At 34.5% G+C, this 72,089-nt stretch overlaps 3 protein-coding genes across 3 annotated transcripts; 1 reads left to right on the top strand and 2 right to left on the bottom strand.

The window, feature by feature from the left end:
* Positions 1-19,715: 19,715 nt before the first annotated feature.
* LOC139862206 (dolichyl-diphosphooligosaccharide--protein glycosyltransferase subunit 1B) lies at positions 19,716-25,283 on the bottom strand. The gene is made up of 8 exons (XM_071850771.1): positions 25,123-25,283; positions 24,797-24,841; positions 23,753-24,384; positions 23,381-23,528; positions 22,848-23,027; positions 22,682-22,750; positions 20,221-20,310; positions 19,716-20,076 (listed from the first exon to the last, which is right to left on the bottom strand). The coding sequence occupies exons 1-8, from the start codon at positions 25,249-25,251 to the stop codon at positions 19,954-19,956; spliced, it is 1,416 nt and encodes a 471-aa protein (XP_071706872.1). The 5' UTR covers positions 25,252-25,283; the 3' UTR covers positions 19,716-19,953.
* A 15,842-nt stretch (positions 25,284-41,125) lies between these two features.
* On the bottom strand, positions 41,126-41,710 carry LOC139863353 (uncharacterized). Its single transcript, XM_071851991.1, has one exon. The coding sequence runs from the start codon at positions 41,708-41,710 to the stop codon at positions 41,126-41,128; it is 585 nt and encodes a 194-aa protein (XP_071708092.1).
* A 3,465-nt stretch (positions 41,711-45,175) lies between these two features.
* On the top strand, positions 45,176-49,689 carry LOC139864815 (putative BTB/POZ domain-containing protein At5g13600). The gene is made up of 4 exons (XM_071853385.1): positions 45,176-45,240; positions 46,535-46,604; positions 47,096-48,343; positions 49,046-49,689. Exons 1-4 carry the CDS (start codon positions 45,176-45,178, stop codon positions 49,553-49,555), a joined length of 1,893 nt encoding a protein of 630 aa, XP_071709486.1. The 3' UTR covers positions 49,556-49,689.
* Positions 49,690-72,089: the final 22,400 nt, after the last annotated feature.

Raw genomic sequence — 72,089 nt, forward strand, 5'->3', positions numbered from 1 at the left:
ACTTGTGTACTAGCTAGAATTATCTTCACAACCATCTTGTATCAAATTTATTGTGTGCTATATTTCATGCTATATGTAAAATAAGTGGTATTGTAAGTTTGTAAAATATTGTGTAAAAGTTTGAACGCGAAATATTATTACAATCTGTTTTTCATATAGAATTGTAGTAGTTGAATTGTATATTAGCTACTAAGTATGAACTTAACGGGTAGGTACTACCCGAATTTAAACTTATAAAACGCTAATATGAAGAAAAAGCTTTTATAAATGAGTTCATATTATGCTACGAAATACTATTAACTACTCTTAATATTCTGTATGATTAACATGTTCCATTTAACTATTTTGAAGGAAATGGCACCGACTACTCGACACACTGTGAATATGAATGAAGAGGAATTCCGTACTTTTCTAGCTTCAAACATAGCTGCAGTACAGGCTGCGCTATATACCAACAATAACCTTGGATCTGGCAGTACAGGAAATCGTGTAGGATGCACCTACAAAGAATTCACTGCCTGCAAACCTTTGGAATTTGATGGAACCGAAGGACCGATCGGATTGAAACGGTGGACCGAGAAGGTCGAATCGGTGTTTGCCATAAGTAAGTGTACTGAAGAGGACAAAGTGAAGTACGCTACGCATACCTTTACAGGTTCTGCGTTAACATGGTGGAATACCTATCTAGAGCAAGTGGGACAAGATGATGCGTACACACTACCGTGGTCAGCATTCAAGCACTTGATGAACGAGAAGTACCGTCCCAGAACCGAGGTCAATAAGCTCAAGACAGAACTTAGAGGGTTACGAACCCAAGGATTTGATATTACCACGTACGAAAGACGATTCACAGAATTGTGCCTATTGTGTCCGGGAGCATTCGAAGATGAGGAAGAGAAGATCGACGCGTTTGTGAAAGGATTACCGGAAAGAATCCAAGAAGATATAAGTTCACACGAGCCCGCCTCCATACAACAGGCATGTAGAATGGCTCACAAACTAGTGAACCAGATTGAAGAAAGAATTAAAGAACAGACTGCTGAAGAGGCCAATGTGAAGCAAGTCAAAAGAAAGTGGGAGGAAAACGGTGATAAGAATCGCCAATACAGCAACAACAGCAATTACAACAATAATCGCAACAATTATCCCAACAATCGCAACTACAACAAACGGCCCAACAACAACAACAACAACAACAACAGCAACTACAACAATCATCCTAACAACAATAATAACCGCAACAACAACAACAATCAGAAGCAGCTATGCCAAAGGTGTGAAAAGAATCACTCGGGGTTCTGCACCAAATTTTGCAACAAGTGTAAAAGAAATGGTCATAGCGCGGCGAAGTGTGAGGTCTACGGACCAGGGGTTAATAGAACAAAAGGAACAAATGGTGTCGGAACGAGTAATGGCGGAGCAAGTAGTGTCGGAGCAAGTTATGCCAATGTAGTTTGTTATAAATGTGGAAAACCGGGCCACATTATTAGAAATTGCCCGAACCAGGAGAACACGAATGGACAAGGCCGCGGAAGAGTTTTCAATATTAATGCGGCAGAGGCACAGGAAGACAAGGAGCTTGTTACGGGTACGTTTCTTATTGACAATAAATCTGCTTACGTTTTATTTGATTCGGGTGCGGATAGAAGCTATATGAGTAGAGATTTTTGTGCTAAATTAAGTTGTCCATTGACGCCTTTGGATAGTAAATTTTTACTCGAATTAGCAAATGGTAAATTAATTTCAGCAGATAATATATGTCGGAATCGAGAAATTAAACTGGTTAGCGAAACATTTAAGATTGATTTGATACCAGTAGAGTTAGGGAGTTTTGATGTGATAATCGGTATGGACTGGTTGAAAGAAGTGAAAGCAGAGATCGTTTGTTACAAAAATGCAATTCGCATTATACGAGAAAAAGGAAAACCCTTAATGGTGTACGGAGAAAAGGGCAACACGAAGCTACATCTTATTAGTAATTTGAAGGCACAAAAACTAATAAGAAAAGGTTGCTATGCTGTTCTAGCACACGTCGAGAAAGTACAAACTGAAGAAAAGAGCATCAATGATGTTCCCGTCGCAAAAGAATTTCCCGATGTATTTCCGAAAGAATTACCGGGATTACCCCCACATCGATCCGTTGAATTTCAAATAGATCTTGTACCAGGAGCTGCACCAATAGCTCGTGCTCCTTACAGACTCGCACCCAGCGAGATGAAAGAATTGCAAAGCCAATTACAAGAACTTTTAGAGCGTGGTTTCATTCGACCAAGCACATCACCATGGGGAGCTCCTGTTTTGTTTGTCAAGAAGAAAGATGGTACATTCAGGTTGTGTATCGACTACCGAGAGTTGAACAAACTTACCATCAAGAACCGCTACCCACTACCGAGAATCGACGACTTATTTGATCAACTACAAGGCTCGTCTGTTTATTCAAAGATTGACTTACGTTCCGGGTATCATCAAATGCGGGTGAAAGAAGATGATATTCCAAAGACTGCTTTTAGAACACGTTACGGTCATTACAAGTTTATGGTCATGCCGTTTGGTTTAACTAATGCACCAGCTGTGTTCATGGACCTTATGAACCGAGTGTGTGGACCATACCTTGACAAGTTCGTCATTGTTTTCATTGATGACATACTTATTTACTCAAAGAATGACCAAGAACACGGTGAACATTTGAGAAAGGTGTTAGAAGTATTGAGGAAGGAAGAATTATACGCTAAGTTTTCAAAGTGTGCATTTTGGTTGGAAGAAGTTCAATTCCTCGGTCACATAGTGAACAAAGAAGGTATTAAGGTGGATCCGGCAAAGATAGAAACTGTTGAAAAGTGGGAAACCCCGAAAACTCCGAAACACATACGCCAGTTTTTAGGACTAGCTGGTTACTACAGAAGGTTCATCCAAGACTTTTCCAGAATAGCAAAACCCTTGACTGCATTAACGCATAAAGGGAAGAAATTTGAATGGAATGATGAACAAGAGAAAGCGTTTCAATTATTGAAGAAAAAGCTAACTACGGCACCTATATTGTCATTGCCTGAAGGGAATGATGATTTTGTGATTTATTGTGACGCTTCAAAGCAAGGTCTCGGTTGTGTATTAATGCAACGAACGAAGGTGATTGCTTATGCGTCTAGACAATTGAAGATTCACGAACAAAATTATACGACGCATGATTTGGAATTAGGCGCGGTTGTTTTTGCATTAAAGACTTGGAGGCACTACTTATATGGGGTCAAAAGTATTATATATACTGACCACAAAAGTCTTCAACACATATTTAATCAGAAACAACTGAATATGAGGCAGCGTAGGTGGATTGAATTATTGAATGATTATGACTTTGAGATTCGTTACCACCCGGGAAAGGCAAATGTGGTAGCCGATGCCTTGAGCAGGAAGGACAGAGAACCCATTCGAGTAAAATCTATGAATATAATGATTCATAATAACCTTACTACTCAAATAAAGGAGGCGCAAGAAGGAGTTTTAAAAGAAGGAAATTTAAAGGATGAAATACCCAAAGGATCGGAGAAGCATCTTAATATTCGGGAAGACGGAACCCGGTATAGGGCTGAAAGGATTTGGGTACCAAAATTTGGAGATATGAGAGAAATGGTACTTAGAGAAGCTCATAAAACCAGATACTCAATACATCCTGGAACGGGGAAGATGTACAAGGATCTCAAGAAACATTTTTGGTGGCCGGGTATGAAAGCCGATGTTGCTAAATACGTAGGAGAATGTTTGACGTGTTCTAAGGTCAAAGCTGAGCATCAGAAACCATCAGGTCTACTTCAACAACCCGAAATCCCGGAATGGAAATGGGAAAACATTACCATGGATTTCATCACTAAATTGCCAAGGACTGCAAGTGGTTTTGATACTATTTGGGTAATAGTTGATCGTCTCACCAAATCAGCACACTTTCTGCCAATAAGAGAAGATGACAAGATGGAGAAGTTAGCACGACTGTATTTGAAGGAAGTCGTCTCCAGACATGGAATACCAATCTCTATTATCTCTGATAGGGATGGCAGATTTATTTCAAGATTCTGGCAGACATTACAGCAAGCATTAGGAACTCGTCTAGACATGAGTACTGCCTATCATCCACAAACTGATGGGCAGAGCGAAAGGACGATACAAACGCTTGAAGACATGCTACGAGCATGTGTTATTGATTTCGGAAACAGTTGGGATCGACATCTACCGTTAGCAGAATTTTCCTACAACAACAGCTACCATTCAAGCATTGAGATGGCGCCGTTTGAAGCACTTTATGGTAGAAAGTGCAGGTCTCCGATTTGTTGGAGTGAAGTGGGGGATAGACAGATTACGGGTCCGGAGATTATACAAGAAACTACCGAGAAGATCATCCAAATTCAACAACGGTTGAAAACCGCCCAAAGTCGACAAAAGAGCTACGCTGACATTAAAAGAAAAGATATAGAATTTGAAATTGGAGAGATGGTCATGCTTAAAGTTGCACCTTGGAAAGGCGTTGTTCGATTTGGTAAACGAGGGAAATTAAATCCAAGGTATATTGGACCATTCAAGATTATTGATCGTGTCGGACCAGTAGCTTACCGACTTGAGTTACCTCAACAACTCGCGGCTGTACATAACACTTTCCACGTCTCGAATTTGAAGAAATGTTTTGCTAAAGAAGATCGCACTATTCCGTTAGATGAAATCCAAATCAATGAAAAACTCCAATTCATCGAAGAACCCGTCGAAATAATGGATCGTGAGGTTAAAAGACTTAAGCAAAACAAGATACCAATTGTTAAGGTTCGATGGAATGCTCGTAGAGGACCCGAGTTCACCTGGGAGCGTGAAGATCAGATGAAGAAGAAATACCCGCATCTATTTCCAGAAGATTCGTCAACACCTTCAACAGCTTAAAATTTCGGGACGAAATTTATTTAACGGGTAGGTACTGTAGTGACCCGAACTTTTCCATGTTTATATATATTAATTGAGATTGATATTTACATGATTAAATGTTTCCAACATGTTAAGCAATCAAACTTGTTAAGACTTGATTAATTGAAATATGTTTCATATAGACAATTGACCACCCAAGTTGACCGGCGATTCACGAACGTTAAAACTTGTAAAAACGACTTGACGATATATATATGGATATACATATGGTTAACATGAGATTATGATAAGTAAGTATCTCCATAAGTATATTAACAATGAGTTATATACATATAAACAAGACTACTAACTTAAGGATTTCGAAACGAGACATATATGTAACGATTATCGTTGTAACGACATTTAAATGTATATATATCATATTAAGATATATTAATATATCATAATATCATGATAATATAATAATTTAACATCTCATTAGATATAATAAACAATGGGTTAACAACATTAATTGAGATCGTTAACTTAAAGGTTTCAAAACAACACTTACATGTAACGACTAACGATGACTTAACGACTCCGTTAAAATGTATATACATGTAGTGTATTTAGATGTATTAAAATACTTTTGGAAGACTTCAAGACATATATCAAAACACTCATACTTAACGAAAATGGTTACAGTTACTTTCCCATTCTTTTCTTTCATCAAGAATTCTAGTCGTATTCTTACCCGTATTATACACAGCTTCAAAACGTACTTACTATGGGTATATACCAATAGGAACTAGCATGGGATTCCACTCTTGATTATGTCATGTATGACTAATCAATTTTAACTTCTACCATGAGCTAGTCAACTAACTAGAACTCCTTTTAACCCCACTCACCACTCACCAATTAACACTCATCATTCACTCCATTTCACTTCCAAATCTCTTTCTAATTCTCTCTCAACACACCCACACTATTATGAACGTATTTTTCCAGTAGTTAATCATCATCTTCATCAAAAATCACTTCAAGAATCAAGCTATAATCATCATAGGAAGAACACTTCAAGAATACTTCAAAAATCCCTTCAAGTTTACTAATTTACTTCCAAGCTTTCTAATCCATTCCAAGTAATCATCTAAGATCAAGAAACCTTTGTTATATACAGTAGGTTATCTTTCTTATTCAAGGTAATATTCATATTCAAACTTTGATTCAATTTCTATAACTATAAACTATCTTAATTCGAGCAAAAATCTTACTTGAACTTGTTTTTGTGTCATGATCCTACTTCAAGAACTTTCAAGCCATCCAAGATCCTTTGAAGCTAGATCATTTCTTGTCACTTCCAGTAGGTTTACCTACTAAACTTGAGGTAGTAATGATGTTCATAACATCATTCGATTCATATATATAAAACTATCTTATTCGAAGGTTTAAACTCGTAATCACTAGAACATAGTTTAGTTAATTCTAAACTTGTTCGCAAACAAAAGTTAATCCTTCTAACTTGACTTTTAAAATTAACTAAACACATGTTCTATATCTATATGATATGCTAACTTAATGATTTAAAACCTGGAAACACGAAAAACACCGTAAAACCGGATTTACGCCGTCGTAGTAACACCGCGGGCTGTTTTGGGTTAGTTAATTAAAAACTATGATAAACTTTGATTTAAAAGTTGTTATTCTGAGAACATGATTTTTATTATGAACATGAAACTATATCCAAAAATTATGGTTAAACTCAAAGTGGAAGTATGTTTTCTAAAATGGTCATCTAGACGTCGTTCTTTCGACTGAAATGACTACCTTTACAAAAACGACTTGTAACTTATTTTTCCGACTATAAACCTATACTTTTTCTGTTTAGATTCATAAAATACAGTTCAATATGAAACCATAGCAATTTGATTCATTCAAAACGGATTTAAAATGAAGAAGTTATGGGTAAAACAAGATTGGATAATTTTTCTCATTTTAGCTACGTGAAAATTGGTAACAAATCTATTCCAACCATAACTTAATCAACTTGTATTGTATATTATGTAATCTTGAGATACCATAGACACGTATACAATGTTTCGACCTATCATGTCGACACATCTATATATATTTCGGAACAACCATAGACACTCTATATGTGAATGTTGGAGTTAGCTATACAGGGTTGAGGTTGATTCCAAAATATATATAGTTTGAGTTGTGATCAATACTGAGATACGTATACACTGGGTCGTGGATTGATTCAAGATAATATTTATTGATTTATTTCTGTACATCTAACTGTGGACAACTAGTTGTAGGTTACTAACGAGGACAGCTGACTTAATAAACTTAAAACATCAAAATATATTAAAAGTGTTGTAAATATATTTTGAACATACTTTAATATATATGTATATATTGTTATAGGTTCGTGAATCAACAGTGGCCAAGTCTTACTTCTCGACGAAGTAAAAATCTGTGAAAGTGAGTTATAGTCCCACTTTTAAAATCTAATATTTTTGGGATGAGAATACATGCAGGTTTTATAAATGATTTACAAAATAGACACAAGTACGTGAAACTACATTCTATGGTTGAATTATCGAAATCGAATATGCCCCTTTTTATTAAGTCTGGTAATCTAAGAATTAGGGAACAGACACCCTAATTGACGCGAATCCTAAAGATAGATCTATTGGGCTTAACAAACCCCATCCAAAGTACCGGATGCTTTAGTACTTCGAAATTTATATCATATCCGAAGGGTGTCCCGGAATGATGGGGATATTCTTATATATGCATCTTGTTAATGTCGGTTACCAGGTGTTCACCATATGAATGATTTTTATCTCTATGTATGGGATATGTATTGAAATATGAAATCTTGTGGTCTATTATTATGATTTGATATATATAGGTTAAACCTATAACTCACCAACATTTTTGTTGACGTTTTAAAGCATGTTTATTCTCAGGTGATTATTAAGAGCTTCCGCTGTCGCATACTTAAATAAGGACGAGATTTGGAGTCCATGCTTGTATGATATTGTGTAAAAACTGCATTCAAGAAACTTATTTTGTTGTAACATATTTGTATTGTAAACCATTATGTAATGGTCGTGTGTAAACAGGATATTTTAGATTATCATTATTTGATAATCTACGTAAAACTTTTAAACCTTTATTGATGAAATAAAGGTTATGGTTTGTTTTAAAATGAATGCAGTCTTTGAAAAACGTCTCATATAGAGGTCAAAACCTCGCAACGAAATCAATTAATATGGAACGTTTTTAATCAATAAGAACGGGACATTTCACTAGCTTCATCATCATATCTTCTAAATTCGGCTTTTTATCATCGATTTGTTGTGGTGGTTTGTTTTGAAAATTTGGTCTTTGCTGATTGTAAGTATTATTGGATACTTGTTGATTGCTAGGACCTTGTTGGTTGTTGTATGGAATATTTCGGTTATAATTCTGGTTTTGATTGTAAATCGGTCTTGGCGGTTGATAATTATTCTGATAATTATTTCCAGGCCTTTGGTTTATGTATGAAATATTCTCTCTTTGTTCCATTGTTAATTCAATACTGAGACAATCTTTTGTCAAATGTGGTCCTCCACACTGCTCACAACTAATTCGTATTGAGTGAATATCCTTAGTCATCTTTTCCATTCGTCTCTCCACAGCATCTATCTTTGCGGAAATGGAATCTAAGTCATGACTAGAATCGGCTCTAGCTGCTTTAGATGATCTAATGATATCTTTTTCTTGGTGCCACTCATGTGAGTGGGAAGCAGTGTTATCAATAATTTTGTAAGCATCAGTTTCGGTTTTCTTCATAATAGAACCACCAGCTGCTATATCTATGTCTTTCCTTGTAGTGATGTCGCATCCTTGGTAGAATATTTGTACTATTTGACAGGTGTCTAAACCATGTTGCGGACATCCTCTTAACAACTTTCCATATCTTGTCCACGCCTCATATAGAGTTTCATTTGGTTTCTGTGTAAACGTAACAATTTCTGCTTGAAGTCTTACGGCTTTAGATGCAGGAAAGAATTGTTTAAGAAATTTGTCAACTAAAACATCCCATGTATCAATCGCCCCTTCAGGTAACGATTCCAACCAATCTTTGGCTTCTCCCTTTAAAGTCCAGGGAAATAACATGAGATATATCTGTTCATCCTCCACTTCTAGGATTTTAAATAGTGTGCAGATCCTATTAAAGGTACGTAGATGTTCATTTGGATCTTCCTTCGGCGCACCACTAAATTGGCATTGATTAGTCACCATGTGTAGAATTTGTCCTTTGATTTCATAATCTGGCGCATTAATGTCTGGATGAGTAATTGCGTGACCTTGGCCAGTGCGTTTAGCTCTCATTCGGTCTTCCATACTTAAAGGTTCCAGATTCTCCATAATTGAATTTGTTGAATCGGTATCACTAGATGATTCTGATTTAATGGTTCGTTCCTCAACAATCTCTGTTTGAATGATTGGTGGCTCCGGAGGAAAGTTTAATGGTTCAGGATCTATGAACCGTTCCTGAATATTTTCCGGATTCTCAATTGTGATGTCGGGTTCAAAAAATGGATTATCGGAAATTTGAACTGAAGTACTTGGTCTACTGGATGACGATTCTAAAGAAAAATCAACGGCGGTTATATTTGCTAAATGTCTTGATCTAGTTACAGGTGGTGAACGTACAAAAGGTGATGAACGTCTTGCTCGGTGCATTCACTGAATATCCTATTAGTTTTTAAAAAGGAAAGAAAAATTATAATAAGTTTTCCAATCAATAGACTTTTCTGATTTTGCCCACGTTTCGAATAGCCAAAAGATGCAGCAGAGGGGCAGGATTCGTTTGGTCTCAATATAATTGAGGACTGTTTGGCTCCAATAACCCGGTCCACGTACAAATCCAACTATTACTACGAACCAGAAAATTTTGATGTCTATCAATTTAACCACTTAAAATAAATTTTCGTAATTTTAAGAAATTTAGATAAGAAGTAGAATAAAAATCTATGTCCTAAAAACTAGAATAGCGAGAAATAAGAGAGAAAAAGAGTTCGTCGAAAAAGGTCGAAAAAGAAAAATGGTTGAAAAAAAATAAAAGGTGACGGAAAAATAAAAGAAACTTATAAAAACTTAAAAATACTTGACTAACCTAACCTTATTACTACAACTAACTTAAAATTATAATCGCAAATTGAAATTACTAATTGGAATGATAATTGATACATAGTAAAAGGTGTCTAAAAAATATTAAAGCTTACAGGAAAAACTAAATACCAAATGGAAATAACTTAAAAAGAAACTAAAACTTAAAAAGGAGTCGCAAAATTCTAAAGCATCTAAATCTTAGTCTAAAGAAAAAGCACTTAAGGAATTCTACGGCAAAGCCTAAAAATCTAGGAGTAAAAATAACTATAGCAAAAACTAAGTTTAAAATTAAATATGAGCTAAAAATACAAATATTACGCTAAAATGATTAAAAAGGGACAAAATATAAAAATATACAAAAAGTTGTAAAAAGTACAATTTTTATAAAAATATTATTTTTATATTATTTATTTAATAAAACTACTAATTTTACAATTTAATAAAACTAATTTAAACAAAATAAAACAAATTAAATAAAAAGAAATTTTAAAATAAAACTTAATTATAATAATAATACATAATTAGGGTTTATATTAATAATAATTAATAATAATCCGTAATAAATGCTGAATTAGGGCTTCTGTCGGCGTGTCAGAAAGTCTCCGCGAGTCGCGGTAATTAATGAATAAAACCCCGCGAGTCGCGGGGTTCAGAAATTCAATTCTGGCACAGTTTGAATCGACGCGTTTTTTCTTTATTTATTTATTTTTTTTTTATTTTCTGTTTTCTGTTTTTTCTATATATAAAAGATATTTAATAAAATTTATATTATTATAAACTAAAATAAAAATAAAGAAACTTATAAAACTTAAATATTTAACAAAATCTTAAAAATACTTATATTTTTGTTTTTCTTTTTATATTTTTGAATAATTAAAACGTATTTTTACAAAAACGAATTTTTAATAGAAGTAATCTAAAAATCTTTTTTTTTTTTTTATTATTAGCGTTGCGCTTCCGGCATTTAGAAATGTCCCCGGCAGCGGCGCCAAAAATACTTGATGTGTTGCGAGGTGTATACGAAATAGTTTATATTTTACTAGGAAAAACTATTAAATACGATACAATTTTACACAAGATATTTATTTATTTATAGAATGGATATACTTAAACCTTGCTACAACACTTATAGGCAGTGTACCTAATCGTACAGTAGTGTAGTTTTTAGTAAGTCCGGTTCGTTCCACAGGGAAATCTTTAAACAAAGCGTAACGCTATATTAGTTTACTTTTATAAAAATACAAACATATATATAAGTAATATTATTATTATAAAGGGGGGGGTTTTTACCGTTTAATGACCGGTTTGTCGATTTTAAAACTTTAGTCGCAGTTAAAACCTAATGTAAAATATAAAATAAATACAAGACTTAAATTTAAGCGTAAAGTAAATAATGATAATGAAATTGCGAATAATAAAAGTGCGATAAAATAAAATTGCGATAATTAAAAAGTACGATAATTAAAAGTGCGAATAAATAAAAGTGCGATAATTAGAAGTGCAATTAAATATAAAATAAAGGAAATTAAATATGAAATAAAAGAATTATGCTTATTTAAACTTCCGTAATCATGATGTTTGACGTGTTGATTTTAGTTTTATGCCCATGGGTTAATTGTCCTTTGTCCTGGATTATTTAATATGTCCGTCTGGTTTTTGTCCATAACAGTCCATCAGTCATAAATATAAAGTGCAAGTGTCCTCGTCAAATTATTATTATACCCGAAGTTTAAATATTCCAACTAATTGGGGATTCGAATTGTAACAAGGTTTTAATACTTTGTTTAATGAATACATCAGGTTATCAACTGCGTGTAAACCAAGGTTTTACTACTTTGTTAACAATTACACCAATTACCCTTGAATGTAATTTCACCCCTGTTTTAATTATTCTAGTGGCTATTAATCCATTCCCGTGTCCGGTTAAATGAACGATTATTCGTACATATAAATACCCCGCCCATCGTGTCCGATCGAGTGTATATGGTAATTTATAGGGACGCCCAATTGTAAATCTTTATATTAACATTAACAAACTATCATTTAGTTAAACAAATATTAAGCCCATTAATAGCCCATAATCTAATTTCCACAAGTGTCGTTCTTTTGTCCAAACCCCAATTATGGTACAAAGCCCAATTACCCAATTTTAGTAATTAGCCCAACATCATGATTACTTCGTTTTAAATAAGCATAATAATAACTTAGCTACGAGACATTAATATAAAAAGGTTGAACATAACTTACAATGATTAAAAATAGCGTAGCGTTACACGGACAGAATTTCGACTTACACCCTTACAACATTCGCTAACATACCCTTATTATTAGAATTATAATTAAAATTAAAATTAAAATATAAATTATATATATATATATATATTTTACGTATATATGAGAGAAGAGAGAAATAGATTATGAATTGCGATCAGAATTCGGTTGCTTTTATAGGAAAAGTCGAATTTTGGGGCTCCGCGACTCGCGGCAAAATCCTCTTCAAACTCCGCGAGTCGCGGAGAATGAATTTACAGCTCACACCCTTGGAGTCTTTCTCTGCCGACGGTTTTATAATATATATATAATATATATATAATTAATATAATTAATTATATATTATATTATATTTATATGCCTAGTTAACTTGTAATTTTTAGTCCGTTGCGTCGAGCGTTAAGAGTTGACTCTGGTCCCGGTTCCGGATTTTCGAACGTCCTTGCGTACAATTTTATATTTTGTACTTTGCGTTTTGAATCTTGTACTCTTGTAATTTCGAGACGTTTCTTATCAATAATTGGAACCTTTTTGATTGTCTTTTGTACTTTTGAGCTTTTTGGTCGTTTGCGTCTTCAATTCGTCGAATCTGTCTTTTGTCTTCACCTTTTATTATTTAAACGAATATCACTTGTAAATAGAACAATTGCAACTAAAAGCTTGTCTTTCTTGAGGAATAATGCTATGAAATATATGTTCGTTTTTAGCATTATCACCATACATATCTTATGACCTGACTTCGCCATTGTGATTCAAAGTATTCTTTGACTCACGTGAAGGGATGTCACTCATGACTCAACATTCTCTCGTCAACTATCTAATTTTGATCACATGTCCCGACCTTATGAGGTGATATTGAAGTGGAAGTATGAATTAGTGAAATATAATGACGCTTGGCCGACGTGATTATATTACGGTAATTCATATAGAAATTCCAATATCATGACATATGGGATGGAAAGTGAATCAAAGAAAAATTCCCAATACATTAATTCAAAAATCTCAATGTTATTACATGAAGGGTAATTATCATCTGATTTATATATATACGAAGAGATCGTTACGATCAAACTATCTATCTCATACCCATGAGTAGATTAACAAATTTTCCTATGCCATAAAGGTTGTAAAACTTTGCAATCTTTCTTTCTTAAACAACCTATCTCTTTATCTTTGACGCTTAATATTCAAGCTCCTCGCTGGAAGGAAGGATGCATGTTCTTAAGTGACCTGAAGTGACACCCCCGAAACTTCCTCGAAGCATGCCTCCTGTTATCTACAATTACGCTCCTAGTGTAGATTTTCATAAACCCATTAGGAAACCTGTCGAAGATAAGCTACAACCACTCGCAAGATTTTCATTTGAAAATTCAAACAAAGATATTATAAACACCACATTCACTATCACGTTCTCATACTCTATCATACATATCTCACTTGTCAGCAACAGCTTCACACATGAACATTTTGAATTCCAGGAACATATGTCCTAATAATAGTCAACAACCGTATTTAAATGCAATAGATTTCATTACCTCGCAATATTTTTGCTTAAAAATAACTCGAAATTTTCAAAATACCTTCACCCGATCTTCATTGATCTGTTTCCAACTCGTAACCTCCGAAATATGAAAAATTCTGTTACCAAAATTTTAAATACACTATTTTACTGTGCAATCCTCTCAAAAATTTTATAAAATAAATTTATTTACTACCATTCGTGCAAATTTTATGAATCGTATATGTTTATATAATAAAATAAATAAAATTTACCATTACTTATTTTGACTAGTACGTATAAAATTATACTTTCACTTTTTCAAATCAATTCTTTATTCCAAAAGATATTTTACCATGTTGTACATAACTCTAGTTTTACTAAGAACTTCGTTCCTTTCTACATTGTCACCTTAAATAACTCGAACATTCTATAAAATTTTCATTACTCGTTTATATAAAATTTTTCGTATTATTTGCAATCATAATTCCTCTCGCCCTCCGAAACTTATCATTAAGTTCATCAATCAAAACTCTCTATTCTCATCAACTTTTCCCTTTCGAGGTTGACCGTTGAGAGGATTATACTTCTAATATCTCACGGTTATACCACAACACCCTCGTGAACATCAAATCTATAATTCTATATTTTGTGGTACAAGAAATTATTTTTGGAGATTTTCTCACCTAGTGAAAACTATTCTTATACCCAACGATTCCCATTTCTCCTCATCTGCACTTAAACTCATAAGTGAATGATAGATCGACTCGCCATAGGTGCGAGAACGTCTAACTCGATCAGAGATCACACCTCCCGTACGGTTTCCTTTTAGTAATGGGAATCTATAATCCTCGCTATCTTCTTTAAAGGTGATACCTTAAATGTATATGACATTTATTTGTTTACTCCAAATATCTCTCCTCGTTGGTTGCAACTAGATGATTATCCTAGATAAGGGTTCGACCTCTGTTTCGACCTAACGTAAATCATAATCATAAAGTTACATTCGACAGTGTGCCTCCAAAATTTCTTCCAAGAATAAGTTCACATGTATTGTAATATATTGGACAACATCTTTTCCACAAGACCATTTTGAGGGCATCTTAGTAATCATGGTTTGCTTTGCATATAAGTCTGATTAGTGACTTCTCAGCTGGAATCTCGTTTCGTCTATTCACATAGGACATATCTTGAAAACCAAAGGTATCATGTCTATGGTTACCTTTCGGAATTTGAAGTCGGTACCATCTCTAACAAACACAAGTCATGCATCAAACTACATGGTTGTGATCTCCAAGTACTCCTCTCTGATTGTCTGCCTAATGGCGACATAAGCGCTCAAGGTTTCAAATAAACTTAGTAATGTTCGTTGCACATTTCAGGTATCCAACTTACTGAAATGATTGTACGACTAAAATATCAAAATCCCTTTTTAAGGAAACCTAGTCAGATGACACTCATGTTATCCCTTTGAATTACCTCCGCATTGATAATAAAATACACTTCATAGAAGAACCCGTATAAGCTATGGATCATAAGATTCAAACGCTTAGTACAGGGCAATATTCCTAATGTTAAAGTCCGTTGGAATTCGCGTAGAGGTCCCGAGTATACCTGCAAACGTGAAGACCAAATGAAGCGGAAACATCCCCATCTTTTCTCAACTGAAACTTCGGGACGAAGTTTAAATTAACGGGGAGGTACTATAACAACCCTCACTTTTCCATTCCTACTTTTACTATATTGCCCTTAGGATTTTTGCTTACTCGTAAACTTGCTTTAACAAAACGTTGACCAAATAGTAAACTTTTAGTCGACACTTCCTGTTAAGTAAGGTTAATGCATTAATGTGATATTATAAATATTAAACTGTAAGTAATAAATAAAATGAGACATTTCCCTAAACTAATAAAGTTTTGGAAAACAATTTAAATTAAATAAAGTTGTGGGTCTAATTAAATGAAAATAATAATACTTATTATATAAAAAAAACATAAAATATATATAAATGTTTATATAGCCGGAAAAAAAATATTAATATAAATAGAAAAAAAAAGTCGGCTAGCTTTAAAAAATAAAATAAGATAGCTAAAATACAAAGGACTAATCCTAATCCTACAAGGACTAATCCTAATCTAAATGGAATGAATAATCCTAACTTAATCACAACTTCTAATCATAATCCTAATCTTTCCATCATCTTTAAGCAAATTGATTTGAATTCAAACTCTAAATGCATGGCCTATAAAAACACCCATCTAGCTCATCATAATTTGCATAAAAAAAATAAATAAATAAATAAACACAACCATCTCACTTTCTCTTTTCTGTTCAGCAACCAACATCACTACACCACAGTTTTTTTCTTTCTTTTCTTTAGGCTGTCATCTGCAGCTCACAAAACCGCCATTCAGCTGCCTTTTCACAGCCATCACCGCCGCTGCTACAGCAGCCTTTTATGCTGTCTTCCGCCACCAATAGCAGCCCTTTTTCAACTGTTTTCGACCCCAAAGTGCAGCCTTCTGCTGCAGCTGTAAACCGCCCACCAACACCGCCATTTACTGCAGTTTTCTGCAGTCCAAAACCGCTCCATCACCGCCACTGGTTGCTGTCTTTTTGCAGCCTCCTGTCCACCATTCTTCTGCAGCTTTGCGGCTGTTTCCGCACGTCCAAAACAGCCCACAAACCCGCCCAAATCGAGCTACTGCAGCTGCGTTTTTTGCTGCTGCTGTTCGCTGTGAACACACTACCACAACCGCCACCTTTGTTGTCTTTTTCGTCACCGTTTGGCTGCTGTTTCGAAGCTGCTTTTGTTCATAGCCGATCGCCACCGAACACCACCACAAACCATCGTGTTTTGCCGCTATTTGTCCATTGTTTTATGCTGCCGTGTCTTGCACTTTTCTGCTGAAACCGAGGCCTCTTCGGTTGTTGCTTTTGCTCGTGTTTGGTTTCTGCTGATCGAATGGAATACACACGACACACACAAATTGTCTTGATCGAATACTTCAAAGGTATTCTTTATCCCAACTCATGTATTAATATGTTATTAAGGTTCACCGATAATCCAGTGTTCATGTATTTAATCCGAAACCAACTGTTAAAATTAATGTTTCGATATTGAAAAGTGGAAGTTTTTGAAACTTGAACTAGTTGTTTATCATCGATTTATAACTTGTTGTACTAAGTTTAATAATATGGGATTTTAAAATTGATATTATGAGGAAGATGATTTGATCAATCTTAATATAACCTCGTTGGGTTAGTCTAAAAACCCATCATTGATATTTTTAGAATTCACAAAATAATAAAACTAATACATATATATACATGTTTTAAAGCACCATGGATATATTCAAGATATATATAATTTAGCTCTTCAAATATTTAATATCTTTTTGATGTATGTATGAATAAGGTTAAAGGGATTATGAATTTATGTAAGTGAATAAGTAGGAGATTAGTTAGATGTTATAATGAAAGATTATGGTTGATAATAAGTTAGCTAATAATAATAGTTGATTAGTAAATAATAATGATTATGATATTATGATATAGATTATAAAGATGAGTTAAGTATTTATTAAGGTTAAGGTTAATGAATATGATAAGTAGGTTTTGATTGTATGGTTTGTAAGTGTACATCCATGCATGCATGCATACGTACGTATGTGCATGTATACATTGTAGGTATATGTGTGTGTGTATATGTGAATATATGCATACGTGTATATGTATGTGTATATATGTGTGTATATGTACGTCTGTATGTATGTATGAAGGCGTACTACGTAAGTTATATAAGGTTAGTAAATATAATAAAAAAAAAGTAATAAGTATATATATATGTATCATCTTACACTTATGTATATGTAACACCTACACCTAATATATATATATATATATATACATATATATATATATATATATATATATATATATATATATATATATATATATATATATATATATATATATATATATATCATATAGTTATGAACACATACATGTATAATAATAATAATAATAAAGAATGTATATATATGTATGTATCACATAGGTATAATTATATATGTAACATATAATGAAAAGTTTACATAATAATTGAATAATTAAAGACTAATAATATAACACTTAAGTACACTAAGTATATTATCACTAAATATAACTTTTCTCGAAAACGGTCACTGTTAATATAGTTTGCTATATTAATAAACAAACTTTATGTCTATTAGACATTAACTAATCGAACATAATATCTCTAGGTTGAGATCTCCGTGTTCAACACTCCGATCATATAACTTGCGTGGAATATCTATCTGCTATTGAGGTGAACTTCATAGCTTCTCTTTTTACTATTTCTTAACTGTTTTATAACTTTGGGGTGAGACACATGCTTGCTTTTAAACTGTTTTTACGATTAGACACAAGTACTCAAACTTTATTTTGATCAGTTCAAACTGTTTGCTAACATGCTTTGATTCATGCTTAATCCCTACCATGATATCGTTAATTGCTACGTATAAAGGCAAGCTTAGTTATTGTGATAGCGCTATTGAGGGTGACGTCTCTATCCGGATGACCGCTGGTCAATGGATACATAATAACGATGAACGACACGAACGTGATGTGTTTAGGGTAACTAATGGTTAGTATCGATATCATATACACCAGCACTACTACCGAACTGATTAAACCGCTTATTTAAATCTTGTGGTCTAAAACTTGTTATAATTATTAAACCTATGTTGTTCACTCAACCATTTTGGTTGACACTTTAAGCATGTTTTGTCTCAGGTACTTAGATACTTTGCTTCCGCTGTAGAACTTTGCTGTTACTTAGAAGTCAAGCCGAGCACTGGGACCAGAGTTAACATCCGCGTCAATGGCGATTTTGGCGGGTGTTACATACAATCAAGATACTACCATCGATTTGTCTTTTTAAAAATCAACTTTGAATAATAATAGTTTCTCTTGCTTTTCTTTTTAACCACTCCATCAAGTTACTGTATCGTACATGTAACATTATTTTGTAACGAGTTAATAATATCCACGTATGAGCTCTCAAGCTCAAACTTTATTAACAGTATTTCTAGGTGAATATTATGAAGCTTGAACATAATTGAAGAAACAAACAAAGATTTAGGATTACCAGCACCAGTGACGTGATTCATCCGGTGCTTCCTAGCTTGAAAATTTAAGTCATGTATTTATGTTAAACTTCGAAATGAAAATTTAAGTCATAGATTTATTAAAATGTTTTGTTTGTAGTACTCTTAATTAATACGGGAGAATTTGTAAAATGACCTTTTCCAATTGCATCGTTGATTACCTTTTTTTTTTTTACAAACCCCAATCTTATTGAAATGTACAGATGTAGAGCTAGCATCTGAGGTTAGAGTAAATTGCAGTGGTATTCAAGAAGTTATGGGTATATTGAACATCTTCCATGAGTTGCGAAGAAAGTCAACTGGAATTGTAGGGAAGTGCAAACGAAGCAAACCACAAGAACAAAAAAAATGTTTAAGAACAAAATCAGCAAAGATCACTAAAAATTTTCAATTTTCCCTACAATCTTTTAGCAAGATATGTTGTGCCTGTTCACCTTTTAACGTTTGCAATAAGAGTGACCAAAGGAAAAAATAAAAAAATACTGCTCCGTAAGTTATTTCTAAATATGTATCGATGAATATGATCTATGATCTATCCCATCATGCCGAGCTCATATAAAACAGAAAAAACTAATCCAGAATGTATACATGCATCATTAATAACAACATATATTCGCATGGGCGGTGGGATTGGGTGGTGTTGTAATAATAACAGCATATAAATGGCTACTATCACTTAACGAGTTAAATATGCAAAAAACTGTAATTCTTCGAGGAGACTACCAAACAGTTGTCATTCATCAACTATTTCAAAAAAAATCTAGGTAACATTTCAATCCTTTGTAGCAGCTAATTTAAGTTCTCATTTCACACTGATGGTTCCCTCAAGTATAACGCAAAAGTATAGGGTAAATTTTACACATAATCTAAATTTATCCAGCCAATTTCAAATTGAAATTGGCTTAATGAAGCAGTCTAACTGTTGATAATCTGCATGTAACATACCTGCTGCATTACTCTTCACTTTCTTATGGAGATATCCATGTGAAGGTAAGCCAAAGCAGCAACGAACAAAAAGAAGAAAACAGATGTCAACATCAATGGTTCCGCAAGCATGAACATTGGGTGGAAATCATAGTAAACCTGAAAATTTCAGATCAAAATTTCATGAATTATTGGAAACTCAGATCAAAATTTCTTATTATCAGCCAAAGTTCACTGAAAAAACTGAGAAGGTAAATATGAAAGAAAAAAAGTTTAATATATATATAAACATTGTGTAATCACCTGAAAAGGCGAGTTGTGTTCGGGAACTACATTTTCCTTTTCCAACACTACCACTGGTCTTCCAACTATATCAAGGTAGGTATACTTGGTCTGCAGAGATTAAGAGTGGGGCTTCAGCTTGCAGTATTGCATTATGATCACACACACACACACACACACACACACACTGATAAGAACTCAAAATAGCAGCAGCAGGTTGCAAGTAATAAAAGATGAACAATGAAGATGAACAAAACTTACTATTATTAATAATACGGAGTAAAAGAAGATAAACATAAATCAGAGATCCAATAAATTGGAACACTCTGCCTAATTCAGAGAAGTAGCAACAAGCTAACTTCCTGCCCAAGTTCACTCAAGAACCGATACAAACACACACACATAATATTCTGATTGACCTTTCCCTAACTACTAACACACTTTATATAGACATTCTTATTGGACTTGGCCTTGATTATCATTATTGGGCTTGGCCTTGCTATTCTCTATCAATACCGACGTCATGAAGATGAGGCTTGTCCTCAAGCCTGAGATTTGGATATTGGCAATGTTATTGGAGTTTGCGCAAGTGGTGCCTTCCTTAAAATCGTATTTCCATGCGATAAGCCATTGTCGAGTTTGTTTTTCATCTTCTAGGAATGCATAAGGTGTTAAACAGCTACCCGTTGTTGATGGAAATATGATTAGTGCATTTTTCAAAGCCAAAGGCGTAATAATGAAGTCGTATTGTCCATCACGAGTAATAAAGGCCGTCTTTTTCACATTTGAGTTGTGAACCCCCATTTGATAAAAACCCGATTTAGAATTTATCTTTGCAAAGAAAGAAGAACCATGATGCTCAAATTCTCTAACGACAGGAATCATGGTGTCTTTTTCCTTTATAAAATTTCCTGAGCTTGAAAAATTGCTTTGACTTACCATTGTGTTAGATTTTATCTTTGTAGAGAGCTGAGAAGGGTTTCCTTCTAAACAATTATTGAGTAAAATATGATTCAAGAGTGGTGAACCAATTCTGTGTTGCACCAGATCACCATGAACTTCAAATTTAATTGAGCAGCTTTCTCCCTCTTTGATCGAATCATCCATATCGATTTTAGTCAAAAGATGATTTGAAGTGAAAATAGGTTTAACAGTCCTGTTAGGAAAATAAGGATTTTGTTGGGCTTGGTTAGTGTGTGGGCTTGATTGAGATTGTAGCTTACTTGATTGAAGACATGGGCTCGTAATTGGGCTTGATTTTTCATTGCCATAATTGGGCCTTACACTAGAACGTGAATAATAAGCATCTGAGCCCTTAGAATTAGGGTTACCTTTACGATTAACTGTACTGCAGCTTTTTGTCTCTTTCGCTTCTTCCTCAGCCCCTTCCAGACACGTTCCGTTAGCATCTCCATTCAATTGATCGGGAACCTTAGTTGGTATCAATTCACATTCCTGAATATATTCCTCTATTTCTTCTCTAACTCCCTTCAACATGACTCCGTTGGTTTGTTCCTCAGACTGAAGATCAATTGAGCTAACACACATCTTCCATTCTACAACCAGATTTCTTCTAGAAATTGTATTTCCTCCATGAGCGGTGGCTATGGCGACGTGGCGTGCGAGATCCATCGCCCGATCACAAGACCCAGGATTCAATAATTGTAACCAATTTCTGATATCTTTTTCTAATCCACTTATAAAAGTTTCAATTGCTTGAGCTGCAGATAGGTTAGGAATTAGGGCACATGAGACTTTAAATCTGTTGATATATTGCTCAATATAATCAATAGCAATACGGTTTTGTTCTGATAGTGATAGTGAAGGTGAATAGGATGAATCTGGAGATGGTGTGAATTTCTCATCATTTGAATTGATTTCTGATTGCAATCTGGTGGTGATTGGTGATTGATTTTCTGGATTCACCATGGTAGAGAAGAGAGTAGAGGGCAATGGAACCATTGATAAGAACTCAAAATAGCAGCAGCAGGTTGCAAGTAATAAAAGATGAACAATGAAGATGAACAAAACTTACTATTATTAATAATACGGAGTAAAAGAAGATAAACATAAATCAGAGATCCAATAAATTGGAACACTCTGCCTAATTCAGAGAAGTAGCAACAAGCTAACTTCCTGCCCAAGTTCACTCAAGAACCGATACAAACACACACACATAATATTCTGAATGACCTTTCCCTAACTACTAACACACTTTATATAGACATTCTTATTGGACTTGGCCTTGATTATCATTATTGGGCTTGGCCTTGCTATTCTCTATCACACACACACTATATATATATATATATATATATATATATATATATATATATATATATATATATATATATATATATAATTCATCAACATAGTATGGCAAGTTTAGATAAACAGGAAAAGAAAATGGGCAACAATCTTGTGACAGAAATTTAGGTGGTCTGCAAAATGAACTTTTATATGTGGTACACGTAAAAGTTACCTCTGCGCTGCGTTCTACTGAAAAAGGAACCACGACATGGGGGTTCTTTGATCCCTCAGGTAACACAACCTGAAATTGGGTTCTTACATTAAATAAAACAATGAAGAACAATGGGCAAGCATAATAAAATTCATTAGTATAATACATAAGTTTCATGATCATGCACCTTGTTTGTTATCTTGTTTACCACCGTTTCAGCAATAGGACATCCAAAACTGAAGTTCAGGTAGCGCTTACCATCATTTGACTCAAAAAGAACATCTTGCAGTGGCAGCCCATATCCGATGACAAAAGTTGCTTTCCAACCTCCCAATAAAGGATAACGTGGCTCTATTTCCAGTTCAGACTGCATGCACGAAACTTGTCATGTATATATGAAACTACATTGATATGTGATCATGTTTTTTGTTTCTTTCCTTTTATAACTGGATTCACTGTTAATTATCTTGAAAAGGTGAGATTATGATCCTAAGTGACACACAAAAGAGTATAATGGGTTCTGTAATTTTGATGTGAGATGAAATGAAGATGAAATTAAAAAAATTGAGAAGATATAATTAAGGAAAATGGTGTATAACAATGGAACCGTAGAAAGATAAGTGAAATGCAAAACAATCCAATATTTTAAAATCAATTTTTGAAGAAACCATTAAAAAAAAGAAATTCACATTGTGACTAATAAAAGCATATAATACCTACCTTACTGTAACTTGTCCTTAAATGTGATGTTGAGATATTGCCTATGTTATCACGGTAGTAAACAGAGTGAACCCTTGGAGGTAATTTTGCAACTAAATGCTTGAACGAAGAGACACCACTAATTGATGGCCTAGATTGATATTCAACCCTGCAAATTTAGAGTGGAAAGGGTCATAAGCTGGTAAAAGCGAAAAATGTAATACTCCATAATACAGAATAAATCACGGTGGAGGTTAAAATTAAGAACGCTCGATGACGGCAAAAAGTAAATTATAAAATAATGATATAGCAAATGTTTCCTGATCTAAGGTCAAGGGAAGCTTAGTGGTTAATAGTTACCACACAGATGATGTAGATTAATAGTGATCTAACCTTGAGAACCCGCCTTTGTGTTTAGCACCGTTGTGCACCAACGTGTAATGCTCTGTAACTTGAAGGTTGCCCCAGTGAGAAATTTCAATTTCCCGCACAAGTTCCTCAACCACAGCAAATGGATTGTTATTCTCAAAATGAACAAGTATAGGATCATTCGAATATGAAGGCTTGTTCTCATAAGGACCATACTTCAGTTCAGTACGCATTTGTGTAGACGGTTCCACTCTTGTAAACGATTCCACCTTTGTAGTTGGTGTCCTAATAACCGTTGTCTGTTGTTTGATTACATATGGTGATAATATTGAAGCACTGTCACGGTATAAAACCAATTGTGGTTCCGACTGACTTATCTCTACAGGAAAAGGTTCGAGCAATTGGGTCAATACATATGATACTTCTATCGAGACTGATCCACCAGTGTTTAATGGATTCCTTAATGATATAGCATAGAGTTTGGCCCCATTTGGCCCATTAACTTGGTCGCTTGACTTCACATCAAGTAGATGTACAGATTTCTTCCTCTTTTTTCCAGAAATTTCAGCCGCTTGGATCAGTGCTAGATGCTTCACCTGTTGCGGCGGAAATGCAAGAAAAACATCTGAAGCAGGTGATGCCCCATCATTTTGTACCTGAAAGGTACGACATTCAATAATTATTTTTTAATAGAGAAGCAGTTATCTAATATCTAGAGATATACACAAACAAGCAGTGACGGAAGCAGGAATTTTTTTCACCGGGGGCGAAATTTTTTTTTAAAACGTAGCAATTTTTTGGGCAAAATTTGGATGTTTTTGGACAACATTTGAAGGTTTTGGGGCAAAATTTGGATGTTTTTGGACAACATTTGAAGGTTTTGGGGCAAAAAGTGTGGGGCAAATAAAAATCCACCGGGTCAAAGTCGAAACTTTTGAAATTTTTACACTGAAAATTGCAAATCCACTGGGGGCAAGCGCCCCCTTGCCCCTACATAAAACCGCCCCTGCAAACAAGTCTCAATGCATATGAATAACATGCTTATATATTAAGGCAATATAATATTACCTTCAAAGTCAACACAACCCTAATAATGTGTGAAGCCAAATCAATCTGCAACAACAATCAGTATAATTAAAACAAGCTACACATCGATACGAAATACACCAATTACAATAACTACACAAAAATATCGCACTTCATAAACAATACTGTATATATATATAGTACCAATTCAAATTTAACTCCTCAATCAGTTCAAACTGATTTAGATCTTTTCAATAATGCAGCATCGATCGGTTAAGATAATCAATTACGATGCAGAATTGAAAGAATATGAAACTAAATTAGTGAAATCAATTACAGAAATGGCGAATTAATAACGGAAATCTTACTCTGCGTTCAGCGGAGAGGATCTGAAGTTCCGGCGATGCAAGAGAATAAGACGATCGGAAGCTAAAGGATAACAAAGCGAACAGTGCAAACATTAGGGTTAAACGAGATCTGGCTTCGAAAACCTCCATTTTTGTTTCTCTTTGTGTATCACCTGTGATGAATTGACGATGATGTTTATGGTGAACTACTAACTGTTAGAAATATTGGGCCGAATTTGACCCACTAATTACTTATGTTGGACTTGCTTACGCTATGGGTTGGGCTTGACTTGACCCACGATAAGTTAAGATGTTCTATTGGGTATACCTTTGGCTAGAGTAAATGACCCGATCTACTCGCGAGCTATATTGATAAAAAAATTCAATCTGAGCTGAGCTTAAACGAGCCCGAGCCCAAACTTGAACTTGTTTTAAAATTAGTTTAATAAACGAACCGAGCTCGAACTTCAAATATTAGGCTCGAACTTAGTCGAGCTCGAACTTCAAATAGACTCGAACTGAGCCGAGCTCGAACTCGAGCTCTGTGAAATTTAAACAAGCCGAGGTCGAACGTAGCCGAGCTCGACTCGGCTTATTTACACCCCTACTTTTCTACTTTTGGCTAGTTTACAATTTGTTTGATTTATTCAGTTTGAGTATATTAAGTTTCAAAATATTTTTGCAACAACAATTAAATCATATTTGTTAAAATCAAACAAATAAAATAAGAGATTGATCGGTTCTCCATTAAACCAAATTAGAATCTCATAAATAAAAAATCGAGAAATGACAATATTATTATATCTATATATCTAAAAGACATCTTAGAAATGAATAGTAACTTTTATAATTTTCACAAACCTACCCCAAACTTTTTATTTTTTTATAATTCACACATACTCTTTCAAATATTTAAGTTTATAATTTTTATTATATCTATATATCTAAAAGACATCTTGGAAATGAATAGTAACTTTTATAATTTTCACAAACCTACCCCAAATTTTTTATTTTTTTATAATTCACATACACTCTTTCTAATATTTAAGTTTATAGTTTTTATAAACTTATCACAAACTTTTCTCATTTTATAAGTAAACCATTAGACTCCTCATTCATTATAAATCGACCACATAATTTTTTCTATCTAATAACCATTCATTATTATTATTATTATTATTATTATTGTTATTATTATTATTATTACTATTATTACTCTATATACCTAAAAAACATAAGAGAAATGAATAGTGAACTTCATAAGGTTCACAAACTTACAACAAATTTTTTTTAAAATTCAACCACACCCTTTATAATAGTTAACTTTATAGCTTTTATAAACTTGTCACAAAATTTTCACATTTTATAATTTAACCATAAAACCTCTCATTCATTATAAATCCACCACATAATTATATTATATTATACTTATATACTAAAATGTAAGACCTTATAAATAGTGAACTTTATGGTTTCTATAATTTTACAACAAACTTTCAATCTTCCGTAATTCAACCACAACCATTATTATAGTTTAACTTTACGTTTATTAGAAATCAAACACATAACATTCTATTTACTAAGAATCAACCACATAACTTTTCACTTATTGCAAATCGTTAATGTTGCTACTTTTAATATAATTGTTATTGTTATTATTTGATTTTTTTTTTTACTTTGAGTTTTTTTACGCATTTCAGTTTATGTCATTTGCTTCTATTTTTTTTTTTTACTTTTCATAATCGAATTTAGCTAACGTTCTTCCGCCGCATCGCGAGGGCGCCACAACTAGTTATTACTATTACTATTATTACTATTACTCTTACTCTAAACTATAAAATGTTAATAGTGGAAGCTAGATGAATAGTAATCTCCACTATTAGTATGTTATATTAACTTTTAAACTATATAACATGGTTCATCATCCCTATATACTATTTAAAAAAGTCACTACTTATGTTGTTGGAGTTACTATTGCATTTGGATTGACTTGTGATTTCACTTAATTTTATAAGGGTCTTTTAGTCATTTTTTCGTTCTTCTCCCACCCATCTACTTATACTTGCTAGGGTTTCAGCAACCCCAAAACCTTTTCAGACACAAACATCCCAAACCCCTCTCGTTATTATTATTATTTGCTACATAATAGTTGAAGGTTGATGAATAGTAACCTCCACTATTTGTATGTTATAGTATTTTTTTAAACTACATACCATGGTTCATTATTTACTATATATTAGTAATTTTTAAATTACATACCATAGTTAATTATTTCCCACTACAACGCACAAATACAATCTCGCTCGTTAGTTCTCGACTATGAAGGTCGGAGTTATCAATAAATCATATAAACTCGTTGAACTTGTAATTTTTCTAGCGCCTTGCTAGTTTATTTCACATTATCATCTTTCACTGTTCAAAAAATCATATAATTTTTTTTCTAAAATTTAATGATTTAGCAAAGAGATTTTATAAGAAATATGTTCCGCCAGTATACTTAATCGTTCCTATTTTTCACATATCTCTGCGCATTATATTATACATGCTATCTGTCATACTGTTGTGCATCACTGCTATATGTGTCTTCTTATATGGCTACTTTGTATGGTTGCATCTTCCTAGGCGCACATAACTCTTACACGTACGTATACCCGCACTATTTCGTTTTGATGAGCATTTCTGGCCGTAGGTCCTTTAGGAAGTAATCTCTTGGCTCTCGAGTAGAGGGAGGGACGATCTTATCTAGTCGCGGGTTCTATACTCACGGGTGGAGTAGTGACTTCCTTATAATCTAGGGTACGAGGAAAGATTGTCTATGCTCCACCTCCCCCATACCCTACATTTGTGAGATTTGATATTGTTGTTGGTGGTGTATCTATAGTATATAATAAATCTCTATAATGATGATGCCATAAATAAGGATTATTCAAGCTTAAATAAATTTTTTAAAAATAAAAATTCTAAACCTCCTATGAGGCTATGATGATGTCATTAAAATAATTAATTTTATTTAATAAATATATTAACATGTTAATAGTATAATATATGAAGCACTATGTACAACTTATGATAAAACACCCTCATTACCATATTTATAATATTTCAAGCATTATGAACAATCTTATAGTAAAACACCACATGATCATATGTACAATATTTAAAGCATTATGTATAACCTTATGATAAAACGCCTGAATGATCATATGTACACATTTTAAAATAAATTGTACAATCGTTTACAAAAAATACCGCATGAAAACATGTATAGACTTTGAAGTATATTGTACAACCTTCCTATAGTAATTGTATTTTGGAAGAAAAAAAATTAAGAGACATTTGTTATTACTAATAATTATTACTTCGTATTAAAAATATTATTATTATTATTATTATTATTATTATTATTATTGTTATTATTATTATTATTATTATTATTATTATTATTATTAATTATTCAAATATGAGTTTTTCTCTTTACGGGTTTAATTATGTTACATACGTATGCGAAATACATGTCTCAAAAATATGTTTGTAAAAACAACGAGAAGTTTCTTAGTCGGAATTTGTGGTTCTACGGGTTATTAAACTAAATAACTTTAGTATTTACATTCACTTAATACCTAAAATATATGTATTAAACTGTTTCGTTTAAACAAACTTGTAGTTTTACGGATCATTTCACTAGTAATAGTAATTGCGTTATGTTGCGTTTATTACAGAGTAGTATGTTTTTAATGTATATATATGGAAAATCACATATCGCTAAAACTGATTACGCCCATGTCATCCTTATCCTCGTTTTAACTATAGATATAGATATAGATATAGATATAGATATAGATATAGACAGGGGCGGACCTATGAAGGGTCAGGGTGGGTCGGCCGCCCCCGGTGGATTTGCAATTTTTAGTGTAAATTTTTCGGTTTTTCGATTTTGCCCCCGGTGGAATTTTTTTTTTGCCCCAAACCCTTCCTATTTTGTCCCAAAACCTCCATATTTTGCCCCAAAACCTTCGTATTTTGCCAAAAAATCTCTAAATTTCGCTCAAAAAACTCTATATTTTGCCCCAAAACCTCCATATTTTGCCAAAAAAAATCTCTACGTTTTAGAAAAAAAATTCGCCGCCGGTGAAAAAATTTCCTGGATCCGCCACTGGATATAGATGTACATATATAATTAAGAAATAAATGTTGGTCTTGGTAGGGGCTACTCTTAACTATCAATATATACAGCGACTAGCATTCATCGGTGTGTCCTATGTCATTGATTAAATTAAAAGTGTAATCTCATTATCAAAGAGTTAATAGTTTTTAAAAGCAACGTTGCAAGATTAGATATTAAAGTGTGGATGGTGTTCATTGTTCAACCCTCTAGTGTGCCCCTGTTCTCATTACATTGAAGTGTAATTTAACACACCATTGAAGTGTCATTTAACACACCCATGCTCAGTGGCGCGGATTATAGTGTATCTCAAAGGAGAAATTCGTCCCACCTGAATTTAATGAGGAAAAAAAAATTACACTAAAAGAAAAAGAATTTGCTAAAAAATAAGAGTTTTTTTTAGTGTTCACCCCTACTGAAAATGGAAAATCTATTAAATTTTTATGTCCGCGTCATCTGTATCCGAATTCAAGTTCCACCACTGCCCATGCTCGTTAAAACCCGAGTTCACTTTCTTCTTTAATCGTGCCAGATTAAAGAAGTGTGCGGTTCAAATTTATAATTATAATACCACCGAAGCTTAGCTTGAGAGCTTGGCTTGAGTTACTGCCAACAAATGTTCGATTATCACTTCAAGCAGAGAGTTTCCAACTTTTGATGATACTACCAACATCAATGCGATTTGAGAAGGTCTTTGGGGGGTTTTTTTCCAACCTTCGATGGTAATGCCAACATCGTCGCGTTGGTATTCTCCTAACACGTGTGTGGGTGATAAATGAAAGCATTCGATGTCGATATCGTCGTTTAAAATAAAAAATTATAATAAAATTATATACTCGGTATTATATATGGAGTAGATATGTGATTATCTTTTTTATCCCAATAAACATGCAAGTCAAACACCGATATTACATTACAAATATTAAGTACCAAAATTCAACTAATCAACTACATCTACTCCAGTTATAACGCCAAATCAATGACTTTTTACTCCAAAGACTATATAATACTATGAGGAGATGCAGTTGTTGGTGACCTACTAATTTATAATCATCTAAACCAAATAAGTTGTGAACTAAGAGGACTGAAATCGTGAACTGATACACTCAATGTCCTTGAATTACAATTTACAATTCCCTACAAAAAAGGCTTGTTTGGTCCCCGCACATGCTCCGACAACGTATGAACTCTTCAACCCGGTTATCGATAAAGAGTTCTGATACAACTGGTTAAATAATACTGAGTAATTTAAGTGTTTGACATTTACTGAAAACTACTCCGTAAAAATTACTGAGTAGTTCATAGAACTTCATAAATTACATTCATTTCATTCATATATATTCATATATTGGCAAATCAAATTGTTACGTTTCCTAATGACTAAAGTTAGTAATGAATCTAGAATAAAAAATCAAAAGTGAGCTAATCATTTAGTACTCCGTAGTTGTTTACATTCAACAATAACACTATTCAGTTTCACGACTATTTACTTTCAAAAATCCGTAGATTTAAAAAACTTAAGGGTTCTATAGCCATATAACTAAATTTAGTTGTGTTATATAAAATTTAAATGCTATGTCGAAAAAAAATCATAAGTAAGAATGTCACATTACATAACAGCACACCTATATGCTATAGGTGTAGAATCGCCACCGGCTAAAGTTCACATGTAAATTTATAGATATGTGTTACCAACGCTAGACTTCACTTGTAAATTATAAATATGAATTCATCTTACTAACAACAAGGAGTTGGTGTGATGGTGGTGATCTGACTTTCCCAATGGGAGGTCAGAGGTTCGACTCCCACTCGCTACAAAATTTCATGTGTTGTTACCCGCTAATTCCATGAGACTCGGAGGTTGCAGGCGTTTTACGTTCGAACCTCACTTGAAAGGGGTTTTACCACACGTAATGCCCGTATGGATTCATCGTAGGGGTTTTTTCTGAGGGGCGGTAGGGCTGTAATAGTTCGGCCAAAAAAATTATTGGGTGAGTGGATTCCGACATCTTGTTCATAACCCAGCAAGTGACTCTAACTACCGTTAGAACAATGAATTCGTCTTACTTTATCTAAGTGTGTGTTTCTACACACAAATTTTTGAAAAGAGAACTAAAATGAGAGAGAAAATTATAAAAAGAAAGGGACTTAAGAAAAATGTTAAAGCTGTTATAATTCAGTAGGCTTATAACTACCTTTAGTGGTTTGATTCTTGATGTTATAATTCAGTAGGCTTATAACTACCTTTATTGATTTGATTCTTGATTAAGAATACTAATAATGAAGTGTAAGAACAAAGATGATAATGGAGAGAAAGAAAGAAACACTTTGTAAGTGTGAGAAATGGTGCAAGTTTAATGCTTGCATTCATGGCTATTTATAGCAAAAATATCACAAGTTTAGGTAATACAATAATATTACTTTTGTGTATCAATAATTGACTATCCATTTATATATATATATTTATATATTATAACACTCCCCCTTGGATAGCAATTTTGTTTGTTGAAGATCAAATGCAAGTTACTGCCTCATTAAAAACCTTGCTAAAGAAAACCCAGTGGGAAAAACTTTAGCTAAGGGAAAAAGAGTGCAGCATGGAGTTGACTCCCCCTCAAGTAGACATCGCTTCGGTTGTTACATCTTTTGAACATGTCTCATGCCAATGTTATGAACGTGTGTTCTGAAAATAGCAGTTGGAAGTGCTTTCGTGAAAAGATCAGCAGAGTTTTTGCTGGATTGAACATATCTCATTTCAATCTCGTTGTCCTTAATGAGATTTTGAGTGTATGAGAAGAATCTAGGAGGTATGTGTTTGGTTCGGTCACTTTTGATATACCCTTCTTTCATCTGTGCTATGCAAGCTGCATTATCTTCATAGATAATTGTTGGACTTTTATCGCGTTCTAGTCCACAAGAATCAGTAATGATTTGTGTCATTGATCTCAACCAAAAACATTCCCGAGTAGCTTCATGTAATGCAATCACTTCGGCATGATTTGATGATGTAGCAACAAGTGTTTGTTTTTGAGAACGCCGTGATATTGCAGTACCTCCATTTAGGAATACATATCCAGTTTGAGATTTAGCTTTATGTGGATCAGATAAATAACCTGCATCAGCATAACCAACCAAATATTGTTTTGATTCGTTAAAATAAAATAATCCTAAATCAGTAGTTCCTCGAAGGTATCGAAATATGTGTTTGATCCCATTCCAGTGTCTTTTGGTAGGAGCAGAGCTGAACCTTGCCAACAAATTAACTGCAAAAGAAATGTCAGGTCTTGTACAATTTGTAAGATACATAAGAGCTCCAATTGCACTAAGATATGGTACTTCTGGTCCAAGAATATCTTCATAATCTTCACATGGACGAAATGGATCAGTTTCAACATTGAGTGATCTAACAACCATATAAGTACTTAATGGTTTTGCCTTGTCCATATTGAAATGTTTCAAAATCTTTTCAGTATATGTTGTTTGATGTACAAGTAAACCATTAGGCATATGCTCAATTTGTAAACCAAGGCAATACTTGGTTTTTCCGATATCTTTCATTTCAAATTCTTTCTTTAGAAGTTGAATGGCTTCATAGATCTCTTTATTTGTACCTATGATGTTAAGATCATCAACATAAACAGCTATGATCACATATCCGGATGTTGTTTTCTTAATGAAAACACAAGGGCAAGTAAGGTTATTTGTATACCCTTTGCTTATCAAGTAATCACTTAATCGGTTATACCACATACGTCCTGATTGTTTTAACCCATATAAAGATCTTTGTAATTTAATCGAATACATTTCTTTGGGTTTTGCATTTGATGCTTCTGGTACCTTAAATCCTTCAGGTATCTTCATATATATATCACTATCAAGTGATCCATATAGGTAAGCAGTCACAACATCCATGAGATGCATTTCTAAATTTTTAGAAACTGCCAGGCTTATTAAGTACCTAAAAGTAATTGCATCCATAACAGGGGAATAAGTTTCTTCATAATCAATTCCCGGTCTTTGAGAAAAACCTTGAGCTACAAGTCTAGCTTTATACCTTGTAACTTCATTTTTCTCATTTCTTTTTCGGACAAAAATCCATCTGTATCCTACAGGTTTCACATCTTTAGGAGTGAGAATGATGGATCCGAAAACTTTTCTTTTATTGAGTGATTCTAATTCAGCTCGTATTGCTTCTTTCCATTGAGCCCAATCATGTCTATTTTCACATTCAACCATAGATGTTGGTTCTGGATCATCATCATTATTCATGATGTCATATGCAACATTAAATGAAAATTTCTCATCAAGATTTTTCATTTCATTTCGGTTCCATAATATTTTTGAATATGCATAATTGATTGCAATTTCTGTATTGACATCATCAATCTCCTCTGCAGTAGGAGTACTGATTTGTGGTTCTTCTTGAACACTTTCTTTTACTTCATTATCAGCTGATTTTCTTTTTCGAGGATTTTTATCCTTTGAACCAATTGGTCTTCCACGTTTCTGACGTGGCAAAGATTCATGAGTGACGTTATTGCCAGCTTTTGGAATTTCAATTCGAGCTGGAGTATTTACTACTGGTATATATGATTTTGTCACCGTTTTTGTATCTGTAAATGCATCAGGCAATTGATTTGCAAGTTCTTGTATATGCATTATCTTTTGAACTTCTGTCTCGCATTCTTTTGTGCGAGGATCAAGATACTTTAATTGAGGTTCACACCATGAAACATCATTTTCTTTATTTTTCATTTCTCCCCCTAATCTAGGGAACAATGTTTCATTAAAATGACAATCAGCAAAACGTGCTGTAAAAACGTCACCTGTCATAGGTTCAATATACCTTAATATTGAAGATGTTTCATATCCAACATATATTCCCAACCTCCTTTGAGGACCCGTTTTTGTACGTTGTGGTGTCGCAATTGGAACATACACTGCACAACCAAATGTTCTAAGATGGGAAATATTTGGCTCTTGACCAAAAGCAAGTTGTAGGGGGGAATATTTATGACTTGCACTTGGTCTGATGCGAATCAATGCAGCAGCATGTAAAATTGCATGACCCCATATAGATACAGGGAGTTTTGTTCTCATTATCAATGGTCTAGCGATTAACTGTAAACGTTTAATCAATGACCCGGCTAAACCATTTTGTGTATGCACATGAGCAACATAATGTTCAACAACAATTCCTATAGACATGCAATAGTCATTAAATGCTTGAGATGTAAATTCACCAGCATTATCAAGTCTCACCTTTTTAATGGTGTAATCAGGAAAATGAGCTCTCAATTTAATAATTTGGGCAAGAAATTTTGCAAATGCCACATTATGGCTTGATAACAGACAAACATGAGACCATCTGCTAGATGCGTCTATTAGAACCATGAAATATCTAAATGGTCCACATGGTGGATGAATTGGTCCACATATATCACCTTGAATTCTTTCAAGAAACATTGGTGATTCTTTCTCAACCTTAAGTGGTGAGGGTCTAGTTATCAATTTTCCAAGAGAGCAAGATGTACATGGAACCATTGTATCATGATGGATTTTTCTATCCTTTAGTGGATGTCCATGAGTACATTCAATAATCCTTTTCATCATTGTTGATCCTGGATGGCCTAATCTGTTATGCCATAAACTGAATACACCAGGATCAATATATTTTTCGTTAACTACCATATGTATTTCTGGTACATTTATATGTGTATAATGTAATCCAGAACTAAGTCTTGGCAGTTTTTCAACCACACGACTCTTGTCAGTGATACTTAAATATTTCTCATTTTCTGTTGTCACTGACTGATAATCATACCCGTTAAGGTATATGTCGGAGAAACTCAATAAATTTTTGCTTGACTTGGGAGAAAATAAGGCATCATTTATTAAAAATTTTGTACCATTTGGTAGTATGAAATTTGCCTTTCCTATCCCTTTTATCAAGTTAGCAGGTCCTGATATTGTATGTATATATAACGACCCTCATTTTTCCATCTATATAATGCCCGAACAAAAGATTTAAGTATAATGAATAAACTCTAAGTACTAATAAAAGGTCGTTATATACATACGAAATTAACGAACGTTAAACGAATAATAAATTTTATTCAACAACGTACGCGTAAGAATTTTTATAAAAAAAAAATTTATGTCATAACATGATTACATATAAAATACTTATATTAATTTTGTATTTAGTTAATATATTATACAATTAATAAATACAAGTGTATATAAATGTAGTAACATATATAAAACTAATAAAATTATAAAGTAATAATTTAATTAAATAAAAACCACATTTAGTAATTATAATTTTATAAATACCGAATATATATTTATATTTATCAAAATTCGTATTTAATAAATAAATAAAAATATAAATTTAGTTAGTTAACATTTTTAGAACTATGAAATATATATATATATATATATATATATATATATATATATATATATATATATATATATATATTTTTTTTTTTTTTTTTAAAAGTAGTATTTTTTTTATATATAAACTAGATCTAGATCCACTTTTATTTATTTTATTCCTACTTTTAACTTTACTTTTATTTATTTATATTTTGAAATGGTGGCATTACTGGCCATAAATACTTTTAATTTTTTTACAAGACACTAGTTATTTTTTTATATAAACTTTTGTATTTTTTTATTTTCTCTTTACCAAAAATTGTAACTATAAATACCATAGCCTAGTTCACAAATTTTGTACACCAAAAACTTGAAGAATTCTCTCTCAAACCTCTACAAAAATTATTTTTGTAAGTTCTCTATATTATTTTTATAGTTTTTATTTAGTTTTTATCATATTTTTGTGCTAGTTTTATGTTAAATACCAAATAAATATGAAATTAATTATAATAAATAATGTAAATACATGATAATTAGTATTAAGTATCCTAATGACTATAAAAATTATTTTTATGAATTATACATTCGAATTTATATTTATTAAAAATCAAAAACTGATTTTTTTATATTCGGTATATATAGATAATGAATAAATAAATAGTAAACAATTTTATATATTATGTTTTATAATTTTTTCTTGTTCCTTAGGTCATAAAAGTAATTATAAAAATTTATGTTTGATTTATTTGTCATTTTAAATAATTAATTTATATTTTCTTCTACTTTTGCTACAGTACCGGAAAATATGTTTTAAAAAGAAAAATAGAATTTAATGATATAACATGTTTATGACTACAATAATCAATAGAAATTACTTAGGAACTAATAAGAAAGTTATAAAAATTATTTTTAGAATTAATAATTATATATTTTTATTTAATTCCGAATTTAAACTAAAAACAATACAAAAGTTGAATTAAATAGTTAAACTATTAATATAAATGTACAAATAATTTTTATAAGCTTAATACACTATATTAGGCATACGAAAATTTTAGATGAATTAATTGAGTTGATATAATAATTATTACTTTATAAACTTTGATTTATCTTGAACCGAAAAAGAAATTAGAAATAAATACTTTTACACCATAACAAAAATTTATAAATTTTTCCTAAGTTTATTTTGGTCAGTAGAACCTAAAAAAAATATAAAATGTGTTGTTAAACTTGTTTATCTATTTATTTGTATTTTAGCTATAAAAAATTTTTAATATTTAATACATAAAACTTAATATTTATGTATAGAAAATTTTTATAATGTTTTATACATGTCACTTACTGTTATGAAATCAATAAAACACTTGTTAGCATTTTTAGATAATTATTGGTACTTATATTGACATAAAGCTTAAAATTAAACTATACATATTTTAACATATAAGATATATATATATATATATATATATATATATATATATATATATATATATATATATATATATATATATATATACACACATACATATTAACTTGATATTAATACATACCCATTCATAAAACACAATTTCTATGTATAACACTTGTTTACCTACTTAAATATATCCTACTTATTATTAGGATTTAAAAACCAAACAATCTTAATAACGATAATACAATCGAACTTAAGTAAATACTTATTGTATAAAGTATTTAAAGTGTTGTATTCCTATGCGCACCTAAAAACGTATTGGAACGGTATATTAGATGGGTATAGATCTTGATCTTTCTCGAGTGGATGGACGCTCGAAAGTCTAGGCGGAGAGTTTGGATTACCGAGTTAAAGGATCCTGTGGCTCAGAAACCTATGACCTGAAAAGGCCATTTTAAATTGAAAGTGTTAGATTGGAAGCTTGTCTAGTATGAAAAGCCTTTCCAAAACGATAAACCTTCTTTAAACTTACTATAAAAGAAAATACTTACACTTATCATAATACGGGCAAAACATCTAAACTATTCTCAACTTATTCTTAGGTTGACTTCTCTGTGCTTCGATCATCCATACTTTCTCTTTAAGGAATACTTTCACTCACCGAATTACTAAGGTGACTTTCATAGCCCCACTCTTATTGCTATAGCACTTTTTATACTTACTGGGGTGAGACACATGCTGCTTTTATACTTTAAACAACTTAGACACAAGTACGAACCTAAACTGTACTATGACTAGCTTATGCTACTAAGACCCCACAGTGATATTTTTTAATTGCTTTCAGGATAAGGCATTCTTAATTATTGGGGGTAGGCCTATCGGGAGTAACGTCCCCGATATATTTGACCGCGATGTCTTTGTATTACTTAATAATGATTTAAACATGGTGATAAGGTACTGTCAACTTATCATCGGGGCAACAAAACAAACGTTTAGTCTAAAATATCACGAATCAGTACTACTTTTGGATCTGCGTGATCTACTTTTATAACAAATCTTGTGGTCTAAGAACAAACGGTCAATCATATTTGTTAAACCTATGAATTTCACTCAACCTTTTTGGTTGACACTTTTAGCATGTTTCTCTCAGGTACTGAATGATCATGACCTCTATATCTACTGCTTATGTGATGACTTACTTGGCTAGGATCAAGACTTATCGCATATTTACTTTTCTGCATTTGAACAATTTATAATTCTTGTAACGACATTATTAATCCTTTCGCTGCAAATTTGGTTTTATTCATATAGTATTTGTTCTCATTTTATAATATGTTGGTATGTATTATGATATTGAATCACATTTCGCCCAGGCCCTAACTGGGGGTGTGATAGTATAGTTCCTTCCGTTGGTTTTAGATCAATAAAATATTTCTCGGATTTAAGTATAGTGTGTGTAGTTCCACTGTCTGCTATACAGAGATCTCCACCACTTGATTGATGTTGTATTCCAGCAAAAATCATATTGAACTTCATATATAAGAAATAAATAGTGAGTACATTAATATTACACAATATTTTACACGCAAATAGATAGTACTGAAACATTTAGCAAACATAATGACAAAGACAGACGATATTAAATCGTTTATTTTTCGAAAGACACACAACTTAAACATTCAAGAAATCTTCATATAAATCAGATGGTTTCTCAGTGACTGTTGGATCGACGTTATCCACAAAGTTTACTTCCTTTTCTTTATCTTTCAGCGAATCCTGATATATCTTAACAAGATGTTTAGATGTTCGGCAAGTATTAGCCCAGTGGCCCATTCTACCACATCTGTAGCAAGATTCTTCAGAATTTTTAGAAGAATTTTCTTCAACATCTTGTTTATTGGGCTTGTTTTGTGGTTGATATTTATATTTTCGTGGATTATTATTTCTTTGACCACCACGGCCACGACCACGACCACGTCCTCGTCCATTACCATTACCATAAGGATTGTTTCTACCATAGTTATGGCTTTTGGCATGATGATGGTGATGGTTATTATAACCACGACATTGCCCGCGTCCTTGTCCCTGTTTATAATTATTTGCAGTATTTGCTTCAGGGATTGCAAGTGTACCAGTAGGACGGGATTGCTGATTTTTCATTAATAGCTCATCATTTTGCTCTGCAACTAAGAGATATGAATTAAGTTCAGGATATGTTTTGAACTTTAGCATTCTCAAATTTCTTTGCACTGTGATGTTTGCAGCATTCATTGTGGAGAAAGTTTTCTCCATCATGTCTGCATCACTTATTTCATGTCCACAGAATTTAAGTTGTGAACATGTATAATACAGAGCTGAGCTATATTCATTTACTTTCTTAAAGTCTTGGAACCTTAATGTTCTCCATTGTTCCATAGCAGCTGGAAGTAAAATTTCTCTTTGATTATTGAATCTGCTTTTGAGACCTTCCCATAAAACATGGGGATTTTTTACAGTCACATAATTATTTTGTAAGCATTCATCAATATGTTGATGAATAAAGCAACATGCCGTTGCTTGTTCTTTTTCAGAACAAGTGTTGTTTTCATTTATGGCTTCAAGAATGCCTATTGATTTAAGATGCATTTTTACTTTTATAACACATGGCATGTAGTTGTTTCCAGTTGATTCTAAAGGAGTAGATTTAAGCTTTTCCAGATTCGACATTTTCTATTAAAACAAACAACATGATAAATTATAGTCACTTTATATTCATAAGTATATAAACATTAAACATAAATTTAATATAACATAAATGATAAGTAGGTGACAGTGTCGACCATATGTAAGCAATCATTAATAAATGTTATATAACATAAATATAAATATTAGTAAACATAAATGATAATTAGGCGACAGTGTCGGTCATATAAATGTTAGATAATAGAAATATAAATGTTAGTAACATAAATGATAATTAGGCGACAGTGTCGGCCATATAAATGTTAGATAATTGAAATATAAATGTTAGTAACATAAATGATAATTAGACGACAGTGTCGACCATATATTATTCAGGTGGTATAACCGACCATATATCATTTAGGTGGCAGAGCCAACCATAATTAATATTAAGATTATCGTGCTGATAACGTGTTATAATTCAGTAGGCTTATAACTACCTTTAGTGGTTTGATTCTTGATGTTATAATTCAGTAGGCTTATAACTACCTTTAGTGATTTGATTCTTGATTAAGAATACTAATAATGAAGTGTAAGAACAAAGATGATAATGGAGAGAAAGAAAGAAACACTTTGTAAGTGTGAGAAATGGTGCAAGTTTAATGCTTGCATTCATGGCTATTTATAGCAAAAATATTACAAGTTTAGGTAATACAATAATATTACTTTTGTGTATCAATAATTGACTATCCATTTATATATATATATATATATTTATATATTATATATTATAACAAAAGCTAATATATATTTGTCATTTGATGGAGTCAAAAATGGGATGATATGAGTATATGACGATTACACTTTTTGAAAAATATAATGGGGGAGCCTTATTATCATGAAATCTCATCTTATCATCTCTTTATATACAGTTAAATCATGATGTTCCACTCAATATCTTGTGATAACTTGGTGTCTTGGTGATATAGTTGATCATTTGATATTAAAGATCTGATATTAAAACCAAAGAGCCAATGGCTTGGCGGTATCGAGGTCACCCTTACAACCTTGAGGTTGAGGGTTCGAGTCCTGCTTAGGACAATTCGTGGTGTATATATTCGAGTTAGATTTAGGTGGGTGTGTGAGTTTGCCTTTCAAAAAAAAAAAAAAAAAGATCTGATATTAAAGATTGCGGTGTAATTTCTTTAAAAAGTACTATATTTATTTTCATTTGCTAATTCATTTAGTTTTTTTTTTTTTTTTTTTTAAAGGCAATATGTATATTATGTATAAATAATATGTACAGAGTTGGGTGCAAGGAGCACCAAAATCACATTACAGAAATATATACTTCGACCACTTGTAAACACGAATGCGTAGTAGAAGACATAAGATGAGATGCTGTGAGATTAACCAGGATCCAGGTTGTAGACGTCAGGTACTCCGAGGTTGATGGGGTTTAGGATCCATTGTAACCAATCTTTGCGCGTTCTTCTCGATCGATTCATGATCCATACGTACGATTTTTCTTGAATATCGCATACAATTTTTGCCGCCGACCATGAATCATCGTTGAAAACTTTTTGGTTTCTGTTTTTCCAAATGAAGTAAGTCGTCGTCCACGTGATTGCTTGCCACATTTTGAGTAGAGCTGTTGGCATGGTGTTGTGGTTTATAGCTTGTAATATATCGCCAATACAACTGTTATGATTGAAACTTTGATTCCACCACCTATGAATTCTTGTCCACACATCCGTTGCAAGATCGCAAGATAGTAAAGCGTGGTTTGTAGATTCAGCTTCCTTATTACACATGGGGCATATGATTGAGGATAAATTTACACCTCGCTTTACTAGCTCCGTTTTTACTGCAACTCTTTCTTTCAATACTCGCCAAATAAAAATACCCACTTTGAGTGGTATCAAGTTATTCCGGAGAGTTTTACCGCTAACGTTCACTCTTGCAATGATGGTTTTATCAATGAATGCAGCCATTTTTTTTTAAGAGTAACCACTGATGTCGTTCAGTTTGCATACCCATTTTGATGTGCCTGACCCAATTTTGGCATACGCAGTGATTAAGCTCGTAAGACGATCGAGTTCTCCATGCAATCTTCCTGTTAGGATTCTTGTCCAATTCCACTTGAAAGTCCAATTGCCATTTGTACATGTAACCCTCTCTCTGACCGAGCACGCATAATTGGATTCGAGTCTATACAATCTAGGGAATAACGATTTGAGGGGGTTGTTACCGACCCAAATGTCATCCCAGAATTGTATGTCCTGCCCGTCGCCAATATAATGTATGAATTGCTCTTCAAAAGGAATGCCCGTCTCTTTCATGTTCGCACCTACCTTGATAATGTTGTCCCACACTGAAACATGCCTTTTCAAATTGTTAGACATACAAGAGCCCAACCCGCCATCCCGCCCGTAAATGCTTTTGATTATGTTTACCCATAGTGATTCGTTTTCGTTGCGAAAACGCCACCACCACTTGCCCAAGAGTGCCCAATTTTTGGATTTAAGAGAGGTAATATTTAGCCCGCCCTCATTGTATGGTAGAATAATTGAATCCCATTTTACCCATGCGAGTTTAAAATCGGAACTCGTCCCACCCCAAAAAAACTTACGTCGCATGCTCTCAAGAAGGTTGATGACGGCTGAAGGTGCTTGAAACAATGAGAAGAAGTAAAGAGGTAAACTACTTAGGATCGATTTGATAACCATCAACCGACCCCTGAACGACATTGTTCTAGATTTCCAACCCGAGAAGCGTTTTTTAAATTTATCAATAATTGGGTTCCACGCTCCTTTTTTCTGCATATTCTCCCCGATGGGCATGCCCAAGTAAATAAAAGGCAACGAGCCAGATTTGCAACCCAATCGTGTGGCCATGTGATCGGTGACAGCTTTAGGAACACCAACACCATACAATTGACTTTTTTTGAAGTTGATTTTCAGCCCAGAAAGTTTTTGGAAGCACATGAGAGTCTTATGAACGTTGCTAATGTTTCGTTTATGCCAGTCACCAAAAAAGATTGTATCGTCAGCGAATTGGAGGTGAGAAATTGCAACTTTATTCTCCCCAAGTTCCACGCCTCTAATGATTTTTTCTTTTACCGCGATATTCGTGAGGATGTTTAAGCCCTCACTTGCAATGATGAAGAGATAAGGTGATAGAGGATCACCTTGTCGGACGCCTTTATGAAGTTTAAATTCCTTTGTCGGAGAGCCATTAACCAGGATTGAGATAGTAGCTGAACGGAAGCAAGAGTCGATCCATTTTCTCCATTTTGCCCCAAATCCCATTTTCTCCATGATGTCAAAAAGAAATTTCCACCGAACACAATCGAAGGCTTTTTCAAAGTCAGCCTTAAATATGAAACATTCCGTTTTCCTCCTTTTAACATCGCTTACTAGCTCATTGGCGATAAGAATGCTATCAAGTATCGATCTTCCTTTCACAAAGGCACTTTGTTCGATGCCTATCAAGTCGTCAAGAACCTTACTTAATCTATTTGCTAGGACTTTGGCGATGATCTTGTAGTAGCTTCCTATGAGACTTATAGGCCTATAGTCACGAAGATGAGTCGGGTCGTTTACTTTTGGGATGAGGGTGATGAATGATGCATTACACCCTTGAGAGATTTCTCCATGTTCCCAAAACCACTCAATTGCTCCCATTAGATCTCTCTTAATTATATTCCAAAACTTCTTATAAAAATGGAAGTTAAATCCGTCGGGGCCAGGAGCTTTTGATAGACCACAATCATTAATTGCTGCCCACACTTCATCCTGGGTGAATTGTGCTTCTAAATTTTCGGCTTCTTCATGTGAAATTTTTGGTGTCGTGAAGCTATCGAAAGTGAGACCCCTGGATTCGTGCTCTTCGTAGAAGCATTGGAAGTATCTATGAATCTCCTGCTTGATTGTATTAGGATCCTCACACCATGACCCGTTAATATGAAGGCCCCGAATGTTGTTTTTGTTGTTCCGTCTTTTGATTGTCGAGTGGAAGAATTTGGAGTTTTCATCTCCGTCAATCGCCCATTTAATTCTAGCTTTCTGTCTCAGCATATTTCTTTTAACACGATCTTTCTCGACCCATTCTCCACGTTTTGAAATCCATTCTAGTCTTTCAGTATCAGTGAGCTTTTGATTTTCTGCATCAAGTTCGAATTTATTACAAATATTGTTTAGAAATTGCAGGTCTTCATCTATTTTCCCGTAAGTTCGAGTGCTCCACTCTCTAAGTTTCTGCTTGACATTTCTGAGTTTTAATCTAAAAACCGAATCTAGGCGGTGACCTGCAACAGGAATGTTCCAAGCCTCGCTAATGATGCTTTCGGCTTCATTGTTATCAAACCAGGAGTCAAAGACTCGAAAGGGTTTCGGCCCGAAATCATCACGTTCATTTTTGAGCAGGAGTGGTGTGTGATCCGAAAGATTTCTGTCCAGTGGTGTAACATAGAGATCATCCCACAAATTAGCAAAATTATCCGAAACTAGAAAACGATCGAGTTTGCTAAATCGTAAGCCATCATCACTAATTCTCGTGAATTTTTTACCGATTAGGGGGACCTCTAGGAGACTATTCTTGTTGATGAAATCATTAAAAATGTTAGCTCTTCTTGCAATAAAATTTGTGTTCTCCCTTTCTAAATCGGATCTCACTTCGTTAAAATCTCCACATATTACCCAAGCCATGTTGTCCACTTTCATCAATTCATTCAGACTATCCCAAAATCTTTTTTTCTTTTCGTCACTGTGTGGTCCATAAACATTTACAACTACAATATCAGAACTATAGTTGGAGAGTTTACCTTTGATGGCTAGGAAGAATTCGCCCTCCACCGCGTGGTTAACCTTAAATACGTTTGGATCCCAGATAAGAAGAAGACCTCCTGATCGACCCGTCGCATTCTTTACAGCGTAGTTTACATTTTGTGACCCCCATATGTTTTCAATCCATTTGCTAATTCATTTAGTACAATATAACTTCTTATAGTAATGTACCTACGGGACCAATATAGAAGTAAAACTTCCCAAAGGACTAAATTTGAAACTTAATTATTAATTGAGGGTACAAAAGAGTAAAAAGGGTTTTGGGTATAACAATGGTGCAAATGAGAATGCAAAACTGCTACAGCAAAGAACAGATTGTTCTATCCCTCTGGGATTCTTGTATTTTTTTTCCCTATAGACTAGGGACCATCACCTTCCTCAAATCCCACAATTCCACAAGCAAAAAAAGATAAAAAATAATAATAATATAATAATAATAACATAAAACACAAATAGTGTGCATTTTTACTCATTACAACTTTGCCCCCTGTGCCCCCGTGTCCCCCACACATTGTTGAGCATCATTTTATCACACCCACTATCTTTATTAAATTCTAACCGCATTGCAGTTATCAGCTATACATAAAGTTTGCAACTTTACGTGCATTAGCGATGGCATGTATCAAGTTAGGGTCTAAATCGGAGGTTTTTCATTTCGATCAAGATTCCAATTCCTGGTTAGTTGTTTTTTTAATCTGTGATCGTTTTGTGAAAATTGATTAATGGGGTATTTATTGTTTATCGTTTTGATTAATACCCACATTTCAAGTTTAAGTTTTTATGAGTTTTTGTTAAAAAAAGATTTTGTTGTTGTTCCGTATTGATGCCCTATTACCGAGGTTTAAGATTATTTTTAATTAATTGTGATGTGGGCTTGTTTTCTTACCCACATTCGAATTCCCATTCTGTTTGTTTAAGTATTTGTTTGCAGGGTTTTGTATTAATTCATGATCAGTGTTTCAGCATTGTGGGCTCAATGTGACAATAGTTTTACTTGAACATTTTCTAAGCAGAAAATAATGGAGTAACAATTTGGAATTTTTTTGTATAATATATTTTTCTTTTACATTGATTGATAAGGAATGGGGAACTTGAGGTACATTGTTAGGTCAAGGAATTTTAGTTCCACTATTTAAGACTTGAAGAATTAATTTTTAAGTAGTCAAACCGATTAATAAAATGGCGATAAAGCTCATATCAAGCTTATACACGTGATTAATAAAATGGTGATAAAGCTCATATCAAGCTTCATAACTACAAGTACTAGCTCTGACTTTAAGTAGTCAAACCGATCAGGGTCCAAGATGAATCCTAGATTCAAATTTAAAAAGGGCTAGTACATCTTTTTGTAATGATAACATAACATAGAAATTGTGATGTGGTTCAACGGTTGGTGGCCTGCCTCCTTTAGGGGAGGTCAGGAGTTCGACCCCGTTGGCTGTATATTAAAAACACAATTTCATCCCTGCCAGGAAGTATTCACCCATGACACCTTTCCTATATCGTTTGGGGGTAAAGGGGAGGGGGTTTTACTTGGCCGTGCCCTTGGATCGGTTTCAAGGTTTCCTCCCGGGCAGCGATGGGGGCGGGGTTTATCGCTGTATCGGCATAGTCGAAACGGAAGATGATCGCAACGGGTGGTTAAAGTCCCCCTCGGGTGATCCCAATCGCTGTTCAAAAAAAATAATAATAACATAACATAACAATGTTCAATAAATTGACTCAAAATATAGTAGTTTAATAATCTTGTAAAACTGAAGCATGAAAACTCTCCGTGATAAGTGTCCGTAACCAAATATTTTATCTCATGAATATGTGCTAAATATTAGTTGCAGTTCTTAGGTTCCCATTTGTGTGTGGACTAATACTAAATTGTTGTAGTTTCTGAATGATGTAAAACTAAAGGTATTTATATACATTCTCTTACTCCAAAGTGTTGAAACAACATATATTTATATCAAATTTTCGCAGGATCTGTTCATCTGGTCTTCCAAGTGATGTTACCGTTGAAGTTGGAGATGTTTCGTTCCATCTTCACAAGGTATGATTTTACTCGTCATAACTGTTAATAATGTTACTATTACGTTGTCCACTATTGACTTTTCGAAGTTTTTTTTTCAACTTTGACTTTAAATATTTTTATTTTCTGCTATATAATATTTGATTAAAGTTATATGAATGGATTGGGTTTAGAATGTGTTTTTTGATATAAGTTCCATCAAGTAATATAGAACACAAATAAAAAACATCACAGTCAAAACTGAAAAAGAAAGACTTTTAAAAATCAACGGTGGGCACTTATAATGAGACGGAGAGAGTATACTTTAGTTACTTGCTCCAATAGTTTGTGAATTCAGGGAAGACAACCGATTTTAAAAGAAAACCAGACAATCAATAATAGATAAGACATGAGAAACGATCGTTGTAACTGTCTAACTACCATAACCCTTACGGGTTTGGATGTGTACTTTCAGAATATTTATCGTAACTGTCTAACTACCATAACCATATGTTGCTTGGAATAACTTGCAGTTCCCCTTATCATCTAGGAGCAAAACATTCGAAAATCTCATTGGGGATTTTTCTGATGACGAAAAAAAGACAAAAATTGATGATGAGAAACAATCTTGTGTTCTTAGACTTCACGATCTACCTGGCGGGCCAAAAATCTTTCTGCACATTGCTAGATTCTGCTACGGAGTCAAACTAGAAGTCAACTCAACCAATGTAGTTCCTCTTCGATGTGCATCTGAGTATCTTCAAATGACCGAAGAATATGGGGAAGGAAATCTCATTAATCATATGGAAAGGTTCCTCGTTGAAGTGTTTGAATCCTGGAGTGATACCTTAAAAGCACTTGAATCGTGTGAACAAGTTATAGAGTTAGCCGAAAAGCTTCATATAGTTTCAAGATGCATAAAGTCTCTCGCTTTAAAATGTTCTTCGTTTGATAACGATATGTTTGGTTGGCCCGTTTCAACTACAAAAGATAAGCCTTTCGCTACTGTCATTTGGAACGGGATCCAAACCACTTCCACAAACCAAGATTGGTGGTACGAGGATGTTTCCAAGCTTAAGTTACCATTTTACAAACAATTCATCTTAGCAATCGAGTCAAACGGTCATGATCAAGAACGGATAGCTGGGTCCCTCATGTTCTATGCTAAAAAGCATCTTCCTTTACTTGGTAGAGAATCAACTTTTTCAAATGGGAATCTTTATCCTTCTTCGTTCGATTCAAATTCAAATTCAAATTCAGATCAAAAGATTCTTCTTGAAGAGATAGTCAACTTGCTTCCGAGTCAAAAACAAGTTATACCCACAAAATTTCTTCTTAGGCTGCTAAGAACATCGATGGTTTTACATTGTAGCCCGTTGTGTGTTGAAAACTTGGAAAGACGAATTGGGCTGCAGTTGGATCAAGCTTCTGTTGAAGATATTTTAATTCCGAATATGAGTTGTACAAGTGAGACACTTTATGAAATCGATTGTGTCCAAAGGATTCTTGATCACTTCATGATCATGGATCGGGATCATAATGGAAGTGAAATTACTGAATCGGGCTTCAATGAAGACAATGATGATGATGGGTTGATGGGGAATTCACGCTCGCTTACGCCAATGACTACGGTGGCTAATCTTGTTGACAATTATCTTGCTGAGGTGGCTTCTGATATTAACTTAAAGCTTGAAAAGTTTCAAACTTTGGCTGCTACCATCCCTGATTATGCAAGGCCAATGGACGATGGAATGTACCGCTCTATCGATATATATCTCAAGGTAACATAAAGAACAGAACTTGATGGGTTAATATGGGCGGGTTTAGTATATGGGTTGACCCGAAACACATTTTTCTTAGGTTTTTTACTTTTCATAAACAGTGAGTGAGTGTCAATTATGATTAATGATAGTCTGAAAGTCTGTTTTCAATAGAACCAAAAATGAATTAACAAGTTTTATAAAGAGTAAACTGTATCAGTAGTCCTTGTGATTTACATGAAATTACACCAACGGTCCTTATGTTTTGAAAATTACAGCGATAGTTCCTCTGGTTTTCATGAAATTATACCAATCTGTCTTTTATCTTTTGAAAATTAATTACATTGTTCGTCTCTGACTTACCTAAAAGTGTATGTTGGTAGTTTGAAGCGAAACCGTTTTTTTGGCACTCGGTTCTTCCTATTTTGAGTACCTGCCCTTCCTGTTTTTAATGTTCTTCCCCGGTACCTCTTATAAATGCAGATTTTGAATAAGTCAAGGACCATTAACGTACATTTTTATATGAGTTTGGGACGATCAATGTAATTTTTAAAACATAAGAACAATTGGTGTAAGTTCATTTTAACCACATGGACGACTGCTGTAACTTCCAAACGGGACGGTCGGTGTAATTTTCATGTAAACTACAAGGAGTCAAGGACTATTGTGTATAATTTACTCTTTTATTATAAACTAAAAGACAACTTTTCATAATCTTTGCAGGCTCATCCATGGCTAACAGATTCAGATAGGGAGCTACTCTGCAGACTCATGGACTGCCAGAAACTCTCGCTCGAAGCGAGCACACACGCAGCCCAGAACGAGCGACTACCGTTACGTTTCATCATCCAAGTTCTCTTTTTTGAGCAGCTGCGGCTACGCACATCTGTAGCCGGATGCTTATACGTCTCGGACAACTACAGCTCACAGACACACTTAACCAGCAGCATGTTGGTCCCACAAAGTGGTAATGTACACCTTTTAACAAACGTAGAAAGTGATCAACGGGTCGTGGCCGTGGATGACATGCGGGGTCGGGTTTCTGAGCTCGAGAAAGAGTGCTTGACGATGAAGAAAGAGATCGATAAGCTGGTGAAGACTAAAGGGGTCAGTTGGAACAGTTTATGTAAGATGTTCGGGGTTGTGTTAAGGTTGAAATCGAAGTCTCGAGATGGGTGTGCATCTAGCATTGATCGTGGCAGCAAGAGGCACTCGCAATCGTCGAGAATATGAGATGTTTAAAAATGAAAGAATCAAAATCAAGAAAATGTTGAATTGGGTGATTGAGTTTAGGGGGAATTATGATTACATTTTTTTTTTTAATGTGACTCTTAAGGAAGCTGGGAGTCATCAGTTCTTGGTTAATCATGAACTGCTGGTGTAAGTAAGTCGTTGATTTTGGATTATATGTTATTAATTTTAATATTATTTTTTCTTATTTATAACAGCCAGAGAGTAATCATATTGAGCTGCGTATTACATTTATTTTTCCCATTATGGTTTTTAATGTAGTTGTTACTTCTTAAAGATTCAGAAAACCATACCATAAAGATGATAGTTTTACACACAAACTGATTCAAGAAAGTACGCATAAATCAATGATATTTTAAAGCATTCTGCATTCATTTTGGATGATTCGTGGGAACAGGTAAGAGCACTAGGAGTCGTGGATTTTTTTCACCGTTATGCCAATTTAACGCCGGGGACGGTGATACCGTCGATACCCCGCCGGCGTTAAACAGGCGTTAAAACTGGCCGTCGCCTCCCACCGTTACCTGTGTAACACTGTTATTTTTGTTTTTTCCTTTTCTCTTCTTTTCCTCCGTATTATTTTTATTTTTCAGTTTTTTATAATTGATTAACTATGAAATTTAACACTGAACGATTCCCATGTTTTGGCCTCAGTATTAAATCTCAGTGATTTAACACTGAGCCCAGTGTCACGACTCATAATGCTCTAATTATGTATTATAACAATACTGGGTGGGATGACTTGTACGGCAATTTTGTAGTAAGAAGCTAGAACTAAAATGAAGTTAAAATAGGATTACAAACCAAGTGTTCTAGTTAAGGGTGTTACAACCTGTAGCTTTAAGTCAAGAAAAAACACATTCTAATATTATCATGGGTTATTATTCAAATGGTCCAAAAGAAAAAAACTTTACAACGTTCTGCCCAAAAAAATAAAAAATTGCAAATTTGATTACGCTAACATTGTTTAGGTATGGACATGACTGAAAATTTTCGATTTTGACCATAAATTTATCCGTCATGTTCGGTTACGCCCATTCGCAAGCGATTTACGTATGGCACGATTTTCAAATCGCGGCTACTAAAATTCAAAAGATCATATTTTTTAATTCTTTTCTCCCATTTAGTCATTTTTTTAAACCGTCTTTTTTTCGAGATCTATCTGTTGGAAAACTATTAAAGTCCTAAATTCTTTGAAAATTCAACCTCATATTACAATTTGCATTTTAAGGACAAATGTGAGATTTTCGATTTTTGTTATTTAAATTGATTGAGAGCTTTCATATCGATTTAACTCCATATACGGGTAGTAAAGTTAACGAACTGCATTTTTGAATAAATACCATGAATCAAATAACACATTTGTACTTTGAACACAAATTGCAATAGTCGAATATCAAAAAAATTCTCGGACTTTAATAGTTTTTAATAGAATCTCAAAATATTCACGAATCGCTTGCAAATGGGGGCATCCGACTTTTGTCCCTAATCGTCTAGTCGCAAACTGCTTGCGAATGGGTGTAACTTGGTCGCGACCGGAAATTTTTAGTCATGACCGAAAAAACTGCCCATACCCAAATGATTGCGTTTATCATGGGAAAATTCAAATATTTCATTGTTTTGACATCGTGTCGTGACACATTCTTTTTTATACATTTTGATGATAAACCCTAGTATCATACAAATAACTTCATGTAAAGCTATTAGAATCATGAAAAATGTTTGTTTCAGTGACGTCAAATCTACCGGAGTGGAGGAAACAATACAATATATACGAGCTTTTTGAATTTAGCTGTCATTACAAGAGTTTGTCCATTAAAAGAGGTCATCGGTCGAGATGAATGTAGGACAAGCAATACCAATCCGTGGAGACGAGATGAATTCTTTTTGGACATCAGTTTGGGATCACCCATGTATGCATCATGTATTCGAGTCATTAACTAACTCAAAATAGTTTGGTTTGGGTCATAATATCCTCTTGTTATCCGGTTTCAACTACATTAACATGTCTTAAGTTGGTAGCCTGGTATGAGAAATGGTCGAAAATGATTACGGAATAACTTGGTTAGACCCGTACATTTGAACAAAAAATATTCACACACGACGAATACCATCAACACATAACTTTATTCGTTTACCCATTTGTGCGTTTTTAAGTTATTGAGCACACTCATAATTCATAAACACCTTCAATAGTTTGTATTATGACTTTACTTTTTCGATTGCATTGTAATGTAGTTGTATAGGAATAAAAATTGTCAAATCAAATCATACTATACTATACTAATCATAGCTTATCTGTAAGACAATGTACCCCGTGATGATAACTTTATTATAACTCGGTATTTATAGATTACAAGGTAAACCTAATCATCTACTTAACCCTAATGCACCAAGCCTACATATTGGACTTGGGCCAAACTAATATGCCTAACACTCCCCCGCAGTCCGAGCGGCGAAAAAGCTCGGACTGGAAGAAAACGCTAAATACAAAATAAACAAATAAAAATAGCTTCTTTTTTTTCTCTTGTTTGATGCGACAAATACACAAATATTCGCGGATATGGTTGCATATTGATTGACTGCGTATTTTTTTTTTTTCTCAACATATATTGTGATTGTTTCTTGTGATTGAAAAGAACACACACAAAAAACAGAAGTACGAAGACGAAAGAAAAAAAGAACACAAAAGTTGCTTCATGATTTTTTTTTTTTTTTTTGTTACAGTTGTTTAAGTGGTAATTAACGGGGTGGCATAGAAATCGGCACAAGGCGGTCGAATAGGTCTCAGGATCAACTCGCTCTTGATACCATGTAAGACAATGTAACCCCATGATGATAACTTTATTATAGCTCGGTATTTATAGATTACAAGATAAACTTAATCCTCTGATTAATCCTAATGGACCAAACCTATATATTGGAATTGGGTCAAACTAATATATCTAACATTATCAACAAAAATAAAAATGAGCAATATGGTCAAAGAAAGTGAAATTAACAAGATTCTATTCAAATGTTAAAGTTTATAACTTTAATTGTGGGTTTAATAGGATTTAGTGAAAGTAAAAACATTGAAACCAAGTAACGACAGATTAACCAAACTTGACATGACTCATTTCACCCGCATTAGAAGCCATGTATTTTGGCAAACAAAAAAACCCATTATAAAAGCATTCATATTTCATAATCTCATCACTAAACTTTAAGTAATTGACACAAAATTAAAGTAACTAAAGTAATTATATTGCATCGATATAACAAAGAAATGTAAGTATTGAATTATTTGTATTTTCACAAATGAGGGTAACAACAACCTATATAAGACCATTGTTTAAATATAAAAATGCAAATAGATTCTCAACAAAATTTGGCAATGACATATCATCTCCATGCATGTATGTACATTTTGTACACTACGCAACATCAGATGTACCAATGACACGTCACAGATGGTTTGACGTTGCGATCTGTACACACATGCCAATATAGGGACCAAAAGCATTGCGTGTTACCTAACACAAAACCTTCCGAATACGGCAAACAAGTATGTTCATTTCCAAAAATACAAGAAAAAAAGAAACCTAAAAATGTGCATCTTGTTATAATAATAATAATAATATAGATATGGATAGTCAATTTTGGTGTATACATATAGTCAATTTTGGTACACAAAGTATGTATTTTTATATTGAGATTTTAGGCTATAAATACTCATGAATGCAAGCATTAAACTTGCACCATTTCTCACACTTACAAAGTGTTTCTTTCTTTCTCTCCATTATCATCTTTGTTCTTACACTTCATTATTAGTATTCTAAATCAAGAATCAAATCACTAAAGGTAGTTATAAGCCTACTGAATTATAACATCAAGAATCAAACCACTAAAGGTAGTTATAAGCCTACTGAATTATAACATCAAGAATCAAACCACTAAAGGTAGTTATAAGCCTACTGAATTATAACACGTTATCAGCACGATAATCTTAATACTAAATATGGTTGGCTCTGCCACCAAAATGATATATGGTCGGTTATACCACCAAAATGATATATGGTCGGTTATACCACCAAAATGATATATGGTCGGTTATACCACCAGAATGATATATGGTCGGTTATACCACCAGAATGATATAGGTCGGTTATACCACCTAAAAAAATATATGGTCGACACTGTCGCCAAATTTTCATTTATGTTTACTAATATTTATATTTTTGTTATATAACATTTATTTATGATTGCTTACACATGGTCGACACTGTCACCTACTTATCATTTATGTTATATTAAATTTATGTTTAATGTTTATATACTTATGAATATAAATTGACTCTAATTTATCATGATGTTTGTTTTAATTTTTGATAATAGAAAATGTCGAATCTGGAAAAGCTTAAATTTACTCCTTTAGAATCAACTGGAAACAACTACATGCCATGGGTTATAAAAGTAAAAATGCATCTTAAATCAATGGGCATTCTTGAAACCATAAATGAAAACAACACTTGTTCTGAAAAAGAACAAGCTACGGCATGTTGCTTTATTCATCAACATATTGATGAATGCTTACAAAATAATTATGTGACTGTAGAAGATCCCCATGTTTTATGGGAAGGTCTCAAAAGCAGATTCAATAATCAAAGAGAAATTTTACTTCCAGCTGCAATGGAACAATGGAGAACATTAAGGTTCCAAGACTTTAAGAAAGTAAATGAATACAGCTCAGCTCTGTATAATACATGTTCACAACTTAAATTCTGTGGACATGAAATTAGTGATGCAGACATGATGGAGAAAACTTTCTCCACAATGAATGCTGCAAACATCACAGTGCAAAGAAATTTGAGAATGCTAAAGTTCAAAACATATCCTGAACTTAATTCATATCTCTTAGTTGCAGAGCAAAATGATGAGCTATTAATGAAAAATCAGCAATCCCGTCCTACTGGTACACTTCCAATCCCTGAAGCAAATACTGCAAATAATTATAAACAGGGACAAGGACGCGGGCAAGGTCGTGGTTATAATAACCATCACCATCATCATGCCAAAAGCCATAACTATGGTAGAAACCATCCTTATGGTAATGGTAATGGGCGTGGACGTGGTCGTGGTCGTGGCCGTGGTGGTCAAAGAAATAGTAATCCACGAAAATATAAATATCAACCACAAAACAAGCCCATTAAACAAGATGTTGAAGAAAATTCTTCTAAAAATTCTGAAGAATCTTGCTACAGATGTGGTAGAATGGGCCACTGGGCTAATACTTGCCGAACATCTAAACATCTTGTTAAGATGTATCAGGATTCGCTGAAAGATAAAGAAAAGGAAGTAAACTTTGTGGATAACGTCGATCCAACAGTCACTGAGAAACCATCTGATTTATATGAAGATTTCTTGAATGTTTAAGTTGTGTGTCTTTCGAAAAATAAACGATTTAATATCGTCTGTCTTTGTCATTATGTTTGCTAAATGTTTCAGTACTATCTATTTGCGTTTAAAATATTGTGTAATATTAATGTACTCACTATTTATTTCTTATATATGAAGTTCAATATGAATTTTGCTGGAATACAACATCAATCAAATGGTGGAGATCTCTGTATAGCAGACAGTGGAACTACACACACTATACTTAAATCCGAGAAATATTTTATTGATCTAAAACCAACGGAAGGAACTATACATACAATATCAGGACCTGCTAACTTGATAAAAGGGATAGGAAAGGCAAATTTCATACTACCAAATGGTACAAAATTTTTAATAAATGATGCCTTATTTTCTCCCAAGTCAAGCAGAAATTTATTGAGTTTCTCCGACATATACCTTAACGGGTATGATTATCAGTCAGTGACAACAGAAAATGAGAAATATTTAAGTATCACTGACAAGAGTCATGTGGTTGAAAAACTGCCAAGACTTAGTTCTGGATTACATTATACACATATAAATGTACCAGAAATACATATGGTAGTTAACGAAAAATATATTGATCCTGGTGTATTCAGTTTATGGCATAACAGATTAGGCCATCCAGGATCAACAATGATGAAAAGGATTATTGAATGTACTCATGGACATCCACTAAAGGATAGAAAAATCCATCATGATACAATGGTTCCATGTACATCTTGCTCTCTTGGAAAATTGATAACTAGACCCTCACCACTTAAGGTTGAGAAAGAATCACCAATGTTTCTTGAAAGAATTCAAGGTGATATATGTGGACCAATTCATCCACCATGTGGACCATTTAGATATTTCATGGTTCTAATAGACGCATCTAGCAGATGGTCTCATGTTTGTCTGTTATCAAGCCGTAATGTGGCATTTGCAAAATTTCTTGCCCAAATTATTAAATTGAGAGCTCATTTTCCTGATTACACCATTAAAAGGGTGAGACTTGATAATGCTGGTGAATTTACATCTCAAGCATTTAATGACTATTGCATGTCTATAGGAATTGTTGTTGAACATTCTGTTGCTCATGTGCATACACAAAATGGTTTAGCCGAGTCATTGATTAAACGTTTACAGTTAATCGCTAGACCATTGATAATGAGAACAAAACTCCCTGTATCTATATGGGGTCATGCAATTTTACATGCTGCTGCATTGATTCGCATCAGACCAAGTGCAAGTCATAAATATTCCCCCCTACAACTTGCTTTTGGTCAAGAGCCAAATATTTCCCATCTTAGAACATTTGGTTGTGCAGTGTATGTTCCAATTGCGACACCACAACGTACAAAAATGGGTCCTCAAAGGAGGTTGGGAATATATGTTGGATATGAAACATCTTCAATATTAAGGTATATTGAACCTATGACAGGTGACGTTTTTACAGCACGTTTTGCTGATTGTCATTTTAATGAAACATTGTTCCCTAGATTAGGGGGAGAAATGAAAAATAAAGAAAATGATGTTTCATGGTGTGAACCTCAATTAAAGTATCTTGATCCTCGCACAAAAGAATGCGAGACAGAAGTTCAAAAGATAATGCATATACAAGAACTTGCAAATCAATTGCCTGATGCATTTACAGATACAAAAACGGTGACAAAATCATATATACCAGCAGTAAATACTCCAGCTCGAATTGAAATTCCAAAAGCTGGCAATAACGTCACTCATGAATCTTTGCCACGTCAGAAACGTGGAAGACCAATTGGTTCAAAGGATAAAAATCCTCGAAAAAGAAAATCAGCTGATAATGAAGTAAAAGAAAGTGTTCAAGAAGAACCACAAATCAGTACTCCTACTGCAGAGGAGATTGATGATGTCAATACAGAAATTGTAATAAATTATGCATATTCAAAAATATTATGGAACCGAAATGAAATGAAAAATCTTGATGAGAAATTTTCATTTAATGTTGCATATGACATCATGAATAATGATGATGATCCAGAACCAACATCTATGGTTGAATGTCAAAATAGACATGATTGGGCTCAATGGAAAGAAGCAATACGAGCTGAATTAGAATCACTCAATAAAAGAAAAGTTTTCGGATCCATCATTCTCACTCCTAAAGATGTGAAACCTGTAGGATACAGATGGATTTTTGTCCGAAAAAGAAATGAGAAAAATGAAGTTACAAGGTATAAAGCTAGACTTGTAGCTCAAGGTTTTTCTCAAAGACCGGGAATTGATTATGAAGAAACTTATTCTCCTGTTATGGATGCAATTACTTTTAGGTACTTAATCAGTCTGGCAGTTTCTAAAAATTTAGAAATGCATCTCATGGATGTTGTGACTGCTTACCTATATGGATCACTTGATAGTGATATATATATGAAGATACCTGAAGGATTTAAGGTACCAGAAGCATCAAATGCAAAACCCAAAGAAATGTATTCGATTAAATTACAAAGATCTTTATATGGGTTAAAACAATCGGGACGTATGTGGTATAACCGATTAAGTGATTACTTGATAAGCAAAGGGTATACAAATAACCTTACTTGCCCTTGTGTTTTCATTAAGAAAACAACATCCGGATATGTGATCATAGCTGTTTATGTTGATGATCTTAACATCATAGGTACAAATAAAGAGATCTATGAAGCCATTCAACTTCTAAAGAAAGAATTTGAAATGAAAGATCTCGGAAAAACCAAGTATTGCCTTGGTTTACAAATTGAGCATATGCCTAATGGTTTACTTGTACATCAAACAACATATACTGAAAAGATTTTGAAACATTTCAATATGGACAAGGCAAAACCATTAAGTACTCCTATGGTTGTTAGATCACTCAATGTTGAAGCTGATCCATTTCGTCCATGTGAAGATCAAGAAGACATTCTTGGACCAGAAGTACCATATCTTAGTGCAATTGGAGCTCTTATGTATCTTACAAATTGTACAAGACCTGACATTTCTTTTGCAGTTAATTTGTTGGCAAGGTTCAGCTCTGCTCCTACCAAAAGACACTGGAATGGGATCAAACACATATTTCGATACCTTCAAGGAACTACTGATTTAGGATTATTTTATTCTAACGAATCAAAACAAGATTTGGTTGGTTATGCAGATGCAGGTTATTTATCTGATCCACATAAAGCTAAATCTCAAACTGGATATGTATTCCTAAATGGAGGTACTGCAATATCATGGCGTTCTCAAAAACAAACACTTGTTGCTACATCGTCAAATCATGCCGAAGTGATTGCATTACATGAAGCTACTCGGGAATGTTTTTGGTTGAGATCAATGACACAAATCATTACTGATTCTTGTGGACTAGAACGCGATAAAAGTCCAACAATTATCTATGAAGATAATGCAGCTTGCATAGCACAGATGAAAGAAGGGTATATCAAAAGTGACCGAACCAAACACATACCTCCTAGATTCTTCTCATACACTCAAAATCTCATTAAGGACAACGAGATTGAAATGAGATATGTTCAATCCAGCAAAAACTCTGCTGATCTTTTCACGAAAGCACTTCCAACTGCTATTTTCAGAACACACGTTCATAACATTGGCATGAGACATGTTCAAAAGATGTAACAGCTGAAGCGATGTCTACTTGAGGGGGAGTCAACTCCATGCTGCACTCTTTTTCCCTTAGCTAAAGTTTTTTCCCACTGGGTTTTCTTTAGCAAGGTTTTTAACGAGGCAGTAATTTATAGTTGATCTTCAACAAAATAAAATTGCTATCCAAGGGGGAGTGTTATAATAATAATAATAATATAGATATGGATAGTCAATTTTGGTGTATACATATAGTCAATTTTGGTACACAAAGTATGTATTTTTATATTGAGATTTTAGGCTATAAATACTCATGAATGCAAGCATTAAACTTGCACCATTTCTCACACTTACAAAGTGTTTCTTTCTTTCTCTCCATTATCATCTTTGTTCTTACACTTCATTATTAGTATTCTAAATCAAGAATCAAATCACTAAAGGTAGTTATAAGCCTACTGAATTATAACATCAAGAATCAAATCACTAAAGGTAGTTATAAGCCTACTGAATTATAACATCAAGAATCAAACCACTAAAGGTAGTTATAAGCCTACTGAATTATAACACATCTTCTATTCTATCATCGTTTTAGAGACGTAAAAAATCATCAAAAGTTACATGGAGGTGAATTTTATACATGTTTTATGTTTTAAGTTTCACCACAAGATTTAGGCTAAACACGTTTTTTTAAATGCTAGGTTTGGAATCAATGGCGGGGTTTTACGCACCACCCGATCATTTTTCACGCACGCATGCACTTTAGGGCAAGACCCGAACCGCATAACAAGGACTCGATCCATCAATTCATACGGGCAGGTGGCGACGTCGAATTCCTGTATGCGGAGCGGTAAATTAACCTCCTCAGGGACTTTTTAGGAGGTATGATATACTCAAGAATCGAACTCGTGACCTTTATCCTCTGAACACACAAGGTGTTCGGGTGAACCACTCGGCAACAAAGGACGGACATTGTGACAAACTAGCATCATGACAACAATCGAGCACACTTTTGACAAACTAGCATCATGACAAAAACGTATTGTGAGCAACTACACAAACATTGTGAAACACATATCATTGTGGCATGAACTCATTTTTGTCTTTCCTCACCCTCGACCTAACTTGTAACGGAGACTAATGGGTTGAAGGCGGTGAAGCGTGGTCCAAAGTATAGGTTCGACTTTAGAAATGAAGTACCGTTTGGTGAGCGAAAAGTAGCCATATATAGGGAAAGAGGTGGTGGGCTTAGTAAAGATAGTATATAGTTACACAAGGGGTACATGTGGATGCTTTGTAACAAACCAAACCAAACCACGTTCGAACCCGCTTAAAGTATCACAAAAAAAAAAAAAATTGTTTGTTCAGCAACTGGCGCGGCGCGCCAGTACCCCGCGCGGCGCGCCGATCTGGTCTGTCCAAAAAGTCTTGAAACGTGAAAATGTTTGACCACTTCCCGACGTATTTAGACAAAACGCTTTTCACAACATATTCATATATGAAAAACTAGCACGTTCCATTCATAAAAATAAGTTTTACGAGACCGGGCCCACATCGGCCGTTTTACGATTTTCGTACAAAATTCAAGTTTTCAACCACATGATTTTTAACACAAAACAAAGCCGAGCATGGCGATTGGGGATACGCTAACCAATCCTAATCAAATCCAAAAGCAAGCCTTCTAAAGCAACTACGCGAGTCCACTAGTTCCCACGCTTACCCGAGCCACCGCATCCAAGCAAATCTATAAAAATATAAACAACGAGAGGGTAAGCTAAAGCTTAGTGAGTGAAAATATACTACATACATATATATGTATAAAATGGACACGCCACACAAATAATCAAATACCGCATACCGGAGCATCCATGCATAAGGCAACTATACTAAGCATACCGTACGATCTCTAAGCAACAAGCTAAAGATACATCAACAAAATATAAGTTCACTAACGACGATGTGAACAACGCCAAGAAGCTACACCCGGAGGGTTAGCTATATCACGACAATAGAACAATATATATATAACAATATATAAACGAATAAGGTTAACCCATTAACCCATTACCAAAATACCAAACACCACAATGAAGATTGGCCGAACTACACGAGCCTTAGTAATCCGAAACCACACGAGATTACTATCTTCAACAAGACAACATCGAGGTTGGCCGAACTACACGAGCCCTAGTAATCCGAAACCATACAAGATTACTACCTCAATAAGATGACCGAACTACACGCGTCATCGTGAATCCGAACTACGCGCGACTTACTTCCCAACATCAAAACCCTTAGCCATTGGGGTTATATCATTCACATCACAACCACGTGTACACCAAATGTGTACCTCGCCAAAGGTGATCAACCAAAACGCACAACCGTTCCAATTGGACCTATACACAAGTCCATCAAAACCACCTATATGTGAAGTGAGCTCTATAGCCGAAAATCACTTCACCCGACCCGCACCCATCCTACACATACATATGCACATAGGATATTAACACTCACCTTGTCGCCTTGATGAATGCTACCAAATAATCCGCAACTCGTCTATGGAAAGTACCTATTCCATTATCATAAATATCACAACACAATTAGGATGGATTTACAAACCAACCCAATTCGACACTTAGTGCAATTTCGACCCAATTGCACTTTCAAGCATAAACCGTGCCCAAACTAACCAATAATCACTAACACAAGTGATAATGGTCCTAATATGCCAATTAAACCCGAACACAAGTGCTAAACACCTATCGTTCTCAAAATCGCCCATAAACCCTAATTTTGACCCATAAAGTCAAAATCTCACCAAGTACAAGTTTTGACACCAAAACATATTTAACTCGGTTTTATACTTTAACTTAATCCATCTTAAGTTTATAAACCTCATCGAATCGACATTCGCGTCATAATCATCAACAAACCCCAACCTTGACTCTAGTCAAAATTAGTCAACCATAAGAACCCTAAAGGTCTCCAATACATCAATAATCACTAATACTAGTGATTATACACCATTCTCAAGTCTTAGACATGGTTAAATCATTAACCAACCCAAAACTCACCTTTAACACTTATAAACCCGAACCTTGGTGTTAATCTTCAATTAACGACTAAATGGGTTCCATCTATGAATCATACAATCAAAAGCCCCAAATTTGAATGATGAACATAAGATGAAATTCGGAGTTAGAGCTTACCACTAGTATCACCTTGAAGCTAAGAACGAGGGGAACAAACTTGTCAAATACGCCAAAGATCAAAACCCGCTTCTTCCTTTCCAAAAATCCCTTAGAATCAAATGGGGTGTTTGAGTTTTAGAGAGAAAATGAAAGAAGAGGAAAAAAGAAATAAAAATGGGTGGATGAGGTTAAGTCTTCAAATCTGGCTCAAACGCAAAAAGACCAAAATGCCCTTTTAAAACTCTTAAAATAACAAGGGAGTCTGCCAGCGACATATGGCGCGGCGCGCGACCAGGTGGCGCGGCGCGCGACTTGCCAGAATCAGGATCCAGGTCTTACATGCTCTCCCCCACTTAAAATCGATCACGTCCTCGTGATCTTCACCACTTAACCACTCCGGACCCACTCAACGGTCCTCAAACATAAGTCCCAATCCGAACTTTCCTAGACAATTCTTCCCAATGAATCACCTTTAACAACTAAATCGTCACCCGCGATTTATCAAATCTACAATCCGAGCACTAAAACCATGCTCATTCCCTAACATCGGGAAAACTCATCCAATCTCTAACCGAGATATCAACCCTCTAGCGTACCATTACCAAGTACAATGCTAAAGTAACCACATACCAACTTAAGGTCAACCATCTAAACCGCCGAAGACTGAAAAGAAGTAAATCCTTACGAATAACACTTACCACTAAACATCCCTTGTAGTGCGCAGTACGACCCATACGCAACTACCGTAATATCATAATCCAACGGCTAGAACCGATAGCGCCCAAAATGACTATGGAAACGCGAATCCCAAGGTGTACAAAATCGACTATCGTCACACCCGTAACATCATGTGAGCGAAACACGGCTATCGCATCACTAATCATATAACATGGTCCTCACGACCCCACCATTGGCGTATAAAATAACCAATAGATCAAACGACATGGTCCTTACGACCCCACCATCGGTGTATAAAACAACCGATCGATCACACAACACGGTCTTTACGACCCCACCATTGGTGTATAAAACAACCAACAGATCAACATCATTGTCCTTACGACCCCACCATCGGTGTATAAAACAACTGACAGATCACACAACACGAAGGCTGGCCGAAAACACACGCGCCTTAGTGAATCCGAACTACACGCGACTCACTACCTTCACCACAACAACAAACGGGATTGGCCGAACTACACGCGCCATAGTGAATCCGAACTACACGAGAGTCACTATCCCAGAGGAATGACCGAACTACACGAGTCATTTGTGAATCCGAACTACACGAGACTCACTCCTCAATACAATGACCGAAACCACACGAGTCATTTGTGAATCCGAACTACACGCGACTCACTTCCACAATAAGATGACCGAAACCACACGCGTCATCGTGAATCCGAAACCACACGCGATCCACTACCATGATGAAGTCAGCGGACCCCGAAGGTCATGCTTCACCAATCTCAACACCGGATGAAGTTAGCGGACCCCGTCAACGGTCATGCTTCACCGATATAACACCATGCTCCTGATGAAGTCAGCGGACCCCGAAAGTCATGCTCCACCAATCACGTACTCCCATGATGAAGTCAGCGGACCCTAAAGGTCATGCTCCACCAATCAACAACCATGATGAAGTCAGCGGTCCCCAAAGGTCATGCTTCACCAATCAATAACCATGATGAAGTCAGCGGACCCTAAAGGTCATGCTTCACCAATCAACGCCCTTTTGGCCTCGAACAAGGAGTAGCATAACATCGCGCTCTGCTACACTATAGTGAACCCTAACAGATACCACTAACCATCCACACAATCGAGCAAGAACCACCTATATCAAACATAGGCACAAAAACAATGATTCTCTAGAAGAGAATCCGACACACACCTCCCTTAACCGAAGAATTTCACCTTGCTCGCCAAACACGTCCATTATCTCTCAATCGAGATTTACCGCATTACCACCTCGGTGATAATTTAAATCCAAACCATAAGTACAATTTATCCGAAATTGTACTCTACCCCAAATCGACCAAAACTAGGTCTCGGCAACATTTTCCGGATCTACCAAAAGCATCATCCGGAATCTCACACTAAAACTTCCTCGGGCGGAAGTGTAACTCCCCCACTTGAAACTACGTTCCATATCCGCACCTCGTATAACCGTGCAATGCTACCAAAGGTAGACTTTACCAACAATTAGGTTCACACGACCCATCACCATCTCTTGCTCCAACCTTGAGCATACCAAGGATCTTAACCTATCCTTAAACACTTCGAACAAAAAGGGTACCACCAATTACACAACCCAAATCCCTCGCAATCATCCAATTGCTTTAGTTTGTCAACTTCCACCTTGTCACTCATGTACCTAAGGGTTTCACTTTGGTACCCTAAATAATCGGAGTCGAACACCACGCTAGTAGGTATAAAAGAGGCACCAAATGTCGCGTCACGTAGACTCCTTTACCAACATACATCGAGATCCAAAACACTCGATTTCAAGGGTTTCATCCCACCCGTCGAACCTCATGGTTCATCAACTTCAACATACAAGCGAACACGCGCTTAACAATCGAACACCAAAACCCATTTCCATGGCTTGGTAGAAACATTTCCCAAATACTAAGGAATGCTTGGTTGCACCAAGTCTTACTCCCTTCGCCCGACAATCAAACGTCACCATAGGGTACTTCCATTAGGAACGTCACCCATAACAACAACATGCACAACACAATGCATTTAATAAACTCAAACTCAACGGCGCATAATAAATAATCAAAGGACATATTTATTTAAAATGAAACGTACCTTAAAGTCTCCTTGCCGCACCCGTCCCCGCTAACTTGGGACATTCCGACTTACGATGTCCTTCTTCTTGGCAATTTAAGTACACCATGCCATCACTCTTTGGTACCGAACATTCCCAAGACTTGTGACCCCTCACGCCACAATTGTAACATCTAGGCGCACTAGAATCCAATATACTCGTTCGCGTACCACCCGTGCTCACGCTCGGACCCTTAGTCCTCTTACTTGGAGCACCATACGAAACAACTCTTCTCTCACTTGAAGGTTCACACCTCTTCGATCGTGAATACGACTTGAAACCTCTAGCCAAGTCAAATAATTCCGCAAACGATTTCGCTTGACCCCGGCTAATTTTACTCTTCAAGTCGTCATTCAAGGTCCGATAAAAATCTTGCATCAACAAATGATCATTCTCCAAATACTCCGGGCAAAAACGAGCCTTCGCCATAAAGGTCGTCTTGAGAGTATTCAAATCCATAGAACCCTGTTGCAAATTTCGCAACTCATTACACAATTCTGACAAGTCGGCCGAAGTTCGGAACTCCTCGAAGAATTCCCTTTTGAACTCGTCCCACGATATCGCCATAAATGGTTCACCACCGACAAGATCAATCTTACCATCCAACCAATCCTTTGCCCTACCCCGCAACAAACTAGTAGCGAGTCTTGTCCTCTTCTCGGGAGGGCATTCAATAGTACGAAAACACCCTTCGACATCCGAGATCCAAGTTGTGCTTATCAAAGGATCCGGTTTCCCGTCATACATTGGGGGTTTAGTCCTCATGAAGTTCTTAAGACAACGCTCCATTCCACTACTACCTTGAAGTTCGGAATACTTCCTATCCATTTCTTCTCGAAACGCACTCATTTGCTCCGTAACGGCGGCCCCAACTCTAGCGTTAAACTCCACGTCATTCGTCTCAATCCCATTTCCCGTTGCCATTCTAAGGAATGCAAAGCCATTAGACCACGAACGTATAAAGCACACACACAATACCGCCCCCATCTTGCTAAACACTCGTCGTACATCACTTGCTAGACACGATTTGCACCCGTAATAAGGTTTTCAAGTCCTTATTACGCACACACGCCGTATCGACTTGTTAGTACAACGACCGTCTCGCTCGATGCTATAAACAAACACAAACGAAATTCTACGCGATATAAACACACGCGAGAATTATCATCACAACACAATCATATATTAATAATATCCACATTACTAATATAAACGTTAGTCAACCTATAAACAAGGCACTAACTAAACCCATTTCGACCCGTAATCCTACAAGTCCCGCAACAAATTAAGCACACACAAAAGTCTAAGTCTAGGCACCTATCTCAAGTCACCTAAATCCCTTAGACCATGCTCTGATATCACTTGTAACAACCCAAACCAAACCACGTTCGAACTCGCTTAAAGTATCAAAAAGAAAAAAATTTGTTTGTTCAGCAACTGGCGCGGCGCGCTGATCTGGTCTGTCCAAAAAGTCTTGAAACGTGAAAATGTTTGACCACTTCCCGACGTATTTAGACAAAACGCTTTTCACAACATATTCATATATGAAAAACTAACACGTTCCATTCATAAAAATAAGTTTTACGAGACCGGGCCCATATCGGCCGTTTTACGACTTTCGTACAAAATTCAAGTTTTCAACCACATGATTTTTAACACAAAACAAAGCCGAGCATGGCGATTGGGGATACGCTAACCAATCCTAATCAAATCCAAAAGCAAGCCTTCTAAAGCAACTACGCAAGTCCACTAGTTCCCACGCTTACCCGAGCCACCGCATCCAAGCAAATCTATAAAAATGTAAACAACGAGAGGGTAAGCTAACGCTTAGTGAGTGAAAATATACTACATACATATATATGTATAAAATGGACACGCCACATAAATAATCAAATACCGCATACCGGAGCATCCATGCATAAGGCAACTATACTAAGCATACCGTACGATCTCTAAGCAACAAGCTAAAGATACATCAACAAAATATAAGTTCACTAACGGCGATGTGAACAACGCCAAGAAGCTACACCCGGAGGGTTAGCTACATCACGACAATACAACAATATATATATAACAATATATAAACAAATAAGGTTAACCCATTAACCCATTACCGAAATACCAAACACCACAATGAAGATTGGCCGAACTACACGAGCCTTAGTAATCCGAAACCACACGAGATTACTATCTTCAACAAGACAACATCGAGGTTAGCCGAACTACACGAGCCTTAGTAATCCGAAACCACACGAGATTACTACCTTAATAAGATGACCGAACTACACGCGTCATCGTGAATCCAAACTACACGCGACTCACTTCTCAACATCAAAACCCTTCGCCATTGGGGTTATATCATTCACATCACAACCACGTGTGATAATGTACATACCAAATGTGTACCTCGCCAAAGGTGATCAACCAAAATGCACAACCGTGCCAATTGGACCTATACACAAGTCCATCAAAACCACCTATATGTGAAGTGAGCTCTATAGCCGAGAATCACTTCACCCGACCCGCACCCATCCTACACATACATATGCACATAGGATATTAACACTCACCTTGTTGCCTTGATGAATGATTCCAAATAATCCACAACTCGTCTATGGAAAGTACCTATTCCATTATCATAAATATCACAACACAATTAGGATGGATTTACAAACCAACCCAATTCGACACTTAGTGCAATTTCGACCCAATTGCACTTCCAAGCATAAACCATGCCCAAACTAACCAATAATCACTAACACCAGTGATAATGGTCCTAATATGCTAATTAAACCCGAACACAAGTGTTAAACACCTATCGTTCTCAAAATCGCCCATAAACCCTAATTTTGACCCATAAAGTCAAAATCTCACCAATTACAAGTTTTGACACTAAAGCATATTTAACTCGGTTTTATACTTTAACTTAATCCATCTTAAGTTTATAAACCTCATCGAATCGACATTCGGGTCATAATCATCAACAAACCCCAACTTTGACTCTAGTCAAAATTAGTCAACCATAAGAACCCTAAAGGTCTCCAATACATCAATAATCACTAATACTAGTGATTATAGACCATTCTCAAGTCTTAGACATGGTTAAATCATTAACCAACCCAAAACCCGCCTTTAACACTTATAAACCCGAACCTTGGTGTTAATCTTCAATTAACAACTAAATGGGTTCCATATATGAATCATACAATCTGATGTGCGTAGAGGTGTATATGAAATAGCTAATATTTTACTAGGAAAAACTATTAAATACGATACAATTTTACACAAGATATTTATTTATTTATAGAATGGATATACCTAAACCTTGCTACAACACTTATAGGCAGTGTACCTAATCGTACAGTAGTGTAGTTTTTAGTAAGTCCGGTTCGTTCCACAGGGATACACTTAAACAAGCTTAACGTTATATTAGTTTTAATTTATAAAAATACAAATATATATATAAGTAATATTATTATTATAAAAAGGGGGTTTTTACCGTTTAATGACCGGTTTGTCGATTTTTAAAACTTTAGTCGCAGTTAAAACCTAATGTAAAATATTAAATAAATAAAAGACTTAATTTAAAGCGTAAAGTAAATAACGATAATGAAATTGCGATAAATAAAAGTGCGATAAAATAAAATTACGATAATTAAAGAGTACGAAAATTAAAAGTGCAATTAAATACAATGACAATAAATAAAAGTGCAATTAAATACAATAACAATAAATAAAAGTGCAATAATTAGAAGTGCAATTAAATATGAAAATAAAGGAATTATGCTTATTTAAACTTCCGTAATCATGATGTTTGACGTGTTGATTTTAGTTTATTCCCATGGGTTAATTGTTCTTTGTCCTGGATTATTCAATATGTTCGTCTGGTTTTTGTCCATAACAGTCCATCAGTCATAAATATAAAGTACGAGTGTCCTCGTCAAATTATCCTTATACCCGAAGTCAAATATTCCAACTAATTGGGGACTTAAACTGTAACAAGGTTTTAATACTTTGTTTAATAATTATACCGGGATATCGACTGCGTGTAACCCAAGGTTTTAATACTTTGTTATCAATTATGTCAAGTGTCCTTGTACATAATTTCACCCCTGTTTTAATAATTTCATGGACTATTAATCCATTCCCGTGTCCGGTTAAATGAACGATTATTCGTACATATAAATATCCCGCCCATCGTGTTCGATCGAGTGTATATGGTTATTTATAGGTACGTCCAATTGTAAACCTTTATATTAAAATTAACAAACTATCATTTAGTTAAACAAATATAAAGCCCATTAATAGCCCATAGTCTAATTTCCACAAGTGTCGTTCTTTTGTCTAAACCCCAATTATGGTACAAAGCCCAATTACCCAATTTTAGTAATTAGCCCAACATCATGATTACTTTGTTTTAAATAAGCATAATAATAACTTAGCTACGAGACATTAAATTAAAAAGACTGAACATAACTTACAATGATTAAAAATAGCTTAGCGTTACACGGACAGAATTTCGACTTACACCCTTACAACATTCGCTAACATACCCTTATTATTAGAAATTAAAATTAAAATTAAAATTAAAATATAATATATATATATATATATATATATATATATATATATATATATATATATATATATATATCGTATGATAGAGAGAAAGAAAAAGATGTGTTTGATGTTCACCAAACTGTGAATTTTATAGGAATGTGGGCTGGAAAAGGGGCTCATGCGATCGCATGAGTTTTGCTCCTCCAGGCCATGCGATCGCATGGCCAGCTGGGGAGGCTCACATGTTGTTGTTTTCTTCTGCCGAAGGTTTTTATAATATAATATAATATATATATTAATTTTAAGAATTAATTATATATTATATTATATTCATGTGCATAGTTGACTTGTAATTTTTAGTCCATTGCGTCGAGCGTTGAGAGTTGACTCTGGTCCCGGTTCCGGATTTTTGAACGTCCTTGCGTACAATTTAATATCTTGTATTTTGCGTTTCAAATCTTGTACTCTTGTACTTTTGAGACGTTTCTCATCAATAATTGAAACCTCTTTGATTGTACTTTGTACTTTTGAGCTTTTTGGTCGTTTGCGTCTTCAATTCGTCGAATCTGTCTTTTGTCTTCACCATTTATTATTTAAACGAATATCACTTGTAAATAGAACAATTGCAACTAAAAGCTTGTCTTTCTTGAAGGATAATGCTATGAAATATATGTTCGTTTTTAGCATTATCAAATATTCCCACACTTGAGCGTTGCTTGTCCTCAAGCAATATAGTCTTGAAATATACTAGAATCACTTCTTTATTCTTCACTCTTTGTACATCAGTGATTTCTATATGGCGGTATGAACAATGGTAGTAACGATGTGGTTTACAGTCTCACATGACTATGAAAATTTAGATCCATTAAGGAAATTGGATCTTTATGAAAACATTTGATCTTTTGAAAATTAAATCTAGCTTTTACCCTAGATAAGTTTTCCGGAATAACCCTTCACCGGTGTTTGTAAATTGTTTTTGTGGGTTTGGTGGGTTTCAGATTTGAAAATTTTAGTTCAAAACTTGCGGTTTTGTGTCACCCACTTGCTAAAATTGTATTGGGAAAGCAACACGTCCAGTATACTTGTTCCGTATATTACCTTTCGGTAAACTACTGTCCGATTGTAAAGGAAAGCGTTGAACAAGCAACTGTTAAGGCAATGTCCCCTGACATTCTTTTAATTATGGTCTACAATGTATCGGATGCAATTACTATCCTTGGTAGGAGCAATAGTAAAGCTCACCCTTATAATTTTCTGGTCTGGCACAAGGTCCTGTCTTTGACCCTGCTATGCAACCACCGTTCTTACGGTTGACACCCGATTTGGTTCAGGTGACCTAATGAATTCCAGGTGAATTCCTAGGATTTTTCATTCAATGGTAATGAACGCATTGAAAATGGGTTTTCAGAAAACAAATCGGTTTGTAATTTTGATCAAAATATTTTCTCGTTCAAGCTCGAGTTTAGATATCATCGAATTCCATGAGTTTGTAATTCTCAATCTTTAAGGTCAATCTCTAGGATTGAGTAATATCAGGCTTAAAAGCTAATTTTTGATCTTTAAGGAGATTATCCTTTTCTGGGGATCTGATTCATTAGTCTTATCCAGCTAATTTGCACGGCGTCCTCCCCATTTTACGAGATAGATCCTCTCATGGTTAGGATAAGTCTGACCACTTGGCGACCCTGTTTGATGCTGAGGTCCGTGGATTTCCTGCTGATTTTAGTGATGACTTTTCTAGATTTTTTGTCAACCTACAGCTGGTCTGGACGACAACTTCATGACCTAAATCAAGAAGCGCGTTTCTTTTTCAGAAGACTTTACTTCCTTTTAATGATGGAATTGATTCATCGTGTAGATCCATCTTTCTTTCAAATATATTACAGTAAATCGGGTAAAACTGATTAAAATCGTCCAAAACAAAAGTATCTTCAGTTATTTGTTACAAAAATATGTGTGATATATGTTTTAAATAACTTGGTAAATTTTTCCACACTTGGCTTTTATTTTCCTTTTTATTGTCCTCTATTCCATTTTAAATGAATTCTAACATTTTGGGTTGTTTCTCAATTTATGTCCTTTCCGAGGTAACAATAATTTCGGTGTTAACACCTAGTTTTATCGTTCATAAATATGTATAAACATGATTTTGAATTCATTTAATTGAAAATTTTGAAAAATTTTACTAGAATTGGGTAGTCAGTATATAAGACTAGGGCTGTTCTTTATTATCAGAGAGCACTAGATTCTAATACAACTACTGCGTTACTAGTATTTCTAACGGTAACCAAGTGTACAAATAAAAAAAATTTAAAATTCCGAAAGAATTTAACCCCTTCCCACACTTAAGATCTTGCAATGCCCTCATTTGCAAGAAATCAGTAACATTTTAAATTATTGAGGGTGATTAGCGTAGAAAAATGATTAAATTTTACCAAAATTTCCAAACATATTGGCGTTTGTTTGCTGAATGATAAATGGTGCACATCATTTGTTCATTCCGTCTTGTTGTTTCATCACATTTGTTGTTCGTTTTGTCGTCAAAAGTACTAGCTTTTGCTGAACTTAATGCCAGTCTTTGAAAATGCGCTGTTTTACCCTGTTTTGTACAATTGACAATATACATACAATACAAATATAAACATGCATGACAATTTGAAATGAGACTTAATATCCCACTTTCAAATCCTAAATGTGAAATATTAGTACACAATAATAATAAAAATGATAAAAAATTACATAAATATATCCAATAACATAAGTTTAAACATGAAAAAGTAAAAAGATAAAAACATAAAAATCATAAAAATAACCAATGGAACCAAATCAGTCTGGATAGGGGTTCCAGTTCATCTCGTCAGGTGGGTTCCATTGTTGGTTATAGGTGTTCTGATAGGCTTGGTTATAGTCATACCGGTTAAAGGGTGGTCTGATGTTGGGG

The sequence above is a fragment of the Rutidosis leptorrhynchoides genome, chromosome 8 (genome assembly GCF_046630445.1).
Source record: "Rutidosis leptorrhynchoides isolate AG116_Rl617_1_P2 chromosome 8, CSIRO_AGI_Rlap_v1, whole genome shotgun sequence".
Classification (NCBI taxonomy): Eukaryota; Viridiplantae; Streptophyta; class Magnoliopsida; order Asterales; family Asteraceae; genus Rutidosis; species Rutidosis leptorrhynchoides.

Coding starts and splice junctions, on each gene's coding strand:
- LOC139863353 (XM_071851991.1), bottom strand. CDS start 41,710: ATGGCTGCATTCATTGATAAAACCATCATTGCAAGAGTGAACGTTAGC.
- LOC139864815 (XM_071853385.1), top strand. CDS start 45,176: ATGGCATGTATCAAGTTAGGGTCTAAATCGGAGGTTTTTCATTTCGAT. Junction 45,241..46,534: donor GATCAAGATTCCAATTCCTG/GTTAGTTGTTTT, acceptor AAATTTTCGCAG/GATCTGTTCATCTGGTCTTC. Junction 48,344..49,045: donor CTATCGATATATATCTCAAG/GTAACATAAAGA, acceptor TAATCTTTGCAG/GCTCATCCATGGCTAACAGA.
- LOC139862206 (XM_071850771.1), bottom strand. CDS start 25,251: ATGGAGGTTTTCGAAGCCAGATCTCGTTTAACCCTAATGTTTGCACTG. Junction 23,529..23,752: donor CACAAAGGCGGGTTCTCAAG/GTTAGATCACTA, acceptor CTAAATTTGCAG/GGTTGAATATCAATCTAGGC. Junction 23,028..23,380: donor TAAGGACAAGTTACAGTAAG/GTAGGTATTATA, acceptor TCGTGCATGCAG/TCTGAACTGGAAATAGAGCC.